The sequence below is a fragment of the Marmota flaviventris genome, chromosome 17 (assembly GCF_047511675.1).
Source record: "Marmota flaviventris isolate mMarFla1 chromosome 17, mMarFla1.hap1, whole genome shotgun sequence".
NCBI classification, from domain to species: Eukaryota; Metazoa; Chordata; class Mammalia; order Rodentia; family Sciuridae; genus Marmota; species Marmota flaviventris.
Genome location: NC_092514.1, coordinates 18,747,133 through 18,819,221, shown reverse-complemented (window position 1 = coordinate 18,819,221; position 72,089 = coordinate 18,747,133). Strand labels below are relative to the sequence as shown.

Here is a 72,089-nt window from a genome sequence, read left to right as displayed (position 1 = left end):
CTACTGGGGAGGCCTAGGCAGGAAGATCACAAGTTCAAGGACAGCCTCAGCAATTTAAGGAGCCCTATCTGAAAATTAAATAAAAAGGGCTGGGGATGTAGTTCAGTGGTAAATTGTGCTCCCCCTTCCCCCCAGAAAAGGAAAAAAATCAGGTCAGGGATGGAAATGCACATTTGGGGTTCATCAGAATGTGGAAAGTATTTCAAGCCATTAGACTAGGCAAGATCATCTAAGTTCTCAGCCTTGGCACTATTGACATTTGGGGACAGGTAATCCTTTGTTGTGGGGAACGTATGCATTTTACATGTTTAGCAGCATCCCTGAACTCCACCCAGTAGATGCCACCTGCCCTAGTTTTTTTTTTTTAATATTTTTTAGTTGTAGTTGGACACAATATCTTTATTTATTTTTATGTGGTGCTGAGGATCGAACCCAGTGCCTCACACGAGCGAGGCGGACGCTCTAACAATGAGCTACAGCCCCAGCCCAGCTGCCCTAGTTTTAACAACCAAAATTGTCTCTGGACATCATCAAATGTCCTCTGTGGAGGATAAAGTCACCCCTGGTTGAAAAGCACTGAGGTACATAAAGTGTGGAGAAGGAATACAAGAAAGACCAAGATGAGCTCTGAACAGCACTAACATATAGATACTTAGCAAAAGAGGAGGAGCAAGAAAAGAAGATGAGGAATAGTGAATAGTGAGATAGGAGGGGGAAAAAGAGAATTGTGTAATGTTCTAAGGCAAAAGTGGCAAGGAAGACAGGCCAGCTGAATCTGATGCTGCTTGGGGCTTATGTGAGATAAGGACAAGAAAGTGTCCACTGGCTTCCTAGAGGGATCAGGATTCTGGCATCTTCCAAGGTATATCCAGCCTCCATTACTCTTCTAACTTGAACCCCAAACTCCTTCCTTCCAAGAGACAACAGCAGGGCTGGGAGGTAGCTCAGTGGTGGAGCACTTGCCTAGCATTCCCAAAGCCCTGGGTTTGAGCCCCCAAACAAAACAAAACAAAAATTTAACTAAAAGAAAATTTAAGAGAGACAAGCATCAGCCAAAGGCTGATTGTGCTAGTAGAAATTCATAGACCATTTGGAGGAAAGTACCAAATGGTCTTATGAGTTCCTGATCTTTATGGCCCCAGAGAATATAAGCAGGTGGCCCAATCCCTCTTTATCCATGTCAACGGGAGTCAGAAGACAGATTCTTCCTTTGGTGCTTCTGTAAGGGATTGAGAACACTGCCTCCCTGTAAGCTGACAGGGACATAGTTTGCTGTCCCTGCCACCAGCCAGAACTGTCTATTTCTAGTACTACTGCTATAGCCGTAGACACTGCTCCCTCCCCTGAGTGGAGAAAGGGGTAATACACCAAGGGGACCCAGCAGCCAGAGAGATGGGGGACAAGCAAGACCCTCACAAGAAACTCTGAGTATAAGAAAACCACTGGGAAGACAAGCAGACTTAATCCAAAAAGAAGAGCAGTTGGGGACATTTGAGTACAGAACAGATGAATGTAGCCACCTAAATGGGACCCCGTAAAAAGAACTATCCAACTAACCAATAGAATCCCAAGAAGTAGGGATCCCAATGGGAGTAGAACAAATGGAAGAAGAAGTAGTAATCTAACCAACAAAATAAGATTTTACACCCTCTACTGAAGGGTTTTACATCTCGGTACTTTTTTTTTTTTGGGTGGGGGGGGTGCTGGGGATTGAACCCAGGGCCTTGTGCATGCAAGGCAAGCACTCTACCAACTGAGCCATATCCCCAGTCTCTAGATAAAGTAGTTTTTAGAAAAGAAAAAAAAGGAATTAGAGTGACTTATAAGATGGTGAAAATACATCTATATACAACCAACTTTTTGAAAAATTATGACTGACTTGCATATTTCTAAAACAAATTTAAGGATATGCACTATTCCTATTATCAATTGCTTTATAAGAAGCCACCTCAAAACTTAGTGACTTCAAATGAAAATTTACTATTTCTTTCATTATTAAGAAGGTGACGGGGACATTCCAAGGCCCAGACGCTGGCAGGTGTCTGAGAGAGCTGCTCCTCACCTGGTGGAAGGGATGGAAGGGGTGAAAAAGGATGAGACCCTATGTCAAGCCCTTTCCTAAGGGCACTGAATCTCCTCATAGGCCAGAGCCCTTATGGCTCAATCATCTCCTAAAGGCTCCATCACCCAACACATCACATTGGCCTCTACATTTTAACACGTAAATTTGGGGAAAACCTTCAAGTCATAGCAGTGACATTCTGGAAAAGGCAGAAATATGGAGATATCTTAAAAGATCAGTGGTTGCCAGGGGTTAGTGGGAAGGGGGATGAACAGTCAGAGTACATAGAGTTTTTTAGGGCATAAATCATTCTGAAGGTTAAAATGGTGGGCACATCATTATGCATTTGTCAAAAAACATAAAATGTCCAATACCAAGACCGAACCCTAGTGTGAACTATGGATTTTAGTTAATAAACTATGAGCTCATTAATTGTAGCTGATGTACCCATTAATGCAATAAGTTAAAATTTGGAGAAACTATATTTGGGTGTGTGTGTTTGTGTGTGTTAGAAAAATATATGAGAACTCTATACTTTCCACTCCATTTTTTCTATAAACTGCTCTAAAAAGTGAAACTTACTAATTGAAAACAGGAGTAAGAATAATTTCTGAAACTCTTAGTGAATTACAAATAACATGATCCTTCTGAAAAGCAAATGAAATCACAGAGTAGATTCAATGTTTCAAATAAAATGTGATAAAACAACAGATGACACAGAATAGCAAGCTGTGAGAGAGGTCAGAAAAGAATGAAAGAGAAGAAAAAGATGAAATTTAAAAAGAAGGAAAGAAATGAATTTTTCAGTGATCAACTAGATAGGCTAAAGAAACCAAACACACATTAAAAACAATAAAACACTTAAGGTTTAAAGTTATTATAGAGGAAGGTGTAGGTATAAAGGACAAAGGAGATATAATGTGTACATAATTGGAATTCTGAAAGATAGAACAAGATAAAATATAAATATGTAGTCAATATCAGTATGTAAACTAGTGAAGTTGTTCAACCTTAAAAGCAGCAAATAATTTGAGTTAAAGTTTCAGACAAGTACATATTGTAAGCTCCTTCACTTGAATTTAAATCTGAAGATTCTGCAGAAATACAAAATCTCAGACTTTAGGGAGGAAGAAACATAGAAAACGCCTTAGGAACATAGGTTTTTTTATGATTCATTGTGGAGAGTATCTTAGTCCATTTTGGTACTATAGAAGAATACCTGAAACTAGGTAACTTATAAAAACAGAAATTGAGTTTTTACAGTTCTGGAGACTGGGATCCAAGCAAAATCAAAGGGTCACACCTGGTAGGGGCCGATTTGCCACATCATCCCATATTGGAAGGCAGAAGGGCAAGAGATCACATGCACACAAAATAGGGAAAGGACTCAAACTCATCCTTCTATTAAGAACCTACTCCTACAATAAAGTTATCAGTCAATTCATGAGCCTTGCTGAGAGCCACGGCGGAGTCTGTATGGCCCCTGGCATTTTGCCAACAGTATTGATTGACAGGCGAGGCATTACTATCCGCCTCTGCCACAACTTTTGAGTTCTCGCACTATTTTGGAGTTCTCGTGGGGATTTCCGGGGATTCCCCGAGAGTTCCCATTGGTTGGGGAAGTGCAGGAGGAGGGATTTCCGGGAGAGATATTTCCGGCTGGGGGTTCCTGGACAAGCCTCGTGGCGTTCAGGACGATTCCCCGGGAGCTGTGTGAAGTGTTTTCCTGCAGTTTAAAAATAAAGTTTGTTCCTGCTTCAGTGGCTCGTGATTTGTGCCCAGCCAGACTGCGGCAGAGCCTCATGACCATATCACCTCTTCATGTTTCCACCTCTCAACCCTACTGCATTAGAGGTTTAGTTTTTCCAACACACGAACTATGTGGGGGCAGGGGATATTCACACCATAGCAAGGAGGAAAATGGTAGCCTAGAGTAGAAGAGGGACAGTTGCTATAATAGGAAATGGGTCAGGAGGAGCTCCTTTCTTTCTATCTGTCCACCACCCCTTCCCCTGATGTGCAATTACAATGTAAGCAAGCAGGACCTAAAAATCATAGCACCCTAAGCTCAGGTACTTGGAGTTTCCCTGAGAAGTGGCATTATCTGAAGATGAGAGGCCAAGAAGCTATATAGGTAGTAGTTGGGCCTTCTCTATAACCCCAGAGTTTTCTTCCACACTAGAAAACCCATGGAGGGCACAGGCTTGGGCCTAGGGTTTTGTTCTTCCCCAGCTATATATTATCAGGTAAGAACAGATAGAACAGATAGCCCCCAGAAACATGAGATTATTGAAAAAAATTAAACAATCGAGGCATGCAAATAAACATAAAAAATTAGTGATGTTGGATATAATATCTGCATTGGTTATATGCCATAATAGGATAATTGGTGGACATGTTAGGATGCAGAATAGATATAATCAAAGAATGTACTTGCAACATTCTATGACATCTGCATATGAATACAGATAGAACATATACAGTGGTTGTATACCAAATATAGTAATCAATAGATGTGTTGAATTGCAGAATGGATACAAAGAATGAACTAGCAACATTCTGTGCCAATAGAGAATGGAACAAGTTTCATAAAATTCTGTGTGGAAAAAAAAATACATGAATTTTCTACTGGTCTAGAACTTTCATCATGTATAAAAAGGCAGAAACACTCAAGCAGATAAGACTTTAAGAAGTACAGCATCTATGAATACTTCTCAAAACAACTATGATGAGCAACAGTAACCTCTTATTCTATGAATTCCAGTCAACTCTAATGTATGCAAAAGGAAGCTCTCAGATTTCTTATCTCCTTTGAATCACATAAAAATAAAACTAAGGTAGAGAGAGACCATGGGGTTATAATTGAGTGCAAATATTATCAATCTTGATAAAATAAAGCATACATTAATGTCTTCAAACTTGGAGGAATGAAAGCAGGTATAAATGTACTCCTTTACCCATTTTTCAAAACAAGAAGTGAATAAGTACTAATGTACTGTATAATATCTAATTTTTGGAAACGATTCAAGACACTTGTATTTTTTTCTTTTATTTTTAACTTTAGAAGTACTTTTAGAAAAGCATATTCCCAGGATAAAGAGATGATTATAACTTGAATCATTAATTTATTTTTAATTAAAGTTATCTATATTAGCATTTAAAATATATACACACTGATAGGGAATAGTTACTTATGGCTTGGTAGAACATTGCTATTTAATGTTCCCATTTGAAAAAAAAATGAGGGGTAATGTACACATTTTTGCTTTTATTTGCATAACATATTTAGCAATATGTTAGACAACAACGGTTGCCTCTGGAGAGAGAGAGATTTAGGATTCGGGTCCTAGAAAGGCATACTCTGTATTTCTTACAAATTTTTTTCAGTGCCTTATTTTTTTTTCTAGTATTAAAGAATGAAAGTACACTGGGTGCAGTGGCACATGCCTGTAATCCTAATGGCTTGGGAGGCTGAGATGAGGATTGCAAATTAGAGATTAGCCTCAGCAAATTGTGAGACCCTGTCTCAAATTTTTTTTTTAAAAAAAGGGTGGGGGTGGGCTGAGAATATAGCTCAGTGGTACAGCATTCCTGGGTTTAATCCCCTGTACCAAAACAAACAAAAACAGGAAGAATAAAAGTAGCTTAATATGTGTATGTACAACAATATCACAATGAATCCCAATTTATATATAATTATAATGCACCAATTTAAAAGCATTTCAAAAATATAGAAGGAAGATCAATAGATGAAGGGAATCACAGAGAGGGAGGAGAGGGAAAGGGGAAGTACTAATAAAATTCATGAACTTTATTAAGTTTGTGTATATACAAATATGTCAATGAATTCCACTATTATGTATAATTATAATAAATCAATCAAAATGTAAAAAGAATAAACGTAGCTTAATAAAGAGGAAATAACAGGTGAAAAGACCAACTATACATAGAATTTGCTATGAAGAACAAACAAAATGGGAGTGTGTTTGGATGCTAATGGGAGTCACACCACAAAGGGAGAAGGACAAAGGTTGGAGTTTTAGGAAAGTGTACAGGGTACATATTAAGGAATGCCCTTGGGATCAACACTTATAGAAGGGACAAGGAGGAAACAGGTGTGGGCTTCAGGAGAAGCCCAGGTATGTTACAGCCCCAGCATCCTTTGCTAAGCCCACAAGAAGCTCTGGAGCTTAGACAGCCCTTTACAGATGTCTGGAGTTGGGCTGAGATGACCAGGCCATGAGACATTGTCTAGGGCCACCCTGGGAAGGGACATGCCCTTCAGCCCATGGATACAGATAGAACATATACAGTGGTTGCAACTCTCTGCAATCATGTAGGGACAGACAGTTGCAGGCTAAGTGCTGATAGTATGTATTGCCAGCATCTGAGACAGCAAGTCCTTTACCGACAGGGTCAGTGTCACCACAGGGGAAGACTGATGACTCAGAGGCAAAGAGTGGGGAAGAGACATCCTTGAGGTGATAAAGGCTGAGACCCAGAGCCCTAGAAGGTGTCATTCTCTGTCTAGGCTAGCCTTCTGTTTCCTCTACCATGATCAGGGGGAAGTGGGAGTTGGGGCAGGTGCCTGCTAGTGTGGAGGGTTGTTGGTAGAAAGAATACACAATATTCCAGCAGCATCCATGTTCTTAAATGCTACCTCTTGTAGGAGAGCATGTTAAGAAATGTTTGTTTCAAGCAAGGCTCAGTGGAGCATGCCTATAATCCCAGCTCCTCAGGAGGATCCAAAGTCCAAGGCCAGCTTGGGTAACTTAGCAAGACCCTGTCTCAAAATAAAAAGGGCTGGGAATGTACTTCAGTTGTACACACTCCTGAGTTCAATGCCCCAGTATGGGGATGAGGGTGGGGGAAGGAAAGAAAGAAAAAAAAAAAAAAAGAAATCAAAAAAATGCTTGTCGCAGACTCTGAGCAAGAGAGCATCCTAGAGACAATAGAGTTGCAGCACATTTTTATATGTCCATAGGAAGTCTGTCATGGGAAGATTAAAGTAGGATCAGTTATCTCCTGAACATATTTTCCTCCATCATCTCAGCAGGTCAGGCCAGGGATCCTGAAGACAGAATTGCCCTGGAGGATTTCTGTTGCTAGGAAAATAGAATCGAGGAAGAGTGGGTCTGAGGGTATTTATAGGAGAGAAAGGTGAATGGAGGACCACTGCTGGAAAGTAATACTGAGGCTCAGAAGGGTTGTGAAACTTATCCAAAGTCACACAGCCAATGTTTGAGAGTCAGATTAGGAAAAATCAATGCAGCTCTGTTGTAGCATATGTTAGGGTCCTGTCAGAAAAGAGAGAGCACCTTCCAAGTGGGTAATTTGAGGAGAATATAATAAAAAGGGTACTTACTTACAAAAGTGAAGGAGGATGAGAGAACACAGGAAGAACAGAGCCACAGCACTCTGGCTCTGGCAAGGGGAAGCTGTCTTTCCACCCCAGGCCTGAACCTTCTATCAGAACCTGATAACAACTAGGCATGGGGAATAAATACTTTTGTCAGAGCTCCACCTTCCCAATCCCTGCCCTGTTCTCCAGGGTAAAGGAACCTCCTGGGACAACATGGAGGAAGGATTTGGAATCTGTGTTAATCTTTACTCCTCTTAACACAAGTCACCAAGCCAATCTGGGCATCAAACTTGTTTTACTTACAAGGGCAAGCATCTCTGTGGTGTGGTTGGCAGGTAATTTCTCATTAACAGCAATCCTTTCTGTGACCATGTGCTACATTCATGCCCAGAATCAGGGCTGAGGGTCCCACTGGGTGCAGTGGGAGTTCACTGCTGGGAAGAGATTCTTTACTTTCCGTGAAGCCCTTCTGCCACTCGTAGAATTCTTATCCCTGAGGTCTGGCTAATTGCAGCCCCAGAGCCAGGCAAATGCCCGCCTCTGGTCAGTGATCCCTTAAACGCCAAATGATGCCTTTGGCCTGGAGAAAAGGGGGTACCGTGGCGCCCACGAAATCCTGGAGGCTATGGATGTCGCAGGGACAGGAGTCCAAACCGAGGGGAAAGTTCCCTTCCCTGTGCGCTGGTAAGACGCTGGTCACACGCTTCCCCACCTCCTGTCCCTGCCACCCAGCAGCAAGGAGGCGCGAACAGAGCGCTCCCTTGCGGGCGGGTATTGGAGCGGCGGCCGCGCGGTGGAGACCAGGACGCAACGAGCTCCAAACTGGTATCCCCAAGGGGGCCGCCTGGCTGGCTGCAGGAACCGCAAGAGGGTACGGATTCCGGTGGCAGGAACTGAGGCAGAGGCCACGGGAGCAGGCAGCCCAGGAAATGCCTGCTTTGCGATTCCGCAGGGATCAGGAAGACCGCTAGTCGCCAGGTGGGGCTGGCGGGAAGGCTCCAGCAGCTGCTTGGTCCAACTATCCTCAGCCTAGAATGGAAGAAACTTCACGCCGAAAGTATTGCGGGAATGTTTGGGCTCAAATTCGACATTTTACACACGAGAAATTTTAGGACCAGAGAGTGATACGTTTTTTTTTTTTTTTTTTTTTTTTTTGGGGGGGGGTCACACAACAGGTTGTTAGCACCAGAACCTGGGGGGAAAGGGAAAGAAGATCGGCTGCTACCCCGATTAGAACCCTCAGAGACCCTATGTGTGCACCCCCTTTAGGTAATTCCGAATGAACAAACCCAAAATAAAACGATCCAGACAAGTATGCGAGAAATTGAATTCTCTCCGTATTTTCTGAATGCAAAAAAATTTAATAAGTTTATCAAAGATAAAGTTTTCTTTCGGTTTTGGCGGTGGCGCTTTGCTGATGCCCAGGCTCCAAGGCTGGGGAAAACGCCACACTGCTGAGCAACAGTTAACAGTAGAGGCGCAAACTGGGATCACAGCCAGCTTGTGTTACCAGCTCTACCCAGGTAAAGCCTCAGGTTCCCCATCTGGCAGATGGCACCGTGGGTGAAATGGCGTTTGCCAAGGGTAGACGCAGAGCGGCCGCCGCACGTGAGGACTTAAGGGCACAGCCTGGAACTTCGGAGCGCTGTAGGAGGACCTGCGGGTGGGCAAAAAGACCAAAGTGTCGGGTCGGGAGCCAGATCCTGCTCCGACACCGCTGTCCAGGGCCTGGCTCACCAGCCGACCTTAGACTGCAGAGGCCCCAAAGCGTGGCGCTCACCACCAACCACTTCGTTGTTGGAGGCAGTGAGGATTGAAGGGGCGCCGGATGGGCCCAGGCAGAGACTTAGCTCTGGGGCGCGGAGCTCCGCTTAGCACTCGGCTCAATTTCCGACGCCCACGTCTTTGCTTCCACTCCCTGCCTTCCTCCCTCCACCTCCGGAAAAAAAGAAACCCCAAATATATCCGGCAGCCTCGATTTGTAATCACTCAAAGGGCTTGGCTTAACCCACAGGACAGAGACCATTTTTATTCACACCCAATTAGGCCTGAAGCTAGCCACATGGGAGCTACAACTCCCTGAATACATACAAATGAGTAACTTTATTTCCCGCCTAAATAATGTTAATCTGAAGATACACCCTTCAGGACAGGAACATCTCCCTCACCCCATTTCAAAATATTCGGAGTAGTTCTAAGAAATATTTGCGTTAATGTTTAGAAGTTTAAAATAAACTAATAATAAATTAATTAAGTCAAAAATTAAGGGCGATTAGATCACTTCCAAATTAAAAAAAAAAAAAAAGTTCCAGGGAGAGGGGAAAAAATTGTGCAGTTCTAGCTGCGGATATAAAGGGTGGAGGAGAAACCTATCCTCTAAATTATTTCCCCTTCAACAATTTTGCAGGAAAAAATGTCTTGGACTTAACTTAGTTACAAAGAGATCACGCGGAGCCCAACGGGGGCTCGTGGGTCGCGTGGTCCGAATCCTCCTCTGGTCACAGTTTTCGCTCGTGCACATTTTCAAGCCCGAGATGCTAAAGCCAAACTGGCCTTCTCGGCTTGCTCCTGACCGTGGGGAACCGACCAGGGATGGGCTGCAGCTACTTGGGATGCTTGGAGACATTTACTCCAGGAGGGAGAGTGTCCGTGACATTTACTCCAGCGGCTGGTCCGTTATAGAGCGGTAGAGAGACCAGGGTTAGGTCCGATCGGTTGTGCCCGCCTGCGCTGACAGTGAATTCCAGCGTGGGCTGCGGCTCTCGGTAGGTCACCTAGTGGGCAACACTCAGCCACTGGGCCAAGCTGGGGTTGGAGTCAGAAGGAGCGTTCTGTCCCGGAACTGCGGGCAGCCGGGCGTTGGAGGCCAGCTGGTCCCGCAGAGGCACGGTTGCAGGCATCAAAAACTTCCTGAACACGACCGCGATGAACTTGAGAATCTCGAACTTCCTAATTCCAAATGCCTGTGCAAGAATTTAGCAAGAGTGAGGCACCTCTCGCCCGCGCTTCCCTCCAGGGAGCTGGTAGGTTGCCATGAAGACCCGCTTCCCAGTCGGGGAAGAGAACGCGGGGTAGGGCGGCTTGGAGTAGACTTTGGCTGTTTAATAACTGCGTCTCATTTAATGGTCAACTGATTTGCTCCAAGTTGGCGCTTGAATTTAACAAAAAAGTTGGTGGCGAAAAATGACACCTAACAAGCAGTGCCATATGTCAGCCATTGTTTCCTAATTGGAGGGGGGGGGGGTGGTGAATGTTGGCTCTAATATTTATTCAGGAAAAAGGGAAGAGAATATTTTCTCAAACCTAAAGTTTTCAACAAAGTCATATACAGATAAAGTCTCCCATGCGTAACTCACATGTTTCAACCAGGAAACTTTAAAAATCAGACTCTATCTCCCTGTTATTTTTTCCTTCTCTCCTTTCCCCCTCCCCAACCAGCTTGGGAGGTTGGAGATTTGTCTTGAGGACAGTTTACGCCGATCCCAGTTCACGGGCAGGCCAGGGGAGATCACGCCTGGCCAAGAATGAAGGGGAAAGACCTGGGGGAGGGAGTTGTCAGCGATTTCCAAACAAACTTCTCCCTCAAACTTCTTAAACCTGTCCCTCTCCCGGAAGGGCCCCGTCTCTGCGTCTCTGGTGTGAGATGGGCGGTTTGGGTAGCTGGTGCCTCTCTCTCCCAGTTTTCCCTCCTCCAACCCTGACTGCAACACATACACATCCCGAACCTGCCTAAGAAACATCTGGATGGGGACTTACGTCCCGACATCTAGGCAACTACAGCCACGGTTGGCTCCGGGGAGCGAGTGCGGAAAGGCGCGCGGGTGCGGGAGCGCACCACTCAGTGGGTTAGGACTTCTCTCAGCGTCTGGTCACTCCAGCATCCTTCCCACCATCTGCTCCTGTCACCAGTCCCTGGCCCCGCCTCTCTAAGACCGCCCCTTGAGCCCTGCAGCCAATAACAATCCCCAACCACTCTCCACCGCCCCGAACCCTTTCCACACCCCCACGTTCCGAGAGAAGATTGGCTGTTTAGCCCTCCGCAAAGCGCCTGCATTTGCATGGTCTTCCGGGTTTCTGGTAGGTAGAACGGCCTGTCACTCCCGAAGGCCGTCCCGCCCACTCCACCTCAGTCCCCAGCTCCCTTCCTGCGCAGTTCTCCTCCGCAGCCTCTGCGGGCAAGTGCCGGGGCTGCTCTCAAGGATTAGTTCTCAGGACTGCTAAGAGGCAGCCCCGGCGAGCGGCTGTGCGCACCGTCCAGAGTGACCAGGGCGCGGGAGTGCAGCGTTCTTCTGGCCCAGCGCGGGTCATGGCACCGCAATAACAGCCCTTCTACCAGCAATTACCGCTGCTCTGACTTTCCGTTCCAGTTGCTGCTTCTCCCGGGCAACATGTCAAGAGCCGCCGCCGCTACAGCTGCCGCCGCCACCTGGGGAACAGCAGCAGCAGCAGCAGCAGCAGCAGCAGCAGGAGTGGCAACCGCGGGTACGCGGGGGCAATAAACCGAGCCGCCCGGCTTCCAGAGGGTCAAGGGACCCTCACCGTGCTCACTGCTCCGGCCAGACCTGCGCCATGTGCTGAGCCATGTCCCTGGCCGCGCCCGCGGGCATCGCATGGGGCAGCGCCTGAGCGGCGGCCGATCCTGCCTCGATGTCCCCGGGCGGTTCCTGCCGCAGCCTCCAACGCCCCCGCCACCGGTGAGGAGGAAGCTCGCGCTGCTCTTCGCCATGCTCTGCGTCTGGCTCTACATGTTCCTGTACTCGTGCGCCGGCTCTTGCGCCGCCGCTCCCGGGCTACTGCTGTTGGGTTCGGGGTCTCGCACTGCACACGCCCCGCCAGCCCTGGCCACAGCTCCAAATGGGACGCCCCCCAGGTTGCCTTTCCGGGCACCGCCGGCCACGGCATTGGCTGCTGGCAAGGAGATGGCGGAGGGCGCCGCGAGCCTAGAAGAGCAGAGTCGCGAAACGCCTGACTCCCCCAGCTCCATCTCCAGCTTCTTTAGTGGGTCAGGGACCAAGCAGCTGCCGCAGGCCATTATCATCGGCGTGAAGAAGGGCGGCACCAGGGCCCTGTTGGAGTTCTTGCGCGTGCACCCCGACGTGCGCGCCGTGGGCGCGGAGCCCCACTTCTTCGACCGCAGCTATGACAAGGGTCTAGCCTGGTACCGGTGAGTTATTTGACGGGGCCAGGGTCACCGGCCGCGACTCAGACCATGGCACATGTTGGGAAGGTGGTTGGGGGACAACATGGGACCACCATGGCTGGGAGGGACAGAGGATGACCGCGTAGTGCAGGCTAGTAGCGTCGAGAATCCCGCCCCTGCGCGGTCCAGGTTACTCCTTGCTCGGGTCTGGCTACCACCTACAGAAACTTCTCACGGAGAACTCAGTGGTCTGTGGTGCCCTGAAAAATTAACTAGGCGACTTCGTCGCAAGGAAGCGTGGCAGCGATTGGAAAGCGCTTAGGGAAGCGGGCTATCTTCTAACCCTGGCAGTGTCACCCATGAATCAATCCAGTGTTGGTAGTGTTTTTTTCTTTTTCCTCTCCGAGACCGGGACACTGGGAGGAGTGTTCTACGCCTCTTGGGTAGCAGTCCCTCCCTAGACCAACTTCTAGAACCGCTTCTGCTCCCCAGATGGGGAGGTGGGGGAGACCACGGCATCCTGCCAAGGCTGCTGAGAGTCTGTTAACTTTTTTGTTACAGTCCTCCTTGTTACCGGAACCCGAAGGGGGTCAGACCCGCCGCGCTCGCGAGCTGCTAGGGCTGGGGAGGGTGAGCTGGGAGGGTGGCTCTGCGCCTCTGTTGGCTGTGGCGCGCGGAGCGTGGAGCGGTGCTGGTCCCTGTCGGGCAAAGGCGCGCACTGCAGCCTGCCCGACCTAGCGGCGCGCAGCTTTGAAGGAACAGGAGCGCCCCAGGCACAGCCCGTAGGTTTCCGCCTCCCAGGCCTTGGTGCAGGGACAGGAACTCTGGTCTCCGCCGCCCCCGTACAAGTCAGGGCGCAAAGAATATTCGGGCCCATTGATCAAGAAATGAGGGTTGCTTAGAAGTCGCGGCTTCCGGAAATTGTGCTCTCAAATAGAGTTGTGAGTCCAGTTCCAGAGGGAGAGCGGCCCCAAGGTCATAATCACGACCTCTGCCTTTTGCTTCCCTCCAGCTACTGGTCTTTTGGGGTGAGTGGTTGGGGTGGGAGACAGGCTGCAGGCTCCGTAAACCCGGTTTTCTGACTAATGGGCCCAGGCACTGGTCCTCATTCCATCTCTCTGGTCACCATCCCTCAGCCTACACTACTCCCTCGAGTCTCCGGCATTTTTCCAATACCGGTTAGCTTCAAAGAGGCTGGAGACTTAAGAAAACAAAAGGGCTAACCGAACCCCACTTCCTGTCTCTACTGCATTTCTCTGGATCCGGATAGGATGGGGGGGGGAAAAAAAAACAGTGACTGACCTTACGGATTAAAACCGCTCCTTTCCCCGACTAGTCGCGTCCTCCCCCCTACTCATTGTCTTTAATGTTTTTTATTATTGTCAGGAGTTGCCTAAGTCTAGAGGTTTAGCCAGCCGTGACAGCCGCTCTTCTCACTATTTCCAAGACACTGCCTGAATTCACGTCCTGACTAGAGAACTCTGAGCCTTGGTGCTCTCATCCGTGCAGTGGGGATGATACTGGTTCTCCGCAAAGCCGGGAAGTGAATGCATTGGTGCAGTCAGGTGCTTGGCTGGCACTTGGGGACCTCTTTAATTGTTAGCTATTGTCATTGATTGGATGTTATTTCTTCACCACAGCCACCCCTCCTCCTCCCGGGATGGTGGTTCCGGGAGTGGAGCGGGATGGCAGGCTGTAACTAGAGAGCCCTTCTAAGGTGGAGCCCAACAAAGCCGGAGGCAGCCCGGGATTTTCTGAGATCAGACACTCTTGAAGGCCGGGTTGGGAGGAACGGAAAGGAAAATAACCGAACCCTTGATGTCAGTTCTAGAAGCACCTGGAGCAGGCTGTGGAAATCCCCCACAGGGAGATTCACGAAATCTCCTAGGCGGCAGCCCTCCACCTGCCACGTTCCTTTTGATTGATTCAAAAACTCTGAATAAAGTCGCGCTGGAAACCCTGGTCGCACTCCTGCAGCCGGGAGCGCAGCCTGGGAGCTGCGGTCCGGGTCCTCGCCTGGGAGCTGCCCTGGGAGTGGCTGCATTTGGCCGAGCGAGCTAGGTCAAGTCGCCAGAGGCGCTAGGTTAATCATCCTTCCGAGCTATCTAACTAAAAAAACTGACTAGCAGGACTGTCGCAACGCGGAGGTACCAGAGGAGGTACAGAGCCCGCGGCCGCGACCTGGGAGATGCAAACTGCAAACTCGCAGCGTTCCCTGATTGTCCCACCAGGCGTGTCTGGCTTGGCCGCAGGGTTGGTCGTTTTTGGTTTTTGTTTTTTTTTTGTTTGTTTGTTTGTTTGTTTTTAAGGAAATTAAATATTTTAAATACTATCTGCTTAATTACAAATTCTAAACTAATTTAAAATATTCTGAGCAAATATGTGGACTTAACAGTTATTTTGAAGGTGACCGTTTTAACTTTAAACCCAACACCGTTAGGACGCCTGACCCAGGGTGCTATACGTAAGAGCCAATGTTTGGGGTTCACCCTTCGCCCTCGCTGGAGTTCCCTCTCCTCGAAAAATCCCTGCTCCACCTAAAAATCCCTGCCCCATTGTGCCTTAGCTGTCGGTAAGCTCAGGCGGCCAATTGGGGAAGAGTATAAATAATAATTAACCAGAAAGAAAGATGCAATTCCGAAAATGTTTTAAACAAGTCCTCAACATGAGAATCTATGAGAAAGGGAGACATTTTAAAGGCATTTAAGATAAAAATCTATGAGCCTGGATGGTTGAGCCCAAGGGTCAGCCTCCTAATCTGTTGCAGAACCAGGTCATGGCTGTCTGAGCCGTTGTTAATGGGTTTAATGGGGGTGATCCACAGCCCCGCCAGTGGCCTAACCCAGTAGCCCAGGGCCTGGACGGATTTGCATGAAGTCTCGGAATTTGATTGTAGCTCCTTCCACTTGTCCTAATGAGACACTATCAACCACATGAAGAAGGTTCATGGTTGGATGGAGACCACCGAGGTGGTAGCGCGGAGCTGACCCCGCCACTGGGCAGAGAGTGGGAGTCTTTGCACTCACTGCCTAACCGCTGCAAAAATCACACGCGCTAATTCGTGCTGTCTGAGCCTGAACTCGAGTTTGTTTTAGTCTGCGATTCAGATTCTTCTGGGCTTACTTTTCCAGTTCATCATTCAGCTCTTTCGAATTAAACTCCCAAACTTAGCAAGTGCTGATGAGGCCCTCACGGAATGATAGACATTTGGGTGCTATGTAGTGACCCTGGCCTTTACCTTCAGCTCGGTGGATGTGATGGTGTCTGAAAATAGCAGGGTGTGGTTCAGGGGAACTAACAAATGCAAAAGTGGAGAAACCACTCACCCTTGATTGATTTAAACTTCGGATGGCCAAACACATATAATTTTTAAGATTTCCCTTTTCCTCTTAAGTTTTGGTAGATTTTTATGAATATTAATGACCTTAGTTTGGGGATTAACTTAGCCAAATATTCAGTGATTATTATTTATTTTACAGATATGAGCCTCATCTTGACTCCCCTTTCCATTTTTGGTTGCACAAAATAAACTGACATTTCTATGATTTGGCCAACATTAAACAAATCTGTGTGTGTGTGTGTGTGTGTGTGTGTGTGTGTGCGCGCGCGCGCGTGTGTATCATTAAATGTTTTTTCCCAGTGTGCCAGGCACTTGTTTCCCAGTGTGCCAGGCACTGTTTCAAGTTTTACAGGATTAGCAATTTAATCCTCATTACAGTCCTGTGAAGTAGGCATTTTTACAGATGAGGAAACACAGGCACAGAGAGGTTAAGCAACTTGCCCAAGCTCTCACAGCTGGAAAGTGGCAAAGCTAATATACCACCCAGGCAGTCCTGCTCCAAATATTGTCCTGTGTCATGCTCACTCACTAAGTTGACTAAAACACGGTGTTAGTTATATATGTTGAATTCAAAACTGCATTTGCTTTAAGAGTTTGAAAGACTGCCTCCAGTGATCTCAGTGGGGATTGCTCACTTTGTCATTAACTTTATTTATTTACTTTTTTGGTACCAGAGACTGAACCCAGAGTCCCTTAACAACTGATCCACATCCCCAGCCCCCTTTTATAATTTTTTTTTTTTTTTTTTAAGTTTTGAGACAGGGTCTCACTAACTGGATTAGGGGGCCTTGCTAAGTTGCTAAGGCTGGCTTTGAACTCGTGATCCTCCTGCCTCAGCCTCTGGAGCCACTGAGGCATGCGCCACCACACTGGCTGTCATTCACTTTAAAAGAATTTCAACTCCAAAACAAACTAGTTGGTAATATCCCAAGTTGGTATACACTAGATTGAGGATAATCACACTACTGTGACACTTTTACTTTTCTGCACAGGACAGCTAGAATCAAAGGAGTCATTAAAATGACAAAAATATCCCTCAAGTACAGAGGCTAAGAAAATATAGTATCCTTCCTGAAGAGTAGATTTATGCTCTGCCACTTGCCCTTTTTAAGGCTGGGAAGTCTAAGAGGACATAGGTTAAGTGATGTGTTCCCAAACTCCTTGGAATCAATTTAAAAAATATATAGTGTCTCCAAATCAAGTAATTAAATTGGACTTGTTAACCAAGAGACAATTATAACTAATACTTTGAGCAGATTTCTTTAGAATGAGATTCCAAAACCCAGAAACTGCAGAAAACTCTCCCAAAGGGTAATAACTAAAAAAATAAATAAATAAATAAAAATTTAAAAAATTCCCCTATATTTTTAATTTAATGAATATTGAGAAAATGAATTTCCCCAGTCTTTTTTCTAAAAACCTGGTGGCCAAGCCTGTTCCTGTCTTCACTGAGGGAAATGTAAGATAAGATCTTATTGGAGATAATTCCATTTTGAAATAATTGCACTTATTCATTCCTGGAGTTTAAACCAAGAATGAAACTCACTTCCAAACTGCTGGGTGAAGACCAAAGATCTACATTTATATGCAACAATTTGAAATACAAACCATTATGTTACAAAGCTGTCAAGATTTATTAGCAAGACAGTGTAGCATGTGCTGAACTCTGTTTTTAATTAGGCACCTAAATTAGACCATAAAATGGTTGATTAATCTTTTACAAGTTGAGGGGAAAATATAACATAAATTAACCTAATCATAAGTGTTTTCCCAGATGCTCTGAGTTAATAAAATAGTCAATATTTAATAGCAATCTATTTGTTTTAGATAAATAAAATGCTGAAATGCATGAGTTAAATTATACTTATTATCTTCCAAATGATACATTTATTATTGAATAAGGCTCTAAGAATTAGGTTGCAGCACATACCTTAAAAAACATTCTTAAAAAGATAGACTGTTACAATTAGGAATTAAATGATGACTAAACCAGATTTTGCTTTTTTGATGGGACCTGGTTATTAAAAAGTTATAATTTAATATAGATCAATATTTATGAAAGATATTTTCCCAGATAAAGTTGTATTGTTTGACATTTCAAGGTGACTTGTCACAGCTTCTGTTTTTCTAGGTTGGTGTTTTAATTTTGTTTGAAATTTTTTTTAATATTTGGAAAGATCAACACGTCACAAAATCTTTTTCCAATAATGGATGCTAATTTGCCCTTTGGTTTAAAACATGTCATAGCACATAACATTTTATATTAAAATGACTCTTTTAGTTACTAAAATTATTTATAATTAAAAAGTGCACCAGGAATTTTTAAAACAACAAACCTACGAGTCAGCTATTCTTACGAAATTAAGGAGGTGCCATTTATTTAATACTTCAGAATTAAAAATATAAGACTTAGATTGTTTTCTATGTCAGTAGTTTTTTTAAAAAAATACTTTGTGTTCTCACTGTATGAACATGGAAATTAAGTTGATTGATAGAAACACAAAATGTCCACCCTAAACTCAGAACCTAATAAACATTTCTTTTGCTGTGAATAGTTTCCAAATAGGGCCCTACCTCTCATTTAACAGTGGATGATTTCAGACCATCAGAGAAATTTCAGCCCTTGGCTGCTGAGATAGTCAGGAATCCCAGCAAAATGAATTCCCCAAGTATGTGGCATATTTTCAAGGGTAATGAAAACAATATGCTGCCTACCTCAAATGAAAACATTTACCATGACCAAAAAGAAATGAGATACTGATATCTTTGAAAACTAATTGTACATAGACCATGAAACGTTTTTTTTTTATATTTAAAACAGTACCTTGTGAAAACTCTCATATTCCTCTCAAACTATGCCAAAATAAAACTAACCTCAAGTAAAACTGATGTTAGTGCATGATGGGGTTTTCGTTCTGATTTTTCTTTTCAAGATATTTGAAGAAAAGTTTAGGATTTAAGGAGCAATTACCATCTTAGTAACATGATAATAAATAATTTTCATTGCAACCAAGGGCTATGTGTTAGAATTTTCCTAATGCTAATAACATCCATCTTTAAATTTTTTGGAACATAAATAAGGGTAGTATTAATTTCCTCTCTGTGTGTGTGTGAAATATATATATATATATATATATATATATATATATATATATATATATCTTAAATTATTCTTTTAAATACAGATTCCTGAGACTTGATTAGTATTAAAACTAATACTAATAAATACTGTGTCCTTTAAAAATTTACTTCATTTTGTCACAGATGGAACATGTTTAAATAACAAAGTTGTACAGCACATCCTTTGCCTCTCAAAGTTCTAGTGTAGTTCTAGTGTAGCACAGCAGTGTGAGTATAATTAATAATGCATAATATATTCAAAAGAGTTAGAAAAGAGGAATCAAATGTACCCACAAATAGAGAACAATTTAAAGTGATGGATGTGCTAACTGTCATGAATTGATCACTGCCCAATGTATACATAAATCGAAATATCATTGACTATCATAATTATTTACAAATACTACATCAATAAATATAAAACGAGTTCAGAGCTATAGAAATAGATATGGTTAAAGAGGACTGTCGGGGAGCTTGTATTTTATTGATATTAAAATAATCACCATATGTTGTGGGAATAAAATATTTTTCTTCTAAATATGATAAATGTGAAAAAAAAAAAAAAAAAAAAAAGAAGAAGAAGACTGGTTTAACCTCAGGTTGATGGTGTTTTCGTCCAGGGTGGACTATTTCTCATCAAGGGGTCAGACTTTGAAGCCCCTCTGACTAGAAGGTGAACGATTCCATGTGTGTCCGTGAGGAACTTGGAGCACAGGACTCCGAATCCCCGTTTTCTCCCGAGTCTCTGCCCCCCACTACTTAGCACGGTTACACTGGCTTAGAAAGCCATAAAATGCTGAAAGATGGTTCTGGGCAATATGAGATGGGGCGGAGGTGGGGTGGGGGGAGCAAATGCAGAGTGAAAACACACTGAGAAGAGAAGTGACAAGAAACAGATTTTTCACGCACGCTTTTGATTTAATGAATGGAGAGTGGGGGTTAGGAGGAAAGAGCTGCCTCCCCCAACCCTTTTATTCAGATCTGGTGACAGAAGTGTCCAACATGGCCCCAGACCGGTCCCCGAGGTTGCCACGTGTCCGTTTCTTTCTGGCAGTTTAGAGCGTTCCCGTAGACGTCCCATTCTGGAAGGGTGGCCCAGGGCGCTGCCGGGGACAGAAAATGGCTCCGCGGCTGGCGGGCCTCGGGGATCAGTCAGCATGGCACTTGTGTCGCGTGGGATCAATGCATCTGGTCCGAGGACCGCTGAGCCCCGGAGACAGATGGCCTGCCGGGCCCGTGTTGGGGGCGGGGCCGGCAGACGGGTGGGGGCTGCCCCTCCGCCCCTAGGGTCGCCGCCGATGGCCACGTGACCTGCCCGAGGGAAGCGCTCCGGCCTCACCTGTTGGGCTGAGCCAGCTCCGGTGGCCGGCGCTGGAGGTGGGCGGAGCCGGCGGGACTGGTCCCGGCGCTGACTGGTCGGAGTGGCTGCTCGGGGGACAAATGCAGTCCCAGCGAGGGGGCGGGCTGAGCGCGCGCGTCCCGCCCCCGCCGGGGTGGGCCTGGCTGTTCCAGCTGCTTCGCGTCTCATCGAGCAGAAATGGGTTCTGAAGCGCTTTCGCTTTTTGAGCCTGGGTTATCAGCTGATCTATCTGTGCTCTCATCCTTTCTTCACTTTGCCCTTTTTACACCTTCTGCAAAAACTTCCCAGCCTTTTAGAGTGTCTGTAAGCAGTGGGACAGAGGCAGGCAAATCTCCCTTGCATTTGTGGTAGTTTTAGGGTAGTGGCCTGAGTGGGTTCTGTAAGAGCAGAGCACACTGACTTTTTAGGGCCTTAATTTTTGGAGTAGACAAAGGGGAGGTGAATACTTTGAGTTTCCACCTATCACGTCCCTCCCTTTTTCTTTGGAGGAAAGATAGGTCTTCAGTGCACCAACTTACTGCAATGAGTGCCTGGAAGGTGATTCAGCAAACTCGGTGGATAACTAATTGAAAATAGCTTCATTCCCACAGTATAGCCTGTCAAATGACAGTATGAAGCCCCTTTCTAATGATTCCTCAATCTCACCTGCACTAAGACCAAGTGGCCTATGTACACCCTCCCCAGATCTGCAATGCTCCCTGAGTCTCCCTCATACACACTCTGAGATCAACCTCCTTTAGGGGCCCTGTGCTGGTCCTCCAACTCCCCCTTCCCCTTGGGCAACCTCTGAGCTTCTCTGCACCCTCTACCTGAAGGATGGTCAGGAAGGGATCTCATTCCTGGCTACAGACAGGCTCACCACCTTCTAGTGCTGCCCCAGGGCCTCAACCCTCAAAAGCCTTTTTCTTTCAGGATGGACTTATTCTGTGGCACTGAGAATTTTGTTGTGGATTTGAATGAAGCAAATCCTTTCTCTGGATTTTTTCTTGGGGGCATAGGTACATGCTGGGTATGAACAAGGCGACAAACACACATAAGGGATTGCTTGTTGAAGAGATGCAAGAGATTCAACATCATTGCAAGATATGTTGAAGAAATGCAAGGTTTATTCCATACTTCCATTAAAGTGCAGTCTCCCTGGGGAGACGTCACACAGCACACAATTAGAGAATAGCAATTCCCCGCTAGATAGCTCCTGGTGCCTTCCCCCAGATGAGCGGCTTCTCTCCCCTACCCTCCCCAGCCCCCAATCCTTCCTCTTGAAGTGCTCTTTGGCTGGTCCCTGGTGCCCTCCTGTCTGATTGTTCCAGTCTCTAGGCACTTAGCATATGCTAGTGCTGCCAGTTAACACAGATACACAAAGAAGTAAACATCCTGTTCCCACCTAAGAGCTTTGGAGGAAGCCCCAAGTGGGTGAGTGGGTGTGTGGGAAGAGGTGGAGCAAAGTGACAGAGAGGTAGGAAGGTGCTCATTGCTTTATCATTGACCCAAAATAATGAGGAAGCAATTGATGACTACTTTAAGCCTTTTATATAATCAATGAATAATACATTCCTTTTAATTTTTTTTTTAAATTTTATTTTGAGACAGAGTCTCTAAGTTGCTTAGGGTCTAAATTGCTGAGGCTGGCCTTGAACTTGGGATTTTTCTGCCTCAGCTTCCAGAGTCACTGGGTTTACAGGCATGTGCCACCATGCCCAGCCATAATACAGTTTTATAAATGATGTTTACCTATTTTTATTTCAGTGACCAACAAGGATTTATTAGTACTTGCTTTTTAAAAACTAGGCTTTACTTTTTGGAGCAGTTTTAGGCTCAAAGCAAAACTGAAGTACAAAGATTCCCCGTCTGTCCCGTACCCCTTCACATGCCCAGCCTCCCCCTACTTCCAACATTTACCACCAGAGTGGTCCATTTGTTAGAAAGTTGAATTTGGGGTTCCCTGCTGGTGTTTTATGCTATGGATTTGGACAAATGCATAAAAAGACATGTATCCTTTAGTAAAGTATCACATAGAGTAATTTCACCTCCCTAAAAATCCCATTTGAGCATTTGCTTTTATCAGGTGGTATACAAAACAGCATTTGAAGTGCTAAAGAAGTAAAAGAGTCAAGAAGTTGATTAAAATTTACAGCCTCAAAGAGGTCTCAAAGCATTTTAAGCACTGAGTGTTAAAAACAAAACAAACAAAAAAACCAGATCATTAGTCCTGCCAGATTACTGATATCTAAAAACATTTTAGGAAAAGGAGGAAGCATGAGATAATATAATACAAAATTTTAAATATGATTTTTTAAATTTTACTTTTCCAGGAGCTTTCCAGGTAAGGAGATAAGAATAAGTTATTAGTTACTTTGAGGTGCAATAGGGGTAAAAAGCCTCAGGTTCAGTTAATGGGGCTTGCCATATGCAAGCAAGTGGGCCAGGCACTTATTTAATCTTAACATTGATCCTTTCTTGTGATTTCCCTTATTTTGCAAAGAAGGAAGTTCGCATAGCCTGCCTGAGTTCATCCAGCTGTAGCTATTGGTGACTCTGCCTCTTGAATACAAAGAAAAGAAGGCTTCTCTGGGGACCTTTAGAACTCCACAACCTAGAGATTTTGTGGGTTGCTGAAATTTGACATGATGTTCCTCCTGGGCCAGTTCAAGCCATCTCTTCTATTGTCTCCCCACCCAAAGACAAAGACTTTTCCATATAAACTTCTCCTCTAGATTACATTTTCCTTCTCTTTTTCTGTCTCTGTACTAACATTTTCTTCTAATCCCCATGCTCACTTCTCAGCCCGTCTTTGTGGCTTCCATACCCACGTCGTTGGTGGCAGTCTTCATCCATGTCATCCATGCACCAGCCTGTCATTTGGCATCATCCTGTAGACCTTGCTTCTGTTATAGCATCTGTGCACTTGACCCCTCTCTACTGCAGCCTCCTTCCGTCCCCATCCCTTCCCTCTTACCTGTTCCTTTTTATTGCTGGCCACTTCCACACTGTTTGGATTCTTAGGAATCAAGCTTGGCATTAGCTTTTATCTAAGCTTGGATCCTTGTATCAGGATCACATTGAAATTCTCCCCACTTTACACTTTGTGGCCTGTTGCTTCCCTACGGTGTTGTTCAAAACCCTAAGCATCCTCATCTGCATCTGTTGGAGACACCTTGTATTATACTGTCCCCAGCAGCTGTGTACAAGTAGGTAGCATAGATAGCTCTTGTGCTATTCTTGCTCACACCAAGACCCTCTGTGTGTGCTGTTCCTTCCACAAAGCATTTCTCTTCTTCAAGTACCACTCAGTGGAACTCTTTCTCCACAGGGTGGGGGTGGGGGGGACCTTCTGAGACAGTGTGGTATTTATTTGAATTTTACTCCAGTAACCACTTTTTCTCAACATGGTAATATTTGATAGCTTTCTCAAGGATTCCCTCCATCATTTCTAAGGAAATGTGTTCTCTCTTTTAGATATAATTTGAAGAAAATCTCAGACTTCATACCATTTCATCTCTAAACCTAGTTTGTAGGTTTCTTTTAGACAAACTTTTATTCACATGCCTAGAGAAAAGTATACAAATCAGAAGTATGCAGTCTGATGTATTTTCCCAAAGTGAACATATTGGTATTTGGTAATAAGCAACAAAATCAAGAACCCCCAAAGCTACCCTGGTACCCCATCTGGTTACTGTCCCCATTCTAAGGACAGCCACTATCCTGCCTCTTCCCACTGCGGATTCGTTTTATAATTGTCCCATTTAATGTAATGAAATCCTGTAAAAGCACGGAAATTTATCAGGATTATTGACAAACTAGGAGATTCCACATATAGATCCAGATGTGCTGCTTCTTTTATAAAGGGAGTAACCTTGTCTTTCTCATGGTAGCAGCTAGCTGGGGGACACTGCTGCACCTGAGGATGGGGACACATTCTTGTTTGCCATAGCTCCCATCACTGCAGGGGACCTGTAGTGAAGCAGGTCTCCAAGCTTTCTTAGTGCCCTTCATTTATTTGTTACCAGGCAAATAAGAGGAGCTACAAACTCTAGGTATGCACATTTCAGGATCGAATGTCCTCAATCCAGTTCATCATGGACATTCTTGTTAGATTTTTGGCATTGGCTTTTAAAATCTAACTTCATTTTATACCTTCATAGGGATCTCAGGAGAGGCTTTGTGCAGGTCTGCTGAGCTGGATGCTATTTATAATTAGAATCATTATCATAAATTCATTTTCAGTAACAAGCTTCTATTTTCACCGTGCTAAGGAGGGAACCTGGGACCTTGTGCATGCTAGGCAAGCACTCCACCCCTGAACTGTATCCCTAGCTCCCCCCAGATTTTTAATTCTTTTATTTCCCTAATTGGCTCTTCTTCCATCTGCATCCCCCTCCAATTGCCAATTCTTAGGTCAGCCCTTTGCTACAAACACTTGATGACCTTGAGCAAGTCAGGTTTTATATTTCTATCCTGAGGACACTTTGTGGATAGTCTATGGGTCCCCTTTCTTTTTATAGAACAGAAAGTTCTGGAAAGATTACTATGTGATGTAAAGGAAAAAAAAAAAGATTCCATGTTAGCTCTCTTAAAGGTTCTGAAAAGTACTGTAACTAAAAAGAAAAAACAATGTATTTAATTTTTTTTTCAACTAACATTTCCTGTTGTGTACAAAATCCTCTTTTCATTCATACCTTTCATTATCCAGTGGAGAGGTGTTTGAATGCGGATTTGGGGAGCAGGGGACCTACAGTGGAGCAGGTCTCCAGGGTTTCTTGCAGTTCTAAGAATTTGATCCCTGAGCTTGTGCTTGTGTACCTTTGTGTACATTTGTACCCCCTTCCCCCACCCCTCTCCACTTTCACTCTTGGAACAGGTTGCCCCCTCTTATTGCTTGTGTTAGAATCCACACATCTCCCTCATGGGATGTCATCTCAAACCTAGTGGGTCCACACCTCCCTTCCTTCTTCCCCCAAGATAATTGCTGCAAAGTGAATGAATCAAGAATGAGAGGTGGAATTGTAGTAAATCAAAGACCCTGGTTAGAAAGTTGCTGAGGCCCAGGCCAGAGAAACAGGCTTGCTGATTAGGATTTCAAGTCCAAGCTTGCTGAGTGCTTCTTTCGTAGCCTTCCACATGCTGTTATTCTGTAAGCAGGCTAATTGCAGGTTCTGCTTTCCTCCAAACAGCTGTGTCTGTTTTCATGGGTAAGTAAGTGCTCTGTGTTGGTGGTATTGACAGAGCAAGATGTTTGATAGTGTTAGAAAAGGTGAAGGTCTTCTCCACCCTGCCTGGCAGGGAGTTCTCTTGTGGTCTGTATATGTTTTATCCTTGCACTGAGATGATTGCTCACTCTGGATGTAATGTTGAAGTCTTCCTTAAATAAGGTGAATGCTAGATGTAAACATTGGTAGCAATTTTTTTAACAGTAAGTTAGAAAAAAAAATGCACGTTCTCTTTCTGTGTCTGGAGCCAAGGGGGGGACACTTAAAAGTGTTCTATAGTCACAGAGCACCGGAATCAAAGGAAACTTTCAGATTAGGTGTCACTGGGAAAGGAGGTAAGTGGAACCTTTTAACAGAGGGAGATGGGGATCGATTTACCTGTTTGTGTAAAACCCCAAGTTGCAGTAGTATCTGGATTCCCCTGAAGCACTCTAAGCCTGCTACAATGATCCTATTATCTCCTGATGCACTATCACAGACTCCTCCTATTTGGGGAAATTCTAACACCTGCTTGGGTCACCTCCTCACCTCTACCTCTGCCCTGGCTCAGGGGGGAGACTTTCCCAAGGTCATTGCACATGGTCTAGGTGAACAGTCTCACACCGAGGTAGGATCCCCTATTGCATGTACCCACTAGTTTTCCGTTCTTATCACACTTCCCTTCCTATAAAGTTACCGTACCTTTTAAAGGGATATTTGATCCCTACCTTCTCTTTCTGCAGGGCCTTGTGAAAATCAGGCAATAACAAGGCAGCCTTATTGCCGGTCATGACCAGAGCATCTAGGTGGTACTCCTGATGAAATAATGTGTCTGCCTTTCATTCACTTATCCATCCATTCATGGTTTTCCTCACTAGACAATTCTTGAACATTTAGAATGGGTTGAACAGTAAGCAGAAAACAAGCTGCTAAGCCATTGTCTAAATCCTAGGGGAGCTCATATGCTTGGTAGAGGGGCCATGGTGAGCAGTATATAGAAGAAAGTGAGAAATGCTACGAGAGCAAGGAGTAGGGGATCCCAAAGTAGAGGCTACTAGTGAGTTGGGCTCTGAAGGATGGATAGGAGTTTCTGAATAGGATCATCCAGAAAGTTCATAAAATCATTAAGGTCAGGGAAGCTTCATGTGAAACAGGCTCAGAGAAGCCTGGAGAGCAACAGCAATTCATTGCATGGAGCAGAGAGGACATCAGAGATTGGGGAGGAGAGGGGTCAGAGGTGGAGAGGTTGATATGCCACGTTAAGAGACAGGCCCTTCATCCCACAGGCCAGAGGCAGTTTTTCAGACCAGCAGAGCCTCCCTTACTAAATGCATTGACAAGCTCTACCCAAGTTGTGCATATGCACACATCTTTGAATTTTTTTCTCATGCATTTTTAAGGAAAATGAAATAATTTGAATTGCAAGACAGAGAAGGCAAGAAAACACATAGGTGGTTTCCTAAGAGGAACTGCCCTCAGCCCTGCTGGAGTTACTGGGACAAGCATTTGGTCCTGATGCTGCTCATGAAAATGGACATGTGTCCTCAGACCCACTCCTTCTCACTGCAAAATCAGCACATCCCTCTCCCCAAGCACCTGGAGGACTGTCCCAGAGGGATTTTGTTCTGTGGTTGGAAGTTTCCAGGGGGAAGAGAGCTGTTCTTCTCTAATCCCCTGCTTTGCTTCACAGGCCAGTTTCTCCAGCCTGGTGCAGAGAAGCAGATGGTTCACAAGCTGCTGCAGGCTAGGCCCTGCCAACCTCTTACTTTCCCTAACCAATTCTGCAGAGGGAGGATCCCTGTCATTCCTTGGGAGGGGCTTCTAATCCAGGAGAGTGAACAGGCGACCAGGGAACATCCCATGGCCAGCTCTCACTGATTCTGCAGGGGGGTGAACATTCTTTCTTAGGTCACAGAATCCTGAGTGGGTCTCAGAATCCTCAGATCAGCAGAAGCCACATTGGTGCCCCCAATGGTCAGCATTCCCAGAACTTTTGAGTCCTATTCCTATCCCTCATTGTGGAGGAATTCAATTAAGTTTGGGGAGCTTCCACCTTAGCATACAAAAGTGGTTGAAATAATTGATCAGATCTTGTTTAAAATTGTATTCCCCTGACCAGAGTCTTTCTGTTTGTAGGAGATGAAGAGGAGAGACCAAGCAGGGTTCTCAGGAGTGCCAGCCTGGGATTCCTGGGTGGGGGGCTGTTGATGAGCTGGCCCATCTGTCTCCTCTGAGAGAATGTTCAATCATTCACAGTTATTTTTAGGGTTTTTTTTTTTTCCATTTGCAGCTGGAATCAGAAGTACAGAACAGGCTCTTGACTATTTTGTGTTCTGTGAGAAGAACATTTGCAAGGGAACAGATGTGCCAGCTTCCTCGAGACTTAAGCTTTCATTCGTTTTTGAAGACTTTGAGCAAAGTCACCTCATCTTACCCAGATGGTGTCTTTTTTGGATGGTGTGGGCAAGAACATGTCACCCAGCATGATCTTTGTAGTTGATCATGAACTTCATCAGCTTCCCGATGTGGCAGGTGGATGGTGGGTCCCAGAAACACAGGGTGTATGTGTTGTGTGTATATGGGGGGCTCCTAGCAGACAGCAGTGGGGTCCAGCTGTAGGTAGAGTGGATTCCTGTGATCGCATGCTTCAAAATCAACTGGGTTAGGAGCTTACATTGACCTCACGCAACTCATCATTAACACGTGACCTTCATAAAGAATTTTCTAGCTGCTGCTTACCAGTTACATTCTGATTTGGATTTAGTGCTTGTTTGTCTCTCAATTATAAAATCCTTTGGCTTTTCTTCACCCAGGGAAGTCTATTGACAGGTGTCATGTGTGGCATTAGAGGAAGGAATGATTAAATATGTCGAGGTGGCAGAGGACCTAAACTGGGAGGGCTTCAGAGGAGGTGACTCCAGAGTGTGGTTTTAATGGATGAATAGGAGTTCATGAGCAGACCAAGTGAGGAAGCTCTCCTTTGGCAGAAGGTCTTAATGCAAGTGAAAATACAAGGAAGTTTCCATGAGAAAAGTGTGGTAGATGCAGGGAAGGACCCCAGAGAGAAGTGAAAATGTGTGGGGCTAAGGGAGCATGAAGGTGACTGAGGTCTGTTGTGAGGAAGTCTTAATTAACATCATGACTTCAAAGAGTAACTAGTACCAGTTATCCTGCACTTTCTTAGTCCTTCCAATGTTTTCACTTGGAAATGGGAATTACAAGATGCTGTTGAATCATATTCAGTGGGAATTGCTTTTGCTGGTAATCAGAAAAGATGCCACTTAGAATAAAAAGCCAACACTGGAGATCCTTTTTGCATGGGTTGTAGGATCCAGGTCCTCATAGCCGGTTGCTGTTTGCTTGTCTGGATGTAGCCTTTCATTAAGAGAAAGCCAGTAATTAGAAATTCCACTTCTCTGGTGCTTTGGACCTACAACAAGAAACAGCTCCCATGGACACTCAGTTCTCTGAGGCGCTAAAGAGGGCTCTGCTTGCTAGAGCCAAAATGCCCAAGCTGGTAATTACTAGGTGGCTTTGCAGGCACACACCTGTTCTGAATGTGCAATTAGTGTCTGCTGCCCTTCTTACTGAGCTTGTGGCTCTGCATCTGCATGCACGGGGTGGAAGGGGATGGAGGCACATTTATTCTTCCCCCACCTCTCCTTCTTATTCTCTCTCTATATCCTGCAACTCCTTTTCTAAAACATGAACATTTCTTATTCTATGTATATTTTTATCAATGCCAGATTTCTGATCACTGCACCTCCTTAAGAAGCCACCTCTTGATTTTAACAGGAATAACTTCAGTTTACTGAGCTCTTATCTGACCACTAAAGTAAGAAAGTGTCACCCCTGACATTGTTGGTTGTTCAGAAGAGAGATTGCAAAGGAGGGAGGGAGGGCTCAGGGCAAATGGGAGGATGGAGTTGGGAGAGCTTTTGGGGACAGAGTTTTTTTTTCCCAGAATGGCTGGCTCATCAGACACTTTCCACTCCACATTCCTGGTTTATAGCTAGGCTAATTTAATTTCCAGCTGAGAGGCCACTCCCCATATGATGGTAATCTCAGATAGTTAATGAGCTAGAAGAGAAGACAGCCTATTGGATTGATTCTTGCTCCTCGGCTCAGTGGTTTAGCAGGCTAATTTATTAGCCTGTTTGTTCCATGGTCTGAGAGGCTTGGTCAGCCTGGCACAGCGTCCTGGGTCTCCCTTTTCTAAAGATGGATTGAGCTGTGACTCCTGGCCTCTGAGAGCATTTAGAACGGGCTCTTTTCCTTCCACCCTGGTTTATTTAAAGGGAAGGAGGGGAGTAGAGTGGATAAGGCTAGGCCCACTTATCTGCAGGATACCTGGAAAGCCCATTGTGAAAGTCCAGTTCTTGCCTTTATTCCAGCTGCATCTGTACGACTAGCAGAACCTTCTGAGTGAGCTGCATTGAACAATTCTGGCTTGCAAGACTGTGACCAGGATTGGGGGCAAGGGTGGTTTTCCTTCTGTAGAACACTGACAACACCTGAAGAATCCAAAAGCCGAACCCCGTACTACAGAGCAGGAATTGGGCCAGAGGAGTGAGGGCTAGCTAGGTCTGGGGAAGGCTGATCATGGCACCTCCTTAAGAAGGTCTCAAAATAAAAATTAAAAAAGACTGGGGTGTATTCCATGGTATATCACCCCTGGGTTAAGTCCACAGTACTAAACATAAATATATAAATGAATGACATATGTGTGCGTGTGTGTATGTACATACATATATATATATATATATATATATATATATATATCACTTTATGTTTTAGGTATAGATATTACAGTATTGTATATATCTACAAAGTGCTGCTTATTTTACTATAGTTTATGGCCCCACATAATTAATAAAAAAAAAAAACATTAATTTAAAACCAAACCATTTCATTTCTGATTGTCAGGGCAGAAGGAAAGCTCTTTAGAAAGCAGGGGGTTGATTATGGGTGGGTCGGAGGTGGGATGATCAGTCTCCTTGAACATTTTGATCATATAGAACTGTATAGATTTTTAATAAACATGAGATTCAAAGTGTAACATTATGGAGCCTGGTTTCCTGCTTTGCCATTTGAGTTGGGGCCACTCAGACTCATCATTCCCACCTGTAAAACAGAGGACAGCACCCCGTGAGAAGCCCCCCCCATCCAGCCCCTTGTCACAGATGAAGTGCTCAACAGGTCTTAGAGGCAATATAGCCATGGCCCAGGCAGAAAAGGAGCTCAGGAACTATCTTCTAATAAAAACGGAAGCCTATTTATTCTTTATCAAAAACAGACATATTTTTAACTCGGCATGAACTTCAAATATTATGACATTGAACTTCAAGTGTCTGTTACTTTATAAAACCATGTGGACCCATTTTTTCACCAGGTCATCATTTCAATTTTAATAAAGTATAAAGGCAGAGCCCAAATGTAGGTGGTTCAGGCAAAGCATTGGATGGTGAGCAAATCTTAGGGAGTCCACATGAATATACCCCACATGAATACACTCCCAGAAGAATCCATGTCCACCCTACCCATTTATTGACCCCTGGCACACACCATGTCAAGGAGGCTTTTGACCAGTGGCATAGCTGACCAGTGAGTGGCCAGTAGCCAGTGGCTAACTGATAGACTGCATCAGGAGATCTTAACCTGGGTTCATGGGTGGGCCTGGGGTCTGTCAATACCTGACATTGAGAACTGAGCCCCATGTATATGCTGCATACAGAAATTTTGCTGCAAAGGATCCATTTCTTTTCTCGGATTCTCTTTAACTCCAAAGAGCTAAAGGTTCTTCTCCAAAGGTCACTGATCCTTGGGATTTGCATACCCTTTTTGCAGCCAGCCAGGAGAACATTTCTGTTGCTATACGTAACAAGCCCCATTTCTGAACAATGGGATGAACCATCTATCTTCACAGAAAGAACTAGCCTAGGAAAAGCTCTTCAAATTCCAGCTTCCTGGAGATTTTACATGGGTACACAAAGGTGTAGACCAGAGTCAGGGCATCTTTGCATAGTTGACTCCAGGCTTCAGTCTGTGATGGTGGAGTCCTGACTGCCTCCAAGTGACAAGTGACTGTGTGTGCATCTAGCAAACTCAGGAAAACATCGCCCTTGGAGAGGTTTGAGCTTGATTAGTTTCCAACGCGTGCTAATGGGGCCATAGAGAGCACATCTCTTATTGGCTCCTTTAGTTTGTTTGCTTATGGGCTTAGTGCCCTGCGCTCCCAGCCCAGGGATGTGGAAGTGGATTTATCTGGGAAAGTAGCAGCTTAAAGGTCTTTATTTGGCTTTGTCAGCGAATAGAGAACACCACTGAGCATTTCAGAGAGAGACAGCCATTGATCTCAGAGCCCTGGCTCTGGCTGACCTCCAGAGACTAACTCACCCCAAGCCAAACTGATCCATCTGCACAGAGCTGGCCTTCCAGGGAATGTGTTCTAGCCCAGAATCTGGGGTGATCCTCCCTTTCCCTCATTTTCTATCTATGTCAATAAATGAAGCCAAGAACCCAAATCTTCCATCGTTTATAGCATATCTTGAGAGGACATATAAATTCTGCCAATGTCCCCCCATGCCAAAAACTTCTTGGAAAGTTGCTACTTACGTGGATGAATTCGGAATACCTGGGTGTCACACCCTGCATTAGCCTTGCCAATAAGAGATGTGCTGTCTATGACCCCATTAGCACATGTTGCTTACTTAAAAAAGCACAGTGCTACTTGTCCCCACTGATTTCCCCATTATCTAGCTGTTACTAGTTTTTGTTTTCTTCTTTCAAAGAAAAAAATTTTTAATGAGCTATCCTTTTCTTTGTTACCCCCACCCCCCATTTAGAGCTACATAATTTCATTTATTTTTATCTACCTTACTGGAAAAGTACTTAAGGTGTGTGTGTGTGTGTGTGTGGTTTTTTTTTTTAATAAAGGACAACAACCACATAAAGTATGAGAATAAAAGAAGAAATTCAGTAGTAGGGATATACAATGGAGACAGAAAGTAGCTCAAAGAATGGTGCTTACCATCTGCAGCTTCCTAGAAGTCTTTACAAAGGTAGACCTCCATGAGAGGAATCATAATAATAAGGTGTTTGCTCAAATCAAGTGTGACTTTTCTTTTTCTTTCTTTTTTTTTTTTTTTAACTAGGGATTGAATCCAAGGGTGCTTTGCCACTGAGCTACATCCCTAGCCCTTTTTACTTTTTATTTTGAGACAAGGTCTTGCTAAGGTTTTCACTAAATTGCAGAGACTGGCCTCAAACTTGTGATCCTACTGCCTCGGCCTTCTGAGTAGCTGGAATTACAAGTGTGTGCCATGGCACCCGCTCAGCAGTGTGTCTGTTCTTGATATTAAAATGGGAGAATAGATACTGGCCCAGAAAGAGCCCCTACAAGAAGCACACAGTTAATTTAATTTTTTTTTTTTTAAGAGGCAATTTTTCTAAAAAACAAAAAAAAGTTGAAATTATATTTCTTATCCACATATACAGTGATGGTGTTAAGAATTTTATTTCACTTATTACTTAATGAAGGATCTAGGCAAATGTTACCAGTGATTCAAAGAAAAAGTCCAAGGAATTTATAAGTTTACTTGGAATAAGGGATGTTGACATATATTTGCAAGTAAATGAGAAAGGGACTTTTTCAAGGAGTGATAAATGGAAAGGGAAGTCTATAGAACCTGGGCCAGAAATAATTTATTCATAAGTTTATGGTTTTGACTTATATATACCCTGGGGTATAGCTCAGAGGTAGAGTCCTTGACTACCCAAGCACATTCTAAGTCCTGGGTTCAATCCCCAGAACCCCCCCAAAAGGGAAAAGAGTTATATTACATTGCTACATTATTATCTATAACTTATAGGTTTGCAAAATATCTCAAAAGTAATAAAGGGCAGGAGTCAGACAACCTGAAGGTCATGCTCTTAATAACGTACGTACAGCTTTTCTTTCCACCACAGACACCCATTAATCTATTTTATTTTATTATTCCAAATTTCTATTTTCTTCTATCGGTCTTCAGCAGGCTCCTGGAATTTATAATCAGCTAAAAGCCCAAATCTATTTAAGACATGCTGCTGTTAAGCACTGCCCCCCACCCCCATCCCAAGCCAACATTTTCATGCTGCTCACCTCTTATGTTTTATGTGGCTTCCTGTCACCTCTCAGGTCAAATGCAGATTCTGCCTGCATGTGTTTATTCATTCCTTGAGCAATCATTTATTTTTGCCACGGTGCAATTAAGGCACAGTCCAGTCGTCAGACCCCTTGAGAACAGGGGATAGATAGATGATTCAGGTAGGGGTGTGTGTGTGTGTGTGTGTGTGTGGTGTTTTCAGGGAGGGTGCTGGTTATAAGAAGGGGACAAGGACTTCAGAGAAATTCATTAGAAATAATATTCCAAGAGAAAAAATTTCCATTGGGGACAAGAAATATCATATAACCCACTGGAAAAATAGTAGGTACGTGCCCCCAACTAGGATGAGGCAGAGATGCGAGGGACAGTTGAAAATGAAGCCATGGAGAACTTAGAATTCTCTTGGAGAAAGGCCATGTACCTGGTGAGAGTTTGAAGGTCATTTTCAACATCAAGATACTGTGATGGTCTCTAGATTTGTGGAAAGATGTGTGGGTCAGTGGGTGGAGGGATGGACAGGGTGGATGAAGTCTTTATAACCTTATTTCCCAACATTTCTCAGATAAGTAAATATTCTTCAGTCCAGGCTAAGTGGCTCAATTGCTATCTCACTGATTATTTTTTGTTCATGCTCCTGAATTGATTCCTCCAGCACCCACGAGGAGCATTAGGTTTAAATCCCAGGCTGCTTTCCTCTCCCTGCTACCTAGGAGACACATGGTGTATCTCCACCTGACGTCATTTGCTGGAATGCAAATTAATTTGAATCATAACCAATTTTAATAATAATTGAAGCAAGAGAATAATTAATAGACACCTGCTCATTAGAGCCACTTTCTCATTGTTAATCACAAGAAGGTGTGGTTTATTACTGACCACCAGAGGTGGGGCATCCAAAGTTCCAATTTACACACAGTTTGATTTGCACACGGTTTGCTTATATCTCACATTGTAAAATAAGGAATTCTGATTTTTAAAATTTTTTTCTTTTGATACAGGGTCTCATTAAATTGCCAAGGCTGGCCTCAAACTTGTGATTCTCCTACTTGTGTCTTCTGAGGTGCCAGGATTACAGGCCTGAGCCTGGCTAGGAACTCTGATCTTATAGCTCGCTTGTTCTTTGATTCTACTTATTAGCATTCAAGTTCCAGACCTTTTTATGTTGATGGCCTCTTAATATAATTGTGTCACTTAATGTAATGAGGAGGGTGATATATAAATGTATCATCACTGAGACCATCACCAGTTTCAAATCTGGACTACATGGTGATTTATAATTCCAGGTTGCTCCCAATTCCCTTTGCACATACGCCTTGTGACTGCCTGTCGTTAGCTTTAAGCGTAGCTAGTTGATTCCTTTTCATTCATTTTTCATTTGTCTATTCAACAAATATTTTCAAGTGCTTCGTCTGCCTGGAGTCTTGGTATTTTCTTGTATTTTTATTTTGAAGGTAGAAGTCTTCAAAATTCACAGACAAGCTGGGCCCAGTGGCACATACCTGTAATCCCAGCAACTCAGGAAGCTGAGGCAGGAGGATGGCAAATTTGAGGCTAGCCTGGGCAACTTAGTGACTCCGTCTCAATATTCAACATAAAAAGGGCTGGGGATGTAGCTCAGTGGTACACCCCTGGGTTTAACCCCCAGTACAAAAAAATAAAATGAAATTCACAAAATAATATTAAGCAAAACATGGAGGGCGATAAAATTCAATCAAACATTTTGTTCTTAGAAAGAGTCGTTAGTCTTGAAGATAGTTACTGGGTTAGTTTTTCACTGAGGCTAATGCAGGATAAAAGGCTAATCTCACTTGTAATTCTTAGCAGCTCACTCAGTAACCATTTAGTTATTTGATCTCCTTGGTGCTTACAGTTTTGTTCCCTTGGAGTTGGGGGTGGGGGACCAGGTCGGGAGTGCTGTGTCTAAGACACAGAAATGTTGCTAGAAATTGTATTTGAAGACTCACCAGTCAGGCAACATCACCTACCAAAAAGAATGTCACAAATAATGAGGAGACCCATTCGAATCATACAGAATATCTGTGAAAATATTCTGCCTCCAACACTTCCTCTCCGTTGTATCTTTGGATATGAAATAAACAGGCAAGTTGGCCTGTCTGTAGTAATCCATTGAAAATTTATGGAGCTTTTGGAATAAATGGTTAACCATGACAATGGAAAGATAAGAATTCGAGAGTGTAGGACATTTTCTCCCACTGAAGGTTGACTCTGGGAAGCTTCCAAACTTTGCAAGCTGAGACTTTCAAAAATAGCAGAATTTCATTGATGGGTATCCAGTTAGGGTGTCATCGCCATGCCACTTAACGTTCCTGAGGACACTCTTAACCAGCTTCAAGCAGGGACCTACCAACTGGCAAGAAGTAAGTACTAATGAAGAATGCAAGATAAGAAACCGCAGTGTTTTATCAACAGTGTCTCCAAGTTTTACACCCTCTTGATTGTTCTCTCTGGTTAGAAAGTACTTCTTCTCTAAGATGTTCTTGAGCTATTGAAAGCCTGTGATAAGGAGAGTTTATTTGTATTCATTTACCTTCATTTTAGTTTAACTCAAGCTTACAGTCTTTAAGTTTTGTTTTTTTTTTTATTGACCTAATTTACCTTATACTGTTTTCAGTTGATAACCATAAAATGGGGTTCTGTTTGTTGAGCAGAAGGGAAGCAGAGAGTGAATGCAGCCATTATCTTGGCCTTAAGTCCAGTGCTAACTGGGATTCCACACCCCCTCTGCCCTGCCCCCAGGAGGTAGAGAGGGTAACTGAGGGTATTTGTCCTGTGAGTCTCCTGCAAGGAGCCTCAGATGTGAAACTGAGGTTGTTTCAGCCAACCACATCTCCACCATGTTAAAAGAAAAGTAGATTGTGTGTGTGTATGTGTTTTACACACACACATATATATATATATATATATATATATATATATATATATATATTTGGTTATAGTTGGACATTTATTTATTTATTTATTTTTATGTGGTGCAGAGGATCGAACCCAGGGCCTCACAGCCCAGCCCTCTACCGCTGAGCCCCAGCCCCAGCCCCAGCCCCAGTCCCAGATCACATGTGTTTTAAACACAGTGTCATTTCTCAGTTTTGTTTGGCTTGAATCGTCTTCAGTAATGCCAACCTAAGAAGGGAAGTTCAGTTTTCTTTAGTTTCCAAAATTCTTGGGGGGACTAAATAGGAGGGGCGGGCAGGGGAGACACAAAATGAGATTCTTCATAGCACAAAGGAAGACTTGCGGGAAATGAGAACCCTTTCAAATATGTGTTTTTTTAGGAGCCTTTGAATTTACAAACCCATTTGGTTTCTCTTTTTCTTTACCAGTATTTCCTTCACCTAGGGCCATGTGCTAAGGGAGAAATCAAGAGGGGATGTTAGTGAGATTTATTGCACCTTACCTTTGGGCAGAGTTTTGCTGGTTTTTTGAGCTCATTAACCTACAAACTGCATTAAATCCTAAAAAACAAACAAAAAACAAAAAAACAAGGCATGGGTAAGGAGTAGCAATGTAAAATGTTTCAATTTTACAGATGAGGAAAAATGGCACAGAGACATTAGACAACTTGCTGAAAGCCTCACAGCCCTTTTCTTTTCTTTTTTCTTATTACTGACCAGGCTGTTTTAACAAGTAGGTGCTTCATTTGGGGGTACACTTCACACTGACCTCCACTTGAATTGCACCTCTTGGAGATCTATGCCTATGCACCTGAAGTACATTTTGTACCAAGTATGTGTGGATGTTCTAATTACTCCCTGCCAACTTGTGCCAATTTACTTACTGTTTGCATAGGAGGAGGTGGAATGAGGGTAGGGTAGGGAGATGCTGACTCTAATGATCACCTCACAAAATTTTAGGCCTTTTAAAACCAATCCATTAGCTTTTTTTTTTTGGGGGGGGGGGGGAGGGATGCTAGAGATTGAACCTAAAGGTGCTTTTCCATTAAGCTACATCCTCAGTGCTTTTTATTTTTTTATTTTATGGCAAAGTATCACTAAGTTGCTTAGAGCCTTGCTAAATTACTGAGGCTATCCTTGAACTTGGCAATCCTTCTGCCTCAGCCTCCTGAATCATTGGGATTATAGGTCTGTGCCACCATGCAGGGCCTCAATCCATTAATTTTTTTATGCAGAGGAACTGAGCCCAAAGCTTGGAGTGCCTTGTCCAAGGTCCCAGCTTCCTTCTCAGCAGCAGGGCAGGAAGGAACCCAGAGGTTTCAGTCCCCCAGAGCTCAGTCCCCTGGTCCAGTTCTACATGGAGCTGGGGTGCAGATGGGTAGTGATTCTCATCCGTGGACTGAGATGGCATGTCTCTAAAGCTCTGGGGTGAGGGCCTGTTTACAAACATCTACTCCCATTCCCAAGAGCAGGCAGCTCTGCCTGGGGATGAAGCTGGAGCCGGGAGAGGGTACATCCAGGGGCATGTGAAAAACAGGAGCAAGAGGAGCGCATTTCAGACCCAAACTCATCAGAGACAGGTGTGTGCGGTGCCTGGGACCAGGTACCTTCCCACCGGCCTTCTCTCTGTGCACTCACTTCTGCCCCCTGCCCCCACACCATTGGCAAGGCTGATATTACTTTCTAAAAAGTCTGCTTCCCAGAATATTTTTTTTCTTTCTTTGCAATGATTTTTTTTTTTAAGTTTCTTGTTCTTTTTTTTTTTTTTTTCCAGGAAATAGGACGCAGATCCCTCAGATTTCACAGGACTTGTCCCTCCCGGCCCACAGTGAGGCCCAATAAACACCAGCAATACCCGAGAGGGCTCCTACACAAAAGGCTATTAGCTTTTAATTGAAACCCGCCCCCCTGTCCCCCCAGCCCGCCCCAACCCCTTCTCGGAACAGGAACTCGGGGGCCTTTGTGAAGCAGGGCCTTATAACCGCGGATTCTGCCCAAATGAAAGGGGTCTCGAGCTGACCCAGGGCCCTGAGATGCTCTTTTGCGCCCCACCCCCTTCATGGCATACAAAGGCTTTTCATTTTCTGAGCAGTATTGAAATTGGAGGACAATGGAGGCCAAATCCTTGCGGTGGGGGTTGGGAGCTGGGGGTGGACAAAGGAGAGCCGATTTGGGAGAGGAGGAGGGCTTGGGGAGTCCATCCTTTGTTGTGTTTCTCTTTCCAACCCATTACCTTAAAAAAAAGGGGGGGGGGGAAGGATAGCAAAAATTGGCCCATAAACGTTTGTAGGCATCTTGACATCACTTCCGGGCAGCTCCCAGGATCCAGGCAGCTTGAGAACTGAAAATTGAGAACCACTATTTACAGTTTTAGTTGAAATTATTTTAAACCCTCCCAAAGGAGTGCTTTGATATGCAAACATCTCTCCCAAATGGAGATAATTATTTATGGAGATGTGGCCCTTTGAAGGGGGAAGCTTGGAGCTGGAGCTGGTGGACTTTGAGGCTTCCAAGGAAAGGAAGCAGGGCCGAGATAAAGAGAGGCTGGATTGATAGCATCTTCCTCCCCACCAAACTGAGCCCCCTGGGAAGAAAAGCTGCTTTAAAGAAGAAACCTCCCCGAGTTAAGGCTTACAGTTCAGGTTACACCTCTCTGCTGTCATTGTCCCCACAGCTGTATTAAGTTTCCACGAAAATCTCCTTTTCTCATCCCTGGCTGGGTGTCTTATCTTTCTGTAGGAGAAGAAAAGAAAAAGGGGAGACTTAAATAGAATTAATTTCCTCCTTCTGACTTCTGAGGTCCCCTGTGATGTGTATTGTCATGAGGCGGAAAGGTACCTGGGAGTTTGGGGTGGTGAATACTTTTAGTGTTGGTTGGTAGATTGATCTTCAGAGATCACAATAAATGTTAGCACATGCATATTGATATAGAAGATCCTGTGATTAGGACTGTAATGACTTAGGATCCTACTCTTTCTCTTCTCCTTGATTTTAGCACTTTGGCCTAGAGAACTAAATGCCCTTCCCCCCAACCTGCCAGCGGCTTTCACCTCTAAGACTTGTCTGACAGCTTTCAAGCTTGCTTCTGGGAAGCAGTGTCCCCTCCCTTCCTCTTACCCCAAATTGATGTCAACTATATAGCAGCCTTCTTTGTTCTTTCAAGTTGACCAAGTGAGTGAGATTCATGGGCCTCTCTGTGATGGGGAGATGGAGGTCACTGGTCCAGAGAATGCTAAGCTTAATAAAGCCCCCAGCTTCTGTTGCATCAGTTTCTGGATCTTTAGTTTCCCTTACTGGGTGCATTTCTTTCACCAGGGAACAGACAGAGCAGTAGCTGAGACCTCTTGCCGTGGAGAAGAAGCTAGGTGAGGGGCCTAGGCAGCTTAAATTCAGCACAAGTTCTCTGGCAACCTAGTTGGAAAATTCAAGGGCCTGATTAGAATTTGATCAGGGAGAGAAACTTTGCCAGATGTCAGTGTTTTCTTTTCTTCTTCTTGTTAATTGAATTTACTTTTAAAAGCAATTTTAGGTTCATGGCAAAACTGAGCAGAAGGTATAGGGATCTGTATATATCTCCAGCCCCACCCCAGGCAGAACCTCTCTGTCATCAACACCCCACCCAACCCCACCCCCAGTGGGATGTTTGTGACAACCTGAGAATGTACATGGCACATTATCATGACCCAGAATCTGCAGTTTACATTCAGGTTCACTGTTGGTATTGTATATCCTTGGGTTTGGACAAAGGTGTGATGACAGATGTCCATCATTATAGTATTCTAAGGAGAAGTTCACGGCCCTTAATTATCTGTTCCACCTATTCACCCCCCTCCCCGCCCCCAGTGTTTTTGAATTTGGCTGCTGATGTGGGTTTATCAGGCACTCAGAAACGACACTATTTGTTTTACCTTTTTAAAGGCAGCACCCTCATTTACTAGATTGACTTGGGACTGCAGATACTAGGAACCAGTTTTTTTTCGTAGGAAGGGGCTTGGAACACAACTTTCCTAGAACCTCAATTCTATTTATGAGAATTTCTCTTAGTCACGTTTTGGTTTTATGAATTGACAGTGGCTGGGTGTGGACTTCTTGGAAAAACTAAAGTTGATGGGATATCATCATTTCTTGGCCTGAGCCCTTGGCATTCTTATCAGAACAGTTTATCTGAATGGGGAGAACCACTTCAGCCTCCAAGCAAGGCTAACTTTACAGATGAAAAAGCTGAGACTGAGAAATTTGGAACCTTGGTCAAGGGGACATGCCAATAAGAAGCTAAAATCCTCACACACACACAAATAACTAGTCTCTTAAAAAAATCAACAGTAAATATATCTGTTATATCAAAATTTTTAAGTCCCTGTTGACCATTTTCTCATTTCAATAATATTTTCCCCAGAATAGTATCTAAACAAGGATTTGGATAGCCTCAGGCCTTTATTAGTTAGATTTTTGTTGGAAGGGGAAGCACAAGGGAATTTTAGGGTCTGGCTGAACTGTGGTATATTGCAGTGATTGTCACATAATTATATGCATTTGTCAAAATTCTTAGACACCAAGAATAACTTTTACTATATGTAAGTTAAAATGTTAAAGTTTTAAAAAGAAGGGGGGAAAAAAACTTTGTTGCAATTCCAAAATTATGGGATATTTCTGCAACTAAGTAGGGAAATCTTTCTCCTAATTTTTAAAATTTCATTTTGCTACCTATGGATTTCCAAGAATCATCTGTTATCTCAATAGATGCTGAAAAAGTATTCAATAAAATACAAGCCCCTCTTCAGGTTCATAACACTAGAAAAAACTAGGAATCATATAAGATCATATCTCCCAATGGAAGAGCCAAAAGGAGGGGGCTGAACAGTCCCCTTTCCTTTCTCAATTCCTCTCACTTGGGTTGGAAGACTGGACCAACCCCATTTCAAAGTGGGTGTGCATGCTCTTCTCCCTGAAGTTCATTAACTTACATCATCTGTTTTGCGTAAATGTCTGGGCATCTGTTTGACTGTAGTGAGTTAGGTTACGCCCATTTCAATAATCTCCCCTTTTATTGTTGTGTAATTGACCAGTTCAAACAATAAGTTCAATTGCTGGACTCTAGGAGTGGGGGTGTCACCCAAGGAAAGGAAGAAGCAAAGAAAGAAAATCAGGGCAGCATTTGGAACTAGAAAATATCAGAATTAGAGGACTCTTTGGAACTTCTCTGGTTCTTTCTTATTCCCTCCTCCATAAGGCTTAAGATTGGTTTTGAACAGTCTGCTTTTAGCTGCAGCACAGAGGAGCCCAACCAAGACCTGGTGAACTCTGTGTTTCTAAAAGCCTTAGACAAGCATTCCCAGGAAAACAGACCTAGCTTCTGGGCTGATTTCTCCAGTCCGGAGAGAGAGAGGGCCCAGACCAGTTTCTCTCTGACTGGAGGCTGGAATTTTAATCCTCAAATATGATTAGACCACTCTCCTTACCCTCCCTGCCTCAAGATTATAACCATTTTTTTTAACATTAAATCTTAGTTTCATCATTTTTTAAAAATATTTTTTTAGTTGTAGATGGACATAACTTTATTTATTTGTTTATATGTGGTGCTGAGGATGGAATCCAATGCCTCACATGTGCTAGGCAAGCGCTCTACCACTGAGCCATACCCCAGCCCAATCATGAGATTTTTTTTTTTTTCTTCTTCCCCTTTCTGGGTGTTGGGGATTGAACTCAGAGCCTTATATGAACTAGGCAGGCAAGCACTGTACCACTGAGCTACACCCCCCAGCCCTTAAGGGATTTTTTTTTTTTAAATTGTTTTAAGTTGTAAATGGACATAATACCTTTCTTTCATTTATTCTTATGTGGTGCTGAGGATGGAACCCAGTGGCTTGCATGGCTAGGCAAGCACTCTACCACTGAGCTACAACCCCAGCCCCTAGAATTTTTTTAAAAGAATTTAATTTTAATCCACAAGCTTTGACAAAGGCATAAATGAGATAATCTAATACTAGCATTACTCTTCACCTGTTTTTCTTTGTTCTGCTTCAGGTGATGTGGTCTAACTTTTGGTGATGAAAGGATAAGATGCAATTGTTAGGATTTCTTTATCGCACAAGTAGACGTGGGCTTATCCTGTTTCTAATTCCTTTGTCTTTTTTTTTTTCTTTTTGGCAGTACTAGGGCTTAAACACAGGGACACTTTGCCATGGAGCTACATCCCCCACCCTTTTTTATTTTATCTTGAGACGATTGCTCAATTGCCCACGCTGGCCTTGAATGTATGATCCTCCTGCCTCAGCCTCCCAAATATAGATGTGCACCCAATCATTCTGTTTTTCTGGTACCCTGATTGTGCTTGATAACCAACTGAGGTAAGCTTGTGTGCTTGTGCATCTGTATGTGTGTTTTAGAGGCAAGAAACATCTTTTAATTCTCTTTGTGTTAAACCTGATTGTGTATTATGTTCTTGTGTCTGCAGTTTGTAGACCATAGGATTTATGCTCTCATGTCTTTGTGATCTACTATTAGATGAGAGTGGGATCCTTCTCCAGCTTTAGTTCTGAGCCTTTGACTCAAAAAAGAATTCCTACATTAACTAAACAAGTTTTAGTTGTGTTCACAGTTTGGCCTCCATAATGCCCTCTGTGACCCACACAGTGTCTCCACTGACATGGGTACAAATATCAGTGGAATAAATGCCCAACCAGCAGATTCCAGGCCCGCAGACTAATGGTTTCCAGTCTTGGATGCACATTAGAATCATAAAAGATTCTGTGTTGGGCCCCACTCACTGAGGGCCTGATTCATTGTGCCTAGGGTGGGGCCCAGGCCTCTACTTGTTGAAAGCACCTTAGGTGGTTCTAATACACAACCAGAGTTGAGACCTTCTGACCTAGACTGTGCACATGGCTTTCTTATAAGCATCATCAAACCGGTTGAAAGCCTGAAGGGCTCCCTCCAGACTCACCTGGCTGAGGATCCTGCTGTAGGTTTTCCTGGAAGTTCACTGTGCTTATCTTTCCTAGGCCTTGACGGTCTGCCTCACCCTTTAGGTTTAATGGAAGAAGGGCATCTTTTCTGCTTTCTGTCCCCCCTACATTCAGTGGTGGGCATGCATCTGCGTAGTGTCTCCTAGGCTGTCCTAGGGGACTCTTCTTATAGTTTGTGAGCAATGTGTCCTTCTTAGCCTTGGACTGGAGATGCTGTCGTTCCCCATGAGCCAGTGGTATGTGACAGGTTTCTGTCCTTGCAAAGAGGCATCCCTTCTTGCCCCCTGTGGCAAAGAGGTAATTTTCCGGGCCCCATAAAATGCAGTTAACAGTGGGACTATGTGAACCTAAGAGGTTTATTGTTTTGAAATATGATTCATATTTGAACAATTGAGATCAGCAGTGATCTGGTTAGCACTGAAATAGCTACTATTAAGATCCTAATCTATGAATCAGAGAAAAAAAAAAGATACTGGTGTCTATTTAAAGAAAGAATAGGTGTGTAGGTCTACGTGCTCTTGGTCATACTGGGAAGAAAATAAAGAGGGCTGAGAGGGAGACTGTCCTAATGGATGGATGGAGCTGCATTGGAGAGCTGACTCTTAAGTCCCAGCTCTTTGACTTGTAGGCTCCAAAACAGTCACCCACTAACTATGCTCTAGCCTTAGTTCCCTCATTAGCCAATTGAGGATTAGTACCTACCTCAAAGGTTTTTTTTTTGGCAAAGGATTAAATCAGATAATGCATGTGAAAGTTTCTTTGCAAGCTCCAAAGTACTCTATAATTATTAGCTGTGACTATTCATTTGAGAAACTGGCTTTTTAAAAATGAGCAGCTCAATTAACCTTCATGGTGTGCTCTTCCCACAGGCCAGCCTGGGGCTGAAGCAACTGCTGGGGTTGTGGGATGGGCATACAGGCCTGCCTGGGAGCCTTCACCACATCCTTCACCACATCTCATCTGTCAGCCACATCCTCATCCTTTCCCCTCTGAGCCACCGTTGAACTTGGTGAGGTCACTAAGCAGGAGGACAAGGAAGTATGACCAGAGAAGGGGAAGAGGAGACAGTGGGCTCAGGAAGCAATGGAAAGGACTTTGCCCTGGGGTTTGCTGGTGGCTGTGGGGTGGGGGATGGGGAGAGAAGAGCAGTTCAAGAGGAAAATAGGTAACTGCTTATAACTTCTTGAAGGTTCTGTGCCAGGAGCTTCTCAGGCCATGCCGTGTTCCGGACTTGGTGTAACACAGATTCTCTCCTTGACCAAACTTTCATCAGACTACTGAACCTTCTTCTAGGCCCATCTGTGCATTTCCTTGTAAAATCCAGTTTTAGCAAAGAACCCTGCTAAATCCCTTTATCAAGAACGACACCCGCCCCCATCTGATCACCCTCAATATCTGATTGGCTCTTTATCCTCCACTGTCCCCAGGTGATGTCTGGTTATCCAGTCTACAACAAGAATCTCCTTACCCTGGATGTTTCCACCTAGTTATTTGCAGTATACTGATCCCCAACCCCGCTCCTTGATTCTGCATTCCTACTCAGTGCCCATGCTGCATTTGAAATTGAGACCCATTTCTCTCCTTGCACCACCAGGTTCTGTTGTAGGACTCCATTGCTGGGCTCTGTTGCTGTGGTTTTTATTCTTATCATGATGGACCTGAATAAAATCTTCCTTGTCAGTGATTTAAGTAGTGCCATCAAGTAATTTTTTTCTTTAACAGAAGAATCCCTAGGGATGTGCTGGGGAGATGTTGGGCTCCATCTGATCCCAGTACCCACTACAGATGAGCCCTTGGAAGCCTGTGGAGAGGGCACAGGAGTCATTTGGTAATGGAGAAACCAGTTGTGTATCTTATTTCTCAACTGCTGCTTGTTGGTCTCCAGGCACACTGAGGGGAGAGCAGCCCCAGAGCCCCCAAGTCCTGAGGCTGCCTGAGTATTTTCTGACACATGTCGACACATTCCAGACCACTGTGGAGAGAGGGGTCCTCTAGAGGTGATACTCCCGAATAGTCTGGGGACCAGCCGGCACGCTAGCCCAGTAGATCTGCCCACAGCTCAGGGAGTCTTATTTATGGCTAATCTCCTATTTCCTTTTTACTAGTCCTATACTGGTCTCTTGTTCACAAAAGTTGCGCCATTTTGTTTGGTTACACCAGATCCTTCTGTAGGAATGTTACGGCAATGCAGGCAGAGAGGTTCAGAGATGATCGTGGACTCAAGGCAGGCTGAGAACAGGCTCTAATATTCCTGTACCTAGCTTCTTTGAGGAACCAAACCTCCCTGTTGGCTCCTCTGTGGGGCAGAACCAATGAGGGACTGGTCCCCTCTGGGCAGTTCTTGCTTCCTTACAGCCTTGCCAGAATGCTGTTAGCGGGACACATTGACCACAGTTTCCTAGCACTGTCAATCTACCAGGCTGGGTACCGAGGTTAACTTCTCTAGTCCTCTCCAAAACCCTAGAAGAGGGACGCCATCCTTGGTCTCATTGTCCAGATGAGAAAACTGTGGTATGAACCAGCTAAGTAACCCATCCAAGGATCACAGGCCTCAGTAAATGGTGGTACCAAGAGCCGCACCTGGAGGCCAGACTGCAGAATCCATAAGGTCAGACAGATCTATCCTTCCACAATCGCTCTGGGGAATTTGGAGGGCTGGATTTCTTTCAAAGCAAGGGGATAACATTTTAATTCTGAATATTAACCTCTCATAGACCCTCCAATTGAAGACGGCTTAGTACAGGGAAGAAACCTGGCCTTTATCTGGATTGACCTGCTTTATAGACACATGCAAAAGAAGCTGAGAGAAGGGACTCTTTAATCCTTGATCACATTAGCCTGATGACACTGCTTCATTAATCTAAGTGGCTAATAGGCAAAGTGGGTCAATCCAGCTTTAATATCCACCAGACATGGCCACAGAGCTGCGGCGACAGTCTCCCTTAAGGACAAAGTGCTCTTCCTCTGAACTCTCTCTTGGCAGTGTTCTGGAAGAAGGGACTCACCCTCTCCAGGGAACTTCCCTTTCTGGCCCATGTGATAAATAGTTTATATCATCATTTTTATAAATGTGCTCAAACTGTATCTCAGTGGGTTAGGATGGCTTAAAGCTAGAAGTTTAGAATGTTCTACTGATAAGTAAATATTTGGTAAAGATGATGTGGAAATTGTGTGGGTTCTTTTTTCTTTTTCCACTCCAGGGCCCAGGTGTGACAATCAATCAGAAGTCTCTGTCCCATAGCTAAAAGGTGATTTTAAGTCTGATCAAAAAAAAAAAATTTTTTTTTTTTTTTTGGTACCAGGGATTGAACCCAGGGCGTTTAACACTGAGCCACATCTCCAGTTCTTTTTAATATTTTATTTAGATATAGGGTCTCGCTGAGTTACTTAGCGCCTTGCTAAGTTGCTGAGGCTGGCTTTGAACTCACAATCCTCCTGCCTCAGCCATCCTGAGTCACTGGGATTGCAGGTGTGTACCACTGTGCCCAGCTTGTGACCCATATTTAATGCCCAGTTAATTGTTGCACTTGATTTTTTTGGTACACTTATTTTTTATATTGACACATCAGCACACACACATTGATGTTTAATTTTGGCTCTACCACCTCCATAAACAGGGTATTGAGCAACTTAATGATAATAACAGTACTGGCATCTGATATTTACCAAGCAGATACCAGACATGGTAATGTATGTCAGATATATTTTAAGCATATTATGATTATTATTTAAATTTTATTAAACTTCCATGCAATAGGTGTTGTTATCTCCATCTTTACAAGTGAGGAAAAGAGGCCCAGAAAAGTTTAATCATTCAAGGTTACACAGCTTTAAGTGGCAGAGCCAAGATTTGAACCTGGACAGTCTGACTTCCAAGCCCACATTCTTTAACTGTAAAGCTAAACCACTCCAGCTCTGCAATCCTCATTTACTTTTCTTAACAACTGGATGAGGTAGACAGAATTATTCCCATTTTGCATAATAGGATACCAGTGCTTAGAGAGATTAAATAACTTGTCTCCTGATCACACAGCTAATAAGTGTTGGAGACAGAGGGATTCAAACCCCAGCCCATTTATAAGGATGTACTCTTTTTTTGTTTGTTTGTTTTTTTTTTTTTAAGAATTTAACCTTTATTTATTTGTTGTTTATTCGTTTTTACGTGATGCTGAGGATCGAACCCAGGGCGCCACCTGACCACGGCAGGCACTCTACCACTGAGCCACAACCCTAGCCCTGACATACTCTTAATCATTTATATTTCCAAATAGGACTTTCCAATAACCCAGATCACTTAACTATTCATTTTTCAGCATATATTTAGTAGACAACTGTTGTCATTCTAAGAACCATGTTAGATGGTAGGGAAATAACAGAGGAGGGGACCAGATATGCATACAGCCCCCACCTTCATGGAGCTTTTGAAGGCAAACATCTGGATGTCTCTTGTCAGAGGAGGACATCTCACCCAGTGTTCTTTCTCTCTCTCTATCCTCCTGTGGGTAAGAATATGTCTTTTGATAGAGACACACTGGCACATACACACATACATATCCCACCTTCTGAGGTGTAGCAGAAACTTATGACATAGGATATGTGTCATCCTTCTCCCCATCCCAGGGTTTCCTGGTTCCTTTCTCCAATTCTCCCACCATATCCTTGCTCACCTTGAGCCTCTTCCTCCAGATTTACTTGAAAACATTCTACAAAAAGAATAACAGCATCCACAGACTCCTAAATTCTACATTCAGGACTCAGTCTATCCACGGTTTCACAGAAACCATTGCATAGTCACGTAACAGCATTTCTGTAACAACAAAAATGTTGCAAACCATTATTTTATAAGATCAGCTAAATTCATGTACCTTTTGACTTGCTGTCTTATAACCAGGGCCTGACACCAGTGATTTGTGCAATCAGTGTAATTGTGACTTGGTGTCACAAAACTGCTTTATGACCCAAATCCCATGGCCTATGTCTCTGTACTGTTCCTTACAGGTTGTATCAGTATTGTTTCCTGCTTGAGTTTGCTGTGATAGATATCTTCCAAGTTTTTTTTTTTTCCTTAAAGTGTTTTTGGAAGTTTCTAGAATTGTGCCTAGGGGATTTTCTCATAGGTATTTGTATCAGTTTATACTTGCCTGATTTCACCTGATTTTTTTGTTATTGTTGTTGCTTTGCTGTTTTTCAGAGCAAAGGTATTTGTCCCCAGGCCATCGGTACAAACTGGCCTGATCCAGGGACCTTTGCTTTCTAAAAAACTAATGGAACATTTGCCTGGGCTTGGTGAATGTGTTTTGTTGGGAACTCAAGGCTAAGGAAATTTCTGAGTCCCAGGTGCTGCTTTTTAGGAAAGGCACATCCAGAGGCCAAGGCTTTTTTGTTTTGACATCAACTCTTTGGGGGCAATCTGAAACCTGGGTACCCTGAAAAATAAGGCACAGGTGACACCCTTAGAGGGATCTTAGAGGAAAAACATACTTTGCATGAGAATGTCTTCCCATTTCAGGCAGAGAGTATGTGGCTTCCAAACTTCCCACGGGGAGTTGATGGACCTTTAGCTCTAAATGTTGCTTGCAGTTTGCATTTTTATGTCTCTGCCATCACCCCCTTTAATAAGAGATGGCCAAGATTGGAAGCATTGATCTTGAGAGGTGGGGCTCAAGAGGGGTGCGCCACCTTCTGACCCTAGATTGCTCTGTTTGCTTTCCACAGGGACCTGATGCCCAGGACCCTGGACGGGCAGATCACCATGGAGAAGACGCCCAGCTACTTTGTCACGCGGGAGGCGCCCGCGCGCATCTCGGCCATGTCCAAGGACACCAAGCTCATCGTGGTGGTGCGCGACCCGGTGACCAGGGCCATCTCGGACTACACGCAGACGCTCTCCAAGCGGCCCGACATCCCCACCTTCGAGAGCTTGACGTTCAAAAACAGGAGCACGGGCCTCATCGACACGTCGTGGAGCGCCATCCAGATCGGCATCTACGCCAAGCACCTGGAGCACTGGCTGCGCCACTTCCCCATCGGCCAGATGCTCTTCGTGAGCGGCGAGCGGCTCATCAGCGACCCGGCCGGCGAGCTGGGCCGCGTGCAGGACTTCCTGGGCCTCAAGCGCATCATCACCGACAAGCACTTCTACTTCAACAAGACCAAGGGCTTCCCCTGCCTGAAGAAGGCCGAGGGCAGCAGCAAACCCCACTGCCTGGGCAAGACCAAGGGCAGGACCCACCCCGAGATCGCCCAGGAGGTGGTGCAGAGGCTGCGCGAGTTCTACCGGCCCTTCAACTTGAAGTTCTACCAGATGACCGGGCACGACTTCGGCTGGGATTGAACGGACCCGGGCGGTGTCATTTAACCATGTGGCTTATATATTGAGAGAGAGATTATATGTATGTAAAATGTACAGAAATCTATTTTATAATAATTTATTTTTAATTCATAAGCAATTAATTCACTAAGCTGCCTAGCCACACTCTTTTTTAGAGAGTCAGCTTCATGATCTGTTAACATTCCAAAGTGTTTAACTCTTGAGATTTTGTTCGAGTCCTCACAATTGATGGTGCTTCCATTTTGTTTCTCCCCCACCTCCCCCCATTATATTTAAAAAGAAGAAAAGCACAACTTGAGATTTTTGTTGTTACGGGTATCCAGCCTTCAATGGCTGTCCCCTCGTGTCTTGGGTTTCACGGTCCAGCTTCTGCGACTCATCCTGCCCAGTGTACCTCCTAGGAGCGCTGAGTTGCCTCCATTCTGAAGGTCAGACCTCACCTAGCGGCTTCCCTCCCTGATGTGGTTTTATTCCCAAGGATTCCAAAACACCGCACTAAGGTGCCTCCCCACCTCCACTCAGCACACGGGGGAATCGCCACGCTGTAAAGGGACATCACATCCTTTTAGAGTCTGAATGACAGGGACCATTTACTTTAACTTTCGATGTTGAAGGCCGGCCCTGTGTCCCCTTCTGCCCCATTCCTTGGTCCATTAACCACCTTGAAGTGTATGCACATGCTAGCCCTTCTTTCCCAGGTCACATGTAGTGACATGCTTGGGTGCTGCTTTAAAAATAAAGATGATCTCTTCTAATCTGCATGAGAGTGCCCATGCTCCTTTCTCCAGGCAGATAGTTCTGCTGCGACACACCAAAGAATCCCATAGGCTTTTGAAGCCACTGGCACAAACCCAGGGCCTGGGTGTCAAGACCCATGAAGGTCAAGTGTATCCCTCACTGTCAGCCAAGGTGTGGCAAGGTACAGAACTGTCCAGTGTTGGATCATAGGTCAAAGCCTCAATAGGGCAAAAAGATTCCAAAATGATAGGCAATCTGGCAGAGGAAAAAATCCCTAGCACTGGAGCTTGATATCTCTTTGGAATTCTTAGCTCATCCCAGTATGACAACATGGTCTGAAGACAATGACCAAACTGCAGGAATCCAGAGTGTCTTTTGTAAGGACATGTTGGGAAAGCTGGCTCCAAGTTGCCTGTGGATTCTTGAGCCTGACACTTGTTCAGCCATCCCTTGTTTTAGCCAGGTCTTGGCAGAAGGGTTGGGGCATTGTTACTATGGTGTAAAAGGCTTTCTCTATAACTCTGTGTTGGCACAGTAGTTGGGGGATCCTTTGTTATGACTAGCCAGTGGGTAACCATATAGCAATATCACATAACAACATATGTAGTTCCTCCTCAATTTCCTAAATCCAGAGTCCTTCTACCACAAAGGAACGGTTGTTATATTTACATCAAGGAATATGTAAGAAGACACTCACATTGTCAAAATGGCTTGATATTTACAAAGGATTTCTTTGTATATTTTATGGGATAACCTGCCAGATCCAAGTCAGAAAAGCTGTATGAAAAGACAAGCTGTATGGAAACCAACCAGAGATGTCCCTGGGCTTTAAGTGACATCTTGATCATCTGGCTTTGTATTTGTCCATGAATTTTAGCCCAACTATAGCCTGCATTTAGGGCGACCCCAGAATCATAGCATAATTCTCCACTCTTGCTGTTTGAGCGTGAAAAACACCTGCATCAGGGTGTTAATTGGTTGTGCATTTTTCTGTTTGGAAGGCTCATTTGAAATCAAAGTGAGAACACTTCTTTTCAGTTACAGCATAACCTCTCTTGACCTTAAAGGCAGTATGCAAGTCCTTCACCTAGTCCTGCCCCATCGGCCTTCCGGACACTCTTATGGTCTGACATGACTCACCATGGAGATTGCAGAAAAGTTCAGAGAAAGGTATGCCACAAAACTGTACCAAAATATGTATGAACTTTTCCTTTCCCTTCGGGTCCCTGCCCTCTTTCCAAACAGGACGATTTTTAATTAAGTTGTTTATCCCCTGCTTTCAAATAAGAATGAAACAGGAAGTTTTCAGATAGGAGGGTCATTTAGTCATGAACACTGAAGTGGGTCAAAATTCTATTCTGGGTCAAGTCCTTGAATCCAAACAGATGTCGATAATCAGTACTGATGGAGTAGGGTAAGTTTTTTCTATGTGAGACAAATAAATCAAATGTCATATGCATCTCTTCATAGGACTCTGATAGCTTGTAGTTCCTGGCTGATCGGGATGCAGCTTCTGCCCCCAGGTTACACCACATCACGTGATAGTTACTATAGGACCCGCATGTCTTCTTCTTAGGGAAGTTAGGCAACACGGAAAATTAAGCCTTGGGTTTCTTCCTGTTCTAGCCATCTGCAAGGCCACCACGCTTAACTTTTTAGCTGCTAGAAGAAAAAAATACCATTTCATGTTTAGGCAATTTGTCCCAGCATATGTTTGGTTTTCTTCCAATTTATAGAAAAAGCTCTGGTATTCATCCAAGTATTTTATTTCTCTCAGTTTTGTTTTGTTTTTTTTTCTCACTAAAAAAAAAATAAATAAAAAGGTTAACAAGAAATTGGAAATTTTTAAAAATTATTTCTACCTTTCCAATGTTTTCTTTGAGGCGTTTGTGTACAGTAGTCTATTAACTTAAAAGGTGGTACCTGGAAAGATATTTTAGGTATAAGGATTATGGAATAAAATTTTAATTGGATGACAGAAGAGCAGAAATTGTCTTTTTCATGGGATTCTTTGGGGGAGTCATTTTGAGTGACTTAAATTTTAGACCTTTGGAGAACACAGTTGCAGGTCCTAGCAGGATATTCTCATAAGAAAGGAAAATGGAAGGTTCTAATAAACTAGAATGATTTTAGTAAGTATCTGAAATGCTGATTCAGAAGTCCATGTCATTTCCCTTTTGTTTTTCAGGAAGAATGGTTAATAAAACTTAAAGGTGTGGTTAGATTTTTTTTTTTCAGTTTTGTAACATTAATTTATGACTGAGTTACATTCAGCCCAGTAATCTAAAAAAATACTGAACAAATTCTAGCAGTATGTCTTCTATAACCTGGATGTTAGAATAGCCAATATGTACAAAAAAAAATTAAATCAAGTATTTTGTCCTATGTATAACACAAATTAATTTTACACAGAGAAAGATGTTTCTAGGAAAATGAAATTCTGGTAATTCATACTATTTCTTTGTATGAACAAATAAAATATATTTTACCAACTTGTGGGTACTTTTATGTTTTATAATGGGTTGAAGATGGAAAAGGTACAATATTTTATTCAATAACTGATCACACATGTGCATGCATACACATACACACAAAGTAATTCTCAGGCAGGTTGATTTTTTTTTCAGATTATAAAGGACTCAATTCAATAACCAATAAATCCACAAGTACTTGGGATGAAATTTTTTTTCTTTCCGTTTTTTTTTTTTTTTGCAAATGGCTCTGGACATAAGATAGGGTAAGAGGAGCCCTGAACCCTGGAGGAGCTTAAACCTAGCCCCCCACCCGCCAAGTGGTATCTGTTACATGGGATTCCAAGAAGACTAAAGCGACTATGTGTCAAGTTTTTCAGAGCCACATATTCAGGCCAAGATGGATGCATGTAGGCAGCCAAATGTCACACAACAGGTGTGATATGAGCAAGCACCTAAGGCTGGATGGCACTGTATAATAGCATCTGCAGTGTTCTCCTGTTGTATGGAGATCCTCTGTGAGGTCGAGACAGAGAGGGATCTGAACAAGACAATCTGTATCTTGAGTTGATCTCTTAACAACCTTCTGTTTTCTTTTGATACATCACCTGTACACATGTATGATTATTATTGACTACTTTAGATGTTTGTTTCACTTTTTTTTTTTTTTTTTTTTGGTACCAGGGATTGAAGCCAGGGGCACTTAACCACTGAGTCACATCCCCAGACCTTTATATTTTTTATTTTGAGACAAGAGTCTCACTGAGTTGCTTAGAGCCTCACTAATTTGCTGAGGCTGGCTTTGAACTCACAATCCTTCTGCCTCAGCCTCTTGAGCCACTGGGATTGTAGGTGTGTGCCATCATGCCCAGCTCTGCTTCATTTTATTTGACTGAATTTCAAAAGGATGTGTTACAATTTTAGTGAATAAAAAAAACATGATCTCTTGCTATAAAAGTAGGTCTTCATAAAAGAAAAAATAAGTGCAACAAAAACAAAGCAATGCTATACATTTCTAGCTGGAGAGAATAACTAAAGCCACATTAGTCTTTGCCTTGGGCTCAATGCTGCTGGCAAAAGTTGTGCTGAGAATTGCATCTTGTCGTAAAGAATGAAAGAATTGAAGAAGTCCGACCTGCTCAGTGTTGCTTAGGGTTGAGCCCGTGCATGCATTAAATCTGAGCACCCTCTTCCCCCAAATCATTTCCAGTAGCATTTAGAGCTCTTGCACTTTGGGAAACTGTGTTTTGTGTGACCTGCAGCAGCCTCAAACATCTTGTGTTGATGGCATCTCTTATTTGCATCAAAAGGACACATCTAGAGATTGACAACCACCACCTAGGTTTGTGCAAGTAACCCTAGGATACTTACATAACAATAAAATCATATAACCAGTCATGGCTCAAAAACTTTTCCTGTCACTAATTGACACAAGTATGATAGTTAATTGGAGCATTGCTCATTTTTTTTTTTTTGGTGTGGGGGCGGTACTGGGGATTGAACCCAGAAGTTCTCTACCACTGTGTTACATCCTCAGTTCATTTAAAAAAAAAAATGGTTTTGAAGGGGCTGAGGATGTGGCTTGGTGATAAAGTGCTTGCCTAGCATGTGCAAGGCCCTGGGTTCAATCCCTAACATCATCCAAAAAACCCCCAGTTAATTATAAAAAATGAAAAAAATGAGTCTGTGAGACAGGGCTTATTAAATTGCTGGAGTTGACCTTGAACTTGTGATCCTCCTCCCTCAGCTTCTCAAGTGGCTGGGATTACAGGCCTGCAATCTAAATTAGGTTCTCCTCTTATATCAGTCCAGAATATTCAATCCCCTTCCTTGAGAGCACTTGCCACATTTTGTAGTTACATATGTATTTGTGTGTTTGATATACTTTTTGCAGCCATCGTCTACAATTTGCACGATAAAAATGATCATAGTTCCTTTTAATGAACACAGTATTTTTGCTGGAACCTAAGAATTACATAATTATCTGTTGAATGAAGAATAAGGGGTTTGGATTTTATCCTGAGGGCAAAAGGATAAAGAGTTTTAAACAGATGAGTGACAAGATAGTTTCAAATGGAAGGAAATAAAGTGATATTTTAAAAGCTATTTTTTAAATGGGGTATAGTATGTCTTAAGAGTTTTTCTTACGGTTTTGAAACAGTAAGGATCTTGGATTTTGAAAAGAGAAGGCTTTGGGCTTAAGTCTGGATGAGAAAGGAAAGATAAAAGTGTACGTACTGGGGACTGGGTATGTAGCTCAGTAAGAGACATCGGCCTAGCTTGCATGAGGGCCTGTGTTTCATCCCCAGAACTGCAAAGAACAGGGAAGAAGTATATGTACTAAAAAATAGGTAAAACATGACTTGCTTGGGGAGAGGAAAAGTAAATGAAGGGATTTAAATGTTCTTGAAGTGATAGTGGTAGGCCTTCAGGAAGACCTAGAGAAAAAGACAAGGAGACAAAGTTGTTTCGAGAATGTTCTCTGGGGATGGCCAGGTCTCAATGGGAAAACAGGAACATTCCCTATGGAGGAACGGGGAGTGCTCAGGATATGTATTAGTTTCTGCCAGCTGCTTTAACAAAATATCTCAAATTGAGCAGCATACAACAACATAAATTTACTGTCTCATAGTTTTGGAAGCCAGACATCTGAAATCAAGGTGTTGGTAGGGACACGTTACCCCCAAAGCTCCTAGAGTCCCTCCTTACCTTTTCTAGCTTCTAGGACCCTCAGGCATTCATTGACTTATGGCATAATTTTTTTTTTTTTTTTTAATGAGAGAGTGAGAGAGAGAGAATTTTTTTTAACATTTATTCTTTAGATTTCGGCAGACACAACATCTTTGTTTGTATGTGGTGCTGAGGATCGAACCCAGACCGCGCTACCGCTTGAGCCACATCCCCAGCCCATAAAAATTTCATTCTTGGCCTTTGCCTTCCTATGACTTCTTCCATCCATTCTGGTCACATGACATTCTCTTCCCTATATGGGCCTGGATCCAAATTTTAAATTTTTTTTATAAGGACATCAAAAGGACACATCCTTTTGAAATTCAGTCAAATAAGAATAAAGCAGAGCTGGGCATGATGGCATACACCTGCAATCCCAGCAGCTCAAGAGGCTGAGGCAGGAGGATTGTGAGTTCAAAGCCAACATCCAGACAGATTGGATGTGGGTTCCTCTTAACGACCTCATCTTAATTTAATCACAACTGCAAAGACTCCACTTCCAAATAAGGTCACAAACTTAGGTGTTGGGGGTGCTGGTGCTTCAACATATTTTGGGGTGGGGGGCATAATTCAACCTACACAGCAAGGCTGACACTCAACATAAGCAGTTATTTGGAGGTGCCCTAAATGCCTTCCCATGTTCAACCCCAAAGCATTTCTGAACTGCTGGAGGCATTGAGACCCTTTAGAAAGGGCCTATCAGAGACCTCAGCTCTGCCCATGGGAACGAAAGGAGGTCTTGGAGAATTGTGTGAGAGGAAAGTGAAACATCACAACGGACCCGGAGGAGACGCTAACCTCCAAAGGGAAAGACAAGCATGGAGATCCTGCGGTTATGTCCTAGTTGTTTTATTTGGCTATGAAAGACAAGCAGGAACTGGAAAGGCTGTGGAACTTGGGAGAAGCTCAAGTTAGAAGCAGATTAGCACTTGAGGCAGATGATGGTAGCTGGTGTGAGGAATGGACCAAAGAGTTGGGAGGAGAGGCAAAGGGGTCCCTCAGAGTCCGAACCAGATGAGGGGTGATGGCAAGCAGGATACCGAAGTGGGTTGGAGATGGAGGAAAAGTCCATGGATTTGGGAACCACAGAGAGCACACACTGAAGGAACTAAGGGACAGAGGCACCAAAGACAAACAGGTTTATGACTTAAACCCTTGGGTGGATATTGAGGCTAAAGGTTAGGAAAGGAACAAGGAGGAACCTGTTGTGGCAGAAACTCAGACATTAAGAGTAAGAGCCTAGATGGGGTGGTGGCCAGGGAAGGGTTTCGATCTGATGACTATCCCCGGCTTTTCCAGTTGTCTTGCTTTTCCAAATGTCCCAATGTGGGTACCATCCGAATAGTATGAGCTTCTTAGGTGTCTGGGAACCTGGAGGGTCTGGTGTACTGTTGGGAGCTAGAGAAAATCAGCCTAGTGGGATTTTTTTTTTTGGGGGGGTTTTAAAAATAATTGGAGGTCATATTTCCTCTCTAATTAAAGACTACCCTGGACTTTAATCATCTAGGAATCTGTGTTAGGCAGCTTTCCATTCCTGTAACAAAATACCTGAAATGATCAACTTATAAAGATGAAAGGTTCGTTTTGCGTTCACAGTTTCAGTTCATGATCAATCGATCCCATTTGCTCTTGGACCTGTGGTGAGGCAGCACAGCATGGTGGCACTGCCCAGTGCTCCTCTGCAGGGTGGGTGTTTACTCCATGAGGGCTGGTGAGGCCCTGCCCCATGGCACTGGGGGACCGGCTTCCAGCCAGGGAGCTTCCCCAGTCCCTGCCCATGAGCCCCTCCACATCTCTCACTCTTGCTTTTCACCTCCCACCACTAAGGGAGCTGTGGGGAGTGCTGTGAACAGGAAGGTCACAGCTGCCCAGGTGTGAAGATAGGATGCAAATGTGAAGCAACCTATGCCTTTAAAGGTGGAAAGTGCTAAGCCAGGATCTCAGTCCCTATTCGGAAGCATTTCGATCTTTCCCACGTGGGCACTTTTGATGGACTCTCCCTTTACCCTTTATCAATTACAGCCTAGCTCAAATTCTACTTCTTTTTAGATTCATTTTGGAACATTAAAGTATACACACTTGTTTTTTAACATCTGCTGCAGGTTTTCCCTGTACTGTACTTTTTAGCCTTTTGTGATTGTATTAGTCAAAGTTCACCAGCAAATACAAGAATCAGTGGTGCGTTATATAAATATATTTATCTGTATGCAGATCTATATATACACATATCTGCATATATAGAAATGCACCTCTTTTATAGATCCACAAACATCCATCCCTCAGTATCCATGAGGGTTTGGTTCCAGTTCAGTTCACTTTGTGGATTCCAAAATCTGTGCATGTACAAGTCCCTTCTATAAAATGGTATATTATTTGTATTTAACCTAGGCATATCCTCCCATATGCTTTAAATCATCTTGAGGTTAATTAGAATACTTAATACACTGTAAATGCTATTTTAACAGAGGGACTGTATTGTTTGGGGAATAATGACAAGAAAAACATCTGTCCATGTTCAGTACAGATTTAATTTTCTAAAAATACTTTAAATCCGCAGTTGTTTGAATCCTGTGAAATCTGTGGGTAGGAAGGGCTGACTATATATAGAAAGAGATTTATTATAAAGTATTGACTCACGTGAGTCTGGAGGCTGAGAAATCCTACGATCCGCCATCTGTAAGCTGCAAGCCCAGGAAGGCTACTGTGTTTACTTACAGCTTAAACTTGAAGGTCCAAGAATTCCCAGTTTGAGTTACACCCAATTGGATGTAAATCACGTGAGAGCAAGGACCTTATTTTGCTCAGTGTTGGTTACTTAGAACCTACACAGTACCTGGAACGTAGTAGGCCCTTAAGGTTTGTGCTATGTGTTTGAATGTTTACCGGACTATTCCGGGTCATTTGAGGTGTTCCCTTCTCTGCTAGGAGATTATCAGCTTCTCCATGCAGACATTCAACACCAACAATGACAGTGACTATAGTTACAGAGGGCTTCCTCTGAATTAGGCAGTGTGCTGAATACACATGTCATCTTATTTAATGGTCCAAAATTCTCACCAGGGAAGCAGTCTTATCATCCCCATTTATGGAGACAGATGCCATCGCTCAGAAAAACTAAGTCACTTGCCCAAGGTCACACAGTAAGAAGGCATGATTCAGAGCCGTGATGGAGAGCCCTGGCCAGATTCTTATTCCCAAAACCACAGATTCCCACATGTCTGTTCATAGACGTATTCAGCGGATCAACCATGGTTCTGGCATTAAAAAAAAAAAAAAAAAATCATTTGCCAATCTTAAAGAAATCGGAGATTTTTTACAGGACTGTGTAGAATCCTTATTACCATATTATAGGCAAACTGAAGTCTGAGGTTGGCAAAGTAGATACCTAAAGGGGTTACCCTGTTTCCAGGGAGCTGAGCAAGGATGTAGATGTCAGGCGAATTCTGAAGTCTATATTCTTTTGAGTAGGATCCTTTGCCTCAACTTTTAAAAAAAATATTTTTAATAGAGGTCTTTTACTGCATAATTATAATGCCACAAATTGCTTTTATAATCTGTAGATCCAGTTTCTGTAGATGGATTACTTTAAGATCTTACTATCAGCCTGCTAAGCTGTCTTTTTCAGAGACATAGAGACACCCCAAAATGTTCTGACATGCTTGCTTTTAACTGTTGTGACTTGCTGAATCAAAGCAGCTGGAGTTAAAAACAAGGTCACTGTCATTTCCTTAAAGGTTAACTCATCTTTTTTTCCCTCCTTCCCCTCAAATACACTGAGGATTTAACCCAGGGCTTGTGTTTGCTCAACAAGCACTCTGCCACTGAGCTACCTTCTCAGCCTTTTTAATTTTCATTCTGAGACAGAGGTCTTGCTAAGTGGCAGAGGCTGATCTCTAATTTGTGATCCTTCTCTCTCGGCTTTTTTGAGTAAGTGGGATTACAGGCCTGCACCACCATGCCTTTCAGATTAACGATCTTTCCGGGTTTGAGATACCAAACAAGCAACACCTGACTCATCCAAACCCTGTGGCTGTATTTTGTTACCAAAGAAATTTGAGATTCCAACAAGAGACCCGTTCTCCCGAATAACAAAGTGGATGGGGAAATGTGTGCATACAGATTTCATCTTGTAACCCAAGCCCAGAGCGGCACCCAGATTTGCCTTCTGTACATGATTCCAGGTAGTGCAAACATAAGGCAGTTCTTTTCTATTTACCCACCATTTGTCAACCCTCAGAGCCTCTTTTTTTCTTTTCAAGTTGTCCATGGATGTGATTGAAGTCCCTCCGCAGGGTTCCCCGCTGGACCTTGGCAATGGCTGATCCCTTCAGAGTGATGTCAACATTCTCTGGAATGCCAACGGGCCTGAGATTGGTTTGCTGAGATTGCCGAGATTAGTCTTCATGCCTGCAGCGGATGCTGCAGAGCATGTCTCTGCCTCAACTTTTAAAGCAAATGTGGACCATGTATTCCTGGGGCCAGGTGTCCAGTCCTCAGGTGACCTGCTCCTTTGTGGGCGGTTCACCTGTTCCTGTGCCCCACTCCGTTCTCCCTGGGTCTTGTGGGCTGTGCTGCTACTCTGTGGAGCAATACTGTGATTATGAAACCCGTTCCAACTCTTTACAAGCCTCGTAGACATCTTTTCATGTTGCCTGGTGTTCTGTGAATGGACTAGAAGGTATTATGTAGAGGATGAAAATAAACAAGTCTCTGAAAAAATAAATTGTGATCGGAAGAGTTTGTAAAAATTCCCATTTTTCGTCATCTCTATCATCCCCAGTTCCAAAGTTGGTGAAATAACATTTCAAGATGTCATCGGAAACTTGGCCTGGCTACACAGTGATTGAGCTGGAAGGCCTGACAGATGGAGTACTTAGCTTGGAATTTATGAATCCAAAGCTTTAAAAGTTAACCCAAGAAAGTTTTTTTTTAAGTACTACTATTTCCACCTAATTAAGGACTGTCATACAATCATGATTTATTTACAGCTATCCTTCATGTATAAAGTAGAATGATCCAAGTTTAAAAAAAAAAAAAGCCTAATGATTTTTGTGCATTAACTCAATCAAGGGCATTTCTAAAAATAATATCTTTTCCTTCTGGATAAAAAAAAATTAATATCTACTCATGATATGAAGTTTAGGAATTACAGAAAAATATACTGAAAACATAAAACCACTTGATTCCTACTACCTGGAAATAATCATGCTGAACACAGTAATATTTTCTTCTTTTTTTTTTTTTTTGCATGTATAGTTGTATATATATATATATATTTACATGTGAACATTATTAAACTGGAAAAATATAGTTTTGGATTCTGTTTCATTTATCATCTAACCTTACATTGTGAATCATTATCCTTTATTGATACACATTCTTAGAAAACTTAATTTTTGTTTTGACTTTGAGATAGTTCATGTTATGGATGTCTCATAACTTGTTTCATCTTTTCCATGTTATTGGAAATTCTAGATATTCCCATATTAAAACCAAGTTTTAAAGAAAACCTTGTAGTTCTATTTTGGGTTATTTTCTTAGTCTAAATGTAAATAAAATCAGTAGCATGAATACAGATTCTAAGTTTGTCACCTCCATGGAGAATTCGAGTAATGGTGTTCTGTTCTGTAGCAATAATTATAGGGGGGAGAAATGGTATTCTATAATATCAAGTTAAAAAAGTAGAATGCAAAATTGTATTTTCATGGCTATTTCAATTATTTAAACACATAGGAAATTTTGGATGGTTATGTCGGTGATTGCCTCTGAGTGGTAAATTGTCTTTCTTACTACATTAGATTTAAACTTTTAAATAATAAGTATTCCTGTGGTCAGTCTTTCTGACCCAGTCCCTACATGATACTTTATATGCCACCATAATACACAAGTCTCACCTCTATTGGTGCATCCCACCAGCTTCTTTTATTTTTAATTTTAATTTTTACATTTTTATTTTTAATTTACTCTTTTGTTTGCTCTTTTGAGTTTTTTTAATCAAACTAATACATGCCAATTAATGCTTTGAGACTTATAACCCAAATGGCTACCTTCTCCCTTCCTTCTCAGAAACATTTAGTTTCAGCACATTTTTTTTTTTGTGTGTGAATTGTTTTACATTTCAAATCCTTTAAGTTCTTTCGATGACAAATGACCCTGAGATCCCATTTTATCAGAGTGAACACAAATTACTGCTGAAGTCTCAACGGATTCTTAACATTATTCATGTCAAAAAAAAATTTTTCAAGGTAAGTTAAAATGAGCTTTTCTCAAGCTGAGTGGATGGCCAAGATCAGGTCAATCCATGATTAAGCACCATTTAACTTTAAAGAGAAAAAAGCACAGCGTTGTGTGTGATTCCGTCAAAGACTTGAAGCAATGCTACCTTTTAAAATGTCTTACCGAATACATTTATTTGGGAGATGTGTTTGACCAACCTTATTCTGGACAATGGTTGTAGAACAATGGAGAAACTCTGTATGCAAAGGAGAGAGATCACACAGTGAGGTCAGAAGCCAGACGGATTCAGGGACCATGCTCAGCCTTCTGTGCAAGCCCACTTCTCATGAGAACTAACTGGGGTTCCATGAGAACTACATTAATCCTTTCTGATGGCACCCCCTGATGACCTAACACCCTTCACTCTGAAAGACCCCACTGCCTCAACATCACCACGTTGGGGACCAAGCTTCCCGCATGGGAAACTTTCAGGGACACACTCAAAACCTATCTACCCCATAGCAGCGACAATGGAATATCCTTCGGCCTTAAAAAGGAAGGAAATTTTAAATCATGCTGTAACATGGAGGAACTTGATGACATTATGAAAACATTCCCAGTGTTTCCCCAACACTTTGATCATAGAATCCTTTTCCTCTCTGTGTGGAGTATTTTGAAGTTTTAGGATCCTATTCAGGTAAGACTCAGTATGGTATAGTACAGATAATTTCTCAAAGTTTTTTTTTTTTAATGCTACAAAGTTTGGGGGGGATCTAAACTGAAAATTTGAACACTCTCCAGGTGGTTGCAACAAGAAGAAAAACAATAACGCCTAATATTGAGTCCATACTTTATATCACTTTTTAAAGAGATAATTTTATTCATCTTCATTTTTCAGATGAGTGCATGGGGGCTATAAACATGTATTAATTTCTCCAAATCATTTGGCTGGTAATTAGTAGCATCAGGATTTTTAGCTGTCATATAATAAATACATTCCTAATTCTTGCCACACGTACTTGCTTCCTGTTTCAATATGAGATATCTCTTCTGCACATGGTAGTTTCCTTCCTTGCTTCTCTGAATGTTGCTACACAGCCAGAAAGTCCCTCACCAGAGGTCAAACAGATTGGTGCAGCCCGATGTTGAACTTTCAGCTTCTAAAACTGCAAACTACATAAACTACTTTTTCCTTATAAAGAAGTTTCCAGTCTCATGTATTTTGTTATAGCTACAGAAAATGAACTGAGACATATACATATACCACATTTTGTTTCTTCACTCATTTGTTGGTGGACCCTTAGGTGACTTCCACCTTTTAGCTGGGGTGAATAATGCTGCTCTGGATGTGGGTGTATAAATGTCTAAGTCTTAGCTTTCAATGAGCTTGCCTATCTACACTTAAATATTCATTTGCATGGTTGACACAGGGAAATTTTCCCCTGAAGTTGAGAAGCTCAGAGGCATATGGTTCTCCCCTGATTCACAAACTACGGTTGGAAGTGGATTACTTTGGGGTAGAAACTCTCTAGAGTTTACATGGGGCTAAGGGTCTTTGCTTCTCCCTTATAAGTACAGGCATCATGAGGACCTTTTCTCCTAATGACTCCCCAGAGTGCCTGATGTTACAGGCAATGGTGCAGTAATGGGGGTTCTGGTCGGAATGTTATGGCTGACCTCTGCCACCTCCCTCCTAAATGGTTATAAAAATGGGAGTGTGTGTGTGGGTGAAGGATTATTGTTACCTTAATTATTTTCCAGTCTTGAGAAATTAATCAGTGTCCTATTGATTGTTTACGTTAGGGCCATGCAAGAACCCAGCACAGCCAGCTTGTCCAGCTGTTCACAGATGTTGAAAAGGGCCATCCAGCAAATCAAAGAGCCTCGTGAAGAGTGAAGCTGAGGATATTTTCCTAATGATGTGGAACTATTCAAAAGTGAACTATTTTTTTTTTACTTCCAATTGAGTCTAATCCATGACCTTTATTTGCTTAGAAACAAGAGAGTTAAAAAGAAAAAAAAAATGCTTTGCCTACCGGACCCTTTTGAAAATGGTGGCTTTCTTCTTGGATGAAGTGAATGGTTCTGTTCCCTGAAGAATACAGCCAACATGGCAAGACCTAGATTTTTGGAGACTGCTTTATTTGGTTCTGTGAATAAACAGCATCAAATTCTTTTGTAAAAATCGGGAGATACGATGCATGCTCAAATTTCTTTCTTTTTTTCTTTTTTAAATTCCTCTTACAGGCTTGCTCATGCCCATGATTTCACACCATCCATGAGAAAATGATTTGCTGCACACCATTCCCAGATGAGTCATGGTGAGAAAGTATTCACTTGTCCATCCATCCAACAAATACCTGTCAAAAATCTAGCAGTACCTCCTTTGGGCTCACCCCTAAGCTGGGCATGGGCTGAGGAATGTGCATGCAGGTGGTTAATTGTGAGGTAACTCCAGAAAGCAAGGGTGAGAAGGGAAAAGTGAGACAAAGAAGGAAGGAGATCACTTTAATGAGTGGGACTCTGCCCTGCTGTGGATATTCTGAAAAACCATGTGGATCATGTAGCATTGCCCAAGTAGGGAAGGTTAGCATTTATCTTCACCCTTCTAACTTGAGACTTGGTGCTGGAGGCATGAACCTGCTTGCATCTCTCTAGTAAATGCCTACTAAAACTAAGCAACCCACGGCAGGAGTGCTTCTGTTGCAGGTGAACTCAGAGGTGGTTCAAGGTGACATGGGGCTGGATATTGTCAGCATCCTAATGGTGCTTGTGTCTGGGATGAGATAGCGAAGCACAAAGTAGATACTGTTGTAGCAGAGAGATATCTGCTCTCCTGTGTTCACGGCAGCATCCTTCACAATAGCCAGGGCAGAATCAGCCAAGGTGAGCACCCGGAATGAACAGCTGAGGAGGAGATGGTACATATGTACAATGGAATATTATTCAGCCACAAAAGAATGAGATCCTGTCATCTGCAGCAACAAGGATGGAACTGGAGGACATCACGTTAAGTGAAAGAAGCCGGGCACAGAAAGACCAATGCCGCGTGTTCTCATTCACTTGGGGAAGCTACAGAAGCTGATCCCACAGGAGTAGAGAGTGGAATAGTGATCACTAGCGGCAAGGAAAGGTAGGGAGGAAAGGGACAGATAGAAATAATGGGTAGCATAATATAGATGGAGAGGAGAAATTAGTTCTAGTGCTCCAGGCTACAGTGTGACGCTCTGTTCTGTGCTATGTAGACTATAACCTGTGACAATTCATGGTATTTTTCAAAATAGCTAGAAGAGACTGAAGGCTCCTAATACATAGAAATGATAAATATTTGAGGAGACAAAAAGATACTATGCTGATTTGATCATGATCACTGTATACATGTATCAAAATATTGTACCACATCCCATAGATATGTACAGATATTATGTAACAACTAAAACTAAAATTAAAACTGAATACCAACTCTGTTCTCATCTATGAAAGGAGACAGACTTTAAACAAAGAAACAGACAGTTGTTAAAATATTGACAAATGTTACATAAGAGAAGGTCAGGGTAAGTGCATAATGGGGGAGACTGAACACTTCCAGGGATTAAGGTTATTTCAATTTCCAAATAGTGGAATATTAGTATGATTTATTGAGCATTTATTTATGTGTTGGAAGAGAAGTTTTAAATTTGGTATTGTGGCTAATGCATGTGAATTTTTGTGGTCACCTGTAAAGGACAGGATCATGCATACGTGTGTATGTAAAGGCACAAAGGTAAACATATTTCTCATGGTTGAAATTATGCCAAATACACAGTTTTGCATCTGATTTTTATTTAATATTACTTTCTCATATCTTGAGTACAATCCTGGGTATGAATTTTTAAACATTCTTTGGTAGAAACTTATAAAATTGCAACATCTGGGTTAAAAGGATTGCATATTTTTGGGCTTTTCATTAATGCCATCAGATTACTTTAAAAAATTAAATTATAGATACAAATTTCTTTAAAAGCTGTTCAAACTCTTGGGCTTATATTGATCCATCTGTTTCATTAAAATTAAATTTTGCTATATATTCATATTTTATATTTTCATTATTGGGAAAAGAGAATGAAAAATATCAGCGAATATCTGCTAGATACTTCACCAACACTTTTTTTTTTTGAACATAGATTTAACTGAAAGAGTAGAATATTAAAGCATTTTCTCTCATCTTTTTGGCAAGTCCCTAGTTTTTTTTGTTTTGTTTTGTTTTGTTTTGTTTTGAGGTCACTGAAGTTGAGCCTTGTCTGAGTCTACGTGGGAAAACACATATACCTGTGTCTACGTGGCCTCTGTCACACCGGACAGGCACATTCTCCAAATTTTGCCTTCTACTCTTGGTATAGGTAGATTTTTCTTCTTTGATTTTTTTTTAAACTAGGAATTTGGTGTGGGGGTGGGGGCTTCACCTCCTTCAGAATGGCCCATTTATATTCGAGAGGAGATAATTTCTGAAGACATAATAATATACTCCAAGTGCGGATCCCTTAGGGAGGCATTTTTTGTTTTGTTTTGTAAACAAAAATTAGAAAGTATTTGTTTTTGAAACAGAATGTGCTTCAACTCCAAAGATGGTAAGTATGGCATGAGGGGCTGCTTCCTCAAATGTGACTATTTTTTTTTTTTTTTATGAACTAAAAACCGCCATTGACCCTTCCTGGTACAAGCTGGGACTGTACTCTCAGATCAGAAGCAGAAATGGAAGGACAGGAGGCCTTGAACCCCCCCTCTGCTGGTCCTCATTTATTTACCTATTCGGGTCAGGTTGACCGTTGGAACCTATGAGTCAATGAGGTCGAAAGGTGAATCAATGCAAGTTAAACAAGTCACTTGCTTTAAGGAGAAAAAAATAAATAAATAAAAGCAACCTTTTTTTTTCCCCCCTTTAACTGCTCAATTGACTCAATGAAATCCTCCCCTCTTCCTCTCCTTCTGTGTTTGTGCCCTGCTGATGGTCAGTGGAGGAGGCCGAGAGACAGAGTGGTGACACAGACAAAAGAGCAAGATAACACTTGAAGTTTGGGTTGACAGTGGGGGTCAGAGGCCAGAAAAGCAAATCAAGATCAAGGGACACAGATAACTGGGGACAAAGCCCATGCAAACATTCGGTTCCCAGGAGAGTGGCTGAGAGCTAAGGAGCTGCCTAGGCAGGCTGGGCGCATGACCACCCGTCCCTCTGTCCCTCTGTGGGCTGCTCAGGGGGAGGCATCTGCTTGCCCAGCCCAGCTGTGCTCTCTCCTCTTTCACCCTGGTGAGAAGCAGTCCCTCTTGGGCTCTGCCTGGGAACTCTGAAGGTGCTGATAATGGAATGCAGCTGGCAGGTGGGAGCAAGTCAGCAGAAAATCAGACCTTTGGCAAAAGGCAGTACCCTGCTATTGCTTTGGGGAAAGAATGAGTTTTATTGCTTCTTGCCCAGCCCACGTTGTTTAAGGAACAGCTGGATTCTCCTGAAGGGGGTGCGGGTTCCTGGGGAGCACCTTTCTCCACTTGTCAGAACTCATAGTTGGCCATACCTAAGTGGAACCTGCAAGAGAGAGACCTCGTAGAACAAATTGAAGATTCCGCTTTGTTCATGTGCTTCTCCATACCAAGTGCTGAACTTGAGTGTCCTAGAATCAGTCCCCAAGAAAGTCAAAAAAGTTTGCCTTTTGGAACCGATGACCACCCTGGGTAACTAGGCTCAAAATCCTTGGGGGAACTCTGAGGGACAGTACAGAGCAAATTCCAGACTTACCCCACCCAAGGGGAAAGGAAACTGAGCCATTTGTCCATCAGCTGTTGTGAGTCATTGGTAGAGGGATTTTTTTTTCCCAGAAGGAAATCTCCCTGGTCTGTCCTTACTTTGGACAAGGGAACTTTGGTGACCAGGCAGAGCCCAAAGGCAAAGAGCCAGAGTGCAGGTGCAGGTGGTGGGAACCCTTCATGTGTTCTGAGTCATGAAGAAAATCTGACATCCGGCTCCCAGAGATATTCGAAATTCATCCATGGGAGCCCTCCCCTCTGATGATCATCTCATGGATTTCATTAATCAGAAGAGACAAGAGACAAGAACATTCTTCCTCTGGCATCCTGATCTCCAGCCCTTCCATCCAATTTTCTTGTAAATGTCAGGAAGGTGTCTCTAATAATGAGGTTTTTTTTCCCTCTCCTTTTTCTGTGTTAACCACTCCTTAGTACAAATTGCAGAGCAATGTGAATCATAACTTCTGCGGCAGCAAAAAAAATCTGGAGAAATCGGGACAGGGCTCAGTGGGCATCAGTGCAACCACATCTATCCATTTGCCAAGTGCATCAGTTTTTGAGATTACAGTCTTCTGACAATTTTGATGTATGCTTCACATAATCATCTCTTATCTTAATTTGTAACATTTCTTTGAAACTCACCCGAGGGCATGTTCTTTCAGAAGCTCAATTACGTGCAGTTAGTTGTTTGACAACACTTTTGGCAAATGGTTATTGAAAGAGTAGGAGCTGAGGTTTTTGACAGGCAGCAGGACATAGCAGATTTCCAACAGGTATCAAGGGGAGGGGACTCTGGATAAGGAAAAAGCCTTTGGCAGATTCCTTAAGAAAAGAAATGTATTGATTAGCGTGGAGACTGAGAAGCCCTGACTTCTTTTTTTTAAGTACATTTTTAATGGACACGTAGTAATTGTACATATTTATGAAGTACTTGTGATATTTCAATACATGTATGAAATGTGAAATGATCAAGTAGTTGACTTATCTATCATCTTAGACACCTATCATTTGTTTGTGTTGGGGACACTCAAAATCCTCTCTACTGGCTATTTTGAAATGGTCAATTACATTTTGTGAAGTGAACATTAGAAGGTATTTCCCCTATCCACCTGTGCCCCATACCTGTTAACCATCCTTCTGTCTTCCATGCACTTCCTATACTCTGGTAGGGACTATTCTGTTGGCTAAAAGTCCTGACTTGTCCAGTGGGGAGAAGAAGAGGACCATTCATCAAATGTTTATTAAGCATATGTTAATGTACCAAACCAGTGGTTGTTTTGGTCTCAGGCACCCTTGCACTCTTGAAAATTGTTGAAGATCACACAGTGCTTTTGTTTAAGTGGGCTCTCTGTATTGGTATTAATCATTTTAGAAATTAGAACTGAGAAGGATGTTAAAATTTATTATGAATCCATTCAAAAATAATCATAGTAAGACCATTACATGTTAAACATCAAAACACATTTTTAGGAAAAATTATTGTATTTTCCCCTCCAAAAAAGGATACAGAACAGGAAGAGTGGCATTGCTTTACCTTTTCACAGATGTCTTATGTCTGACAGCTGGATTTTCATCTCCACTTCTGCATTTAATTTGTTGTAGTATGTTGATGTGGTTGAAGTATATGAATAAAATCTGGTCTCGCACAGATAAATGGTTGGGCAAAGGAAGAGTATTTTAGCAAGCTTCCTGATAATTATGGATCTTCTCCTTTGATGTGGTACCCATCTTGACAAGGACTCCCTGCCTCCTTCCCTCCCTCCCATTTTAACCGTTTTAAAGCGTACATTCACATTGTTATACAACCATCACCCCATCCATCTCCAGAGCTTCACCATCTTGTAAAACGAAAACTGTATTCATTAAACACTAGCTCCCTGCTCCACCCCCCAGAGCCCCTGGCAACCATCACTCCACTTTCTGTGTCTCTGAATTTGACAGCTCTCCGCACTTGGAGTAAGTGACTTCCTGCAGTGTTTGTCATTGTGACTAGCTGACTTCACTTAGCATAATGCAGTCAGGGTTCATCATGTTAGGGCATATACCAGGATTTTCTCCTCCTCACCCCCTACCTTTCCTACTTCTGGAGATTTAAGTCTGGGAAACTCTACCAGTGAGCAACAGCCCAGCACTTTTCTTTTTTTTTTTTTTTTTTTGAGACAGGATCTCTGTGAGTTGTTGAGGCTGGCCTTGAAATTGAGACACTCCTGCTTCAGCCTCCTGAATCCACTGGGATTACAGGCATGAGCCACTACACCAGGTGTTCTCCTTGCTTTTTAAAGTTGAGTGACAGCCCATTGTTTGGATATACCATGTTTTGTTTATCTATTCATTAGTTGATGGATACTTGGGTTGCTTCCATTTTTTGGCTATTGTAAATTTTGCTGCTATGAACTTGGCTGGACAATTGAGTCTCTGCTTCCAGTTCTTTTGGATATATATACCCAGAAGCAGAATTGCTAGATTATTCTATTTTATTTTTTCTTTGAGTAAATGTCACACGGTTAAGTAGTAATTTTTAAAGAAAATTTACTAACAATACGAAATCAGAAATCATATCAATTGATTCTTGTGATCTGCTGCTGCATTATTATTTATTGGTCTGTCTTGGACTCTGAATAGTCTTTAACCCATGCACAATTCTTAAAACAGTTTGCATGGATCATTTGGAAAATATTGGTTACCGGGTTATGCAGCTATTTCAAATAAAGATTCATTTTTTAATACAGTATAAAACAATCACACTCATTAATATCACTGCTGATATATTCAGCAGAGAAGTCTTTAAAGCATTGTGAAACTGTCAAGTTCATGGGGACTGATACATTTTTAAAATTCTAATTTTCACTTGAAAGCTGGTGTTTTATCGTTGGCAACAAACACTGTCAATTGTTTCCCTTGAAGTGACAAGATTCCTTTGTTTGTTTCCAAGGACATGTCTACCAAATACCCAAGTCCAAAGCATGGATTTTTTTTTTTTTTTTTTTTTTGTAGTTTTCCAGGTAATAAGAATATTGCATGGGGGAGGGGAGCTACTAGTTCCACGTGAGATTCAAGTAGCTGCCTTTAATATTTTTCCTGAAGACAGCCACTGTTTTTTAGTAAGCAGCAGAAGTGTCTTGTGTGTGCTCCCAATTCATTACACACATTACTCAAAACAAAGGTGTTCCAGCATCAGTCAGGATTTAATAAAATTAATAATTGCTATTATTTTATCGAGTACACTCATAAATCTGGAAATGAAAAATGTAATGTCTACCTGTTAAGTCTGGCTACTGTCTCTACCTGTGATGAGACACCAGCAGTTTTATCTACGATCTGTGGAGGTATTGCCACAGCAAAAAAAGCCAAGAACAATTTAGTACTTTTTTTTTTTTTTTTTAAAGAGAGAGGAGAGAGAGGAGAGAGAGAGAGAGAGAGAGAGAGAGAGAGAGAGAGAGAGAGAGAGAGAGAATTTTAATATTTATTTTTTAGTTTTCAGAGGACACAACATCTTTGTTTGTATGTGGTGTTGAGGATCGAAACCGGGCCTCATGCATGCCAGGCGAGCGCGCTACCACTTGAGCCACATCCCCAGCCTCCAACTTAGTACTTTTGAGAATAGTTTGGATTTCACAAACTTCTGGAAAGTCATCTTGGGGATGCTGAGGGTGTGTGGGCTATCATTTTAGAAGCAAACACAATAATGCTTGGCTAAAAATTCATGTACTACTTGTTTAAGAAAAATTGATTGAGCCGGGCACGGTGCTGCATGCTTGTAATCCCAGAAGCTTGGGAGGCTGAAGCAGGAGGATCACAACTTCAGAGCCAGTCTCAGCAACTTAGTGAGACTGCAAGCAACTTAGCAAGATCCTCCAGAATATAGAAAAATAAAAAGGGCCAAGACGTTGCTCAGTGGTAAAGTGCTCCTGAGTTCATTCCTTGGTACTAAAAAAAAAAAAAAAAAAGAAAGAAAGAAAAGAAAAGAAAAAAAGATTGATTGATTAATTAACAGAATCTTGCCATGTTGCCCAGGCTGGCCTCGAACTCCTGAGTCATCATCTTGCCTTGGCCTCCCTAGCAGCTGGGATTACATCATGCCCAGCTAAAAAGATTTATTTTTGCTGCTCAAAAATAACATAGACCTATAAAGAAACGTAACTAAAGCAAATAAATGACAATAAATCATCAATAACTTTATTGTCCTATAAAATAACTACTAGTAATATTTTACTATCTATGCTTTCAGCTAAATACC

At 42.9% G+C, this 72,089-nt stretch overlaps 1 protein-coding gene and 1 non-coding gene across 2 annotated transcripts; one reads left to right on the top strand and one right to left on the bottom strand.

The window, feature by feature from the left end:
• Nucleotides 1-1,695: 1,695 nt before the first annotated feature.
• On the bottom strand, nucleotides 1,696-1,768 carry Trnaa-ugc (transfer RNA alanine (anticodon UGC)). Its single transcript has one exon. It is a non-coding gene; the product is annotated as a tRNA-Ala (tRNA).
• Nucleotides 1,769-11,599: 9,831 nt separating this feature from the next.
• Nucleotides 11,600-52,641, top strand: LOC114108399 (heparan sulfate glucosamine 3-O-sulfotransferase 3B1). The gene is made up of 2 exons (XM_027956013.2): nucleotides 11,600-12,588; nucleotides 49,307-52,641. Exons 1-2 carry the CDS (start codon nucleotides 12,035-12,037, stop codon nucleotides 49,923-49,925), a joined length of 1,173 nt encoding a protein of 390 aa, XP_027811814.1. The 5' UTR covers nucleotides 11,600-12,034; the 3' UTR covers nucleotides 49,926-52,641.
• Nucleotides 52,642-72,089: the final 19,448 nt, after the last annotated feature.

Bases quoted from the DNA above. Each gene is read 5' to 3' on its own strand.
- LOC114108399 (XM_027956013.2), top strand. From the start codon at position 12,035: ATGGGGCAGCGCCTGAGCGGCGGCCGATCCTGCCTCGATGTCCCCGGG. The intron at 12,589-49,306 runs GTGAGTTATTTG...TGCTTTCCACAG, and splicing joins AAGGGTCTAGCCTGGTACCG to GGACCTGATGCCCAGGACCC.